This window comes from Sus scrofa, chromosome 7, assembly GCF_000003025.6.
Source record: "Sus scrofa isolate TJ Tabasco breed Duroc chromosome 7, Sscrofa11.1, whole genome shotgun sequence".
In the NCBI taxonomy this organism is placed as follows: Eukaryota; Metazoa; Chordata; class Mammalia; order Artiodactyla; family Suidae; genus Sus; species Sus scrofa.
In genome coordinates, this window is record NC_010449.5 from 65,221,835 (window position 1) to 65,292,888 (window position 71,054).

The following is a 71,054-nucleotide window of genomic DNA, read 5'->3' on the forward strand; positions in this document are numbered from 1 at the left end:
GTTCTAGGCCTGGCCCCGGGAACTTCTACACACTGCAGGTAAGGCCAAAAAAAAAAAAAAAAAAAAAAAGGAATAACCAAAGTTATTGAATGAGAATAGCTGATTTCATTTCTTCAAAATCTTTTTTTCTAGCAGTTCCTGTCATGGCTCAGGGGTTAACAAATCTGACTAGGAACCATGAGGTTGCCGGTTTGATCCCTGGCCTTTCTCAGTGGGTTAAGGATCCAGCATTGCCATGAGCTGAGGTAGGTTGTAGACGCAGCTCAGATCCCAAGTTGCTGTGGCTGTGGTGCAGGCCAGCAGCTATAGCTTGGTTTAGATCCCTAGCCTGGGAACCTCCATATGCCGCAGGTGCGGCCCTAGAAAAAAGACCAAAAAAAAAAAATCTTTTTTTCTAGAGACCAAACCAGAAGATCTGAAGAATTCCATGCAATGCTTTGTCATAGGTTTTTGCCTCTTTAAAGGCTTCTATCTGCTGTCTAAGGTACCATATTGTACTCCAAATTGTCTTTTTTTTTTTTTTTTTTTTGTACTAGATGCTTTACTGCATAACTGAGGGAACTGGAACTTGTAACACTTTGCTGCCTTCGACTGACAACCTGCCCCATATATCTGACTTCAGTGCACAATATTGCAATTTGTCTGGTGAGGCCTTGTGCCCTGTGAAGCCAGGAGTTTTAGCAAAGCTGAAGGGTCCATTTTTTGTTTTCCATTGCTCTTCAGTTTTGGAGGCTGCAAGCAAACCATCTATATGGTGAATAATTATGGAATCTTCTACTCATATCTCTAAGTTTTCCCGTAAATGATATCATCATAGGACTTCGTAAGTAAAAGCAAAGACTCATCCACTAGAGGGACGGAAAAACAGGAGTTCCTGTTATGGTTCATCGGGTTACAAACCCAGCTAGTATCCATGAGGATATAGGTTTGATCCCTGGCCTCACTCTTTTGGGCCTCACTCTTCTACGTCATAGATGAGTCTTGGATCTGGTGTTGCTGTGCCTGTGGTATAGTTCAGAGGCTGTAGCTCCAGTGTGAACCCTGGCTGGTAACTTGCATGTGCCTCTGGTGTGGCTCTAAAAAGCAAAAAATAAAAACAACCCCTTCCCCCAAAAAAAGGAAAAGACAGATTAACTACAGAGAGAAACATCCCAGATGATGGTACTAAAGTCAGAATAATTGCAGAGTCAGGAGTTAATATTAACGGAATAACAATTTTTTTTTCTAATGTCATATTCAGATCTACATAATGGTCAATTATTTTATCAAATTTACTTTTTTACAGAGTGAGTGCTCCTTTAAAATGATCTAATTTTTCTAATTATTTTATAAGGGATTTTATTCCTTCTAATTGAGTTCTTGACAAAAATTTTGTTTACACCTGACCATGGCTTAGCCTTTTGGTAAATTATTTTTATTGGTTCGATGGAATAAAATTTCTAAAGCAAGACAAAAAATTTTAAGCATAATATATTCCTGCCTATATTGGGCTCTCCTCAAAGATGGAATACCAGCTGGACTATAAAGATCAATTTTTTTCACTTGGAGGTCCCATTGCAGCACAGTAGAAATGAATCCAACTAGGAACCATGAGGTTGTTGGTTCGATCCCTGGCCTCACTCAGTGGGTTAAGGATCCAGCATTGCTGTGAGCTGTGGTGTAGGTCTCAGACTTGGCTCGGATCTCAAGTTGCTGTGGCCGGCAGCTGTAGCTGCAATTTGACCCCTAGCCTGAGAATCTCCAAATGACACAAGTGCAGCCTTAAAAAAAAATTTCCCTTTCCTCTGACACCAGAGACATAACTTAGAAGATTGGCATTCTTTCTCAACTGTGTGAAAGTGCATGGTAACTTGATCCTCTATTTGTATGTGTTTATCTGGACTATGCTCTTTGGTGATCTTGATGTAAAATATCAATGTCTTTTTTTTTTTTTTTTTTTTTTTAGGGTCACACCCACGGCATATGGAGGTTCCCAGGCTATAAGTTGAATCAGAGCTGCAGCTGCTGGCCTATGCCAAAGCCACAGCAACATGGGATCCCAGCCACATCTGCAACCTACATCCCACCTTGCAGCAACACAGGATTCTTAACCCACTAAGTGAGGGCAGGGATTGAACCTGAATCCTCATGGATACTAGTCAGGTTCCTAACCTGCTGAATTACATCAGGAACTCCCAATATGTCATTTTGATGTATGAGCCTTTGTCTTTTTTTTTTTTCTCTTTTTAGGGCCGCACCCACCGCATATGTAGGTTCCTGGGCTAGGGGTCCAATCAGGAGCTGTAGCTGCCAATCACAGCCACAGCAATGCCAAATCCAAGCCACGTTTGCAGTCTACACCACAGGTCATGGCAGTGCTGGATCCTTAACCCACTGAGCGAGGCCAGGCATCAAACCTGCGTCCTCATGGATGCTAGTCAGATTTGTTTCCACTGAGCCACAATGGGAACTCTTAGAATAAAATTCTTTTTTTTTTTTTTTTTCTTCTTTTTGCCTTTTCTAGGGCTGCTTCCCGCGGCATATGGAGGCTCCCAGGCTAGGAGTCTAATCAGAGATGTAGCCGCTGGCCTACGCCAGAGCCACAGCAACGCAGGCTCCAAGCCGAGTCTGCAACCTACACCACAGCTCATGGCAACACCGGATCCTTAACCTACTGAGCAAGGCCAGGGACTGAACCCGCAACCTCATGGTTCCTAGTCAGATTCATTAACCACTGCTCCACGACGGGAACTCCCAAAATTCTTTTTTTCTTAACTTGATTGTTAAATGAATTTTTGTCAGCTGTTCTATATCTCAAAGTACATCAGCATCCTTATTTTCTAAGGCCCAACTCCACACATGCATTTGTTTTAGCTTGGAGTGCTTTTCCAGGGCAGTATAAGACTGTCACTCTCAGCCATACCTCTTCTCTTTCAGAAGAAGCTACCTAGTTGCCAAGGGGCCTTTTTCTCCAGGGAGCACCACCAGCACGCTATCTAGTACAGAATATGGGAGCCTTTAATTTGCACAGAAAGTCTTTCCCCAGTAGGTTAACAGGAGTATCAAGAGAAAGTAACGGAGTTCCCGTCGTGGCGCAGTGGTTAACGAATCCGACTAGGAACCATGAGGTTGCGGGTTCGGTCCCTGCGCTTACTCAGTGGGTTAATGATCAGGCGTTGCCGTGAGCTGTGGTGTAGGTTGCAGACGCGGCTCCGATCCTGCGTTGCTGTGGCTCTGGCATAGGCTGGTGGCTACAGCTCCGATTGGACCCCTAGCCTGGGAACCTCCATATGCCGCGGGAGCGGCCCAAGAAATAGCAAAAAAAAAAAAAAAAAAAAAAAAAAAAAAAAAAAAAAAAGAGAGAAAGTAAGAATATGCTTCTCGGAGTTCCCGCCATGGTGGAGTGGGTTAAGAATCCAACTGCAGCAGCCCAGGTTGCTGCAAAGGCGCAGGTCAGATTCCAAGCGCGCAGTGGGTTAAAGGATCGGGTGTTGCCACAGCTGTGGCTCATATTCAGTCCCTGGCTGGGGAACTTACACTTGCTGCAGGTGTGGCCATTGGAGAAAAAAAAAAAAAAAAAAAAAAAAAAAAAACTTGTTCCTCAGACGACTCTCTATATAGACACCACGGAGGAAAAGGGACAAGTAGAAATATGACCCCTCAAAACAAGAGCTTGTATTGTTTTGTCACCAGACAGAAGTGAGACATTTCCAGGAAATTGCAGAGTAAATAGAACCAGTTTCAGTAAAGATAAGGCTAGGAGTTCCCTTCATTGCTCAGCGGTTAAGGAATCTGACTAGGATCCATGAGGATGAGGGTTCGATCCCTGGTGCAACTCGGTGGATTAAGGATCTGGTGTTGCTATCTATGGCTGTGGTGTAGGCTGGCAGCTACAGCTCTGACTCCACCCCTAGTCTAGGAACCCCCATATGCCTCAGGTGCAGCCCTAAAAAGCCAAACCAAAAAGAAAGAAAGCAAGCTAAGCCTATCTTGGGCCAACGGCAAGTTTTGGATACATGCAGTTGGCTCACCAGTGCCCATGTCTGAGATTCCCTCAACTTGCCAGCTTTGAGCCAATTTATCAGTTATTTCCTAACTGAGGGTTTTGACTTGATTCTCTTGTTCCTGAAATGGCTGCATCTTCTGCAGTCTCTTTCTCTAATCCCTCTTCCAATGTCCTGGCTTCTTGTGCTAATAATAATATGCAAGCTTTCTCTTCTTCTTTTGCTCCCTTTATAGGTTGTCCAGACTGGGGATTCTTTTTTTTTTTTTTTTTTATAGCTGCACTTGGCAGTATATGGAAGTTCCAAGGCTAGGGGTTGAATCAGAGCTGCAGCTGTCGGCTTACACCACAGCCACATGGGACCTGAGCCTAGCCTGCAACCTACACCGCAGCTCATGGCAACACACAGTATCCTTAACCCACTGAGTGAGGCCAGGGATCAAACCTGTCCTCAAAGATACTAGTCTGGTTTGTCACCCCTGAGACACAATGGGAACTCTGGGAATCATTTTCTTTAGTGAATAGTTTTGAGCAACTTAGGGGTTTTTTTTGGCTATGCCTGGAGCATATGGAAGTTCCTGGGCCAAAGATCAAGCACAAGCCACAGCTCTAACCAGAGCCACAGCAGTGACAATGCTGGATTCTTTTTTTTTTTTTTAATTACTCAGTGAATTTTATTACGTCTATAGTTGTACAACAATCATCACAACCATCCCAAACCCCCGGTAACAATGCTGGATTCTTAACACACTGAGCCACCAGGAAACTCCAACAGAGCAGCTTTAAATTCCTTAATTTCTTCTTTATCTTTCTCTAGATTGTACCAAACACTGAGTAGCTGTTGTTAAGAATTGAGCAAGTTTGCCCCTAAATCCCACCAGCATTCCCTGACTTGAGTTTGGATATTTCAGTAAGAGAGCTGAGACCAAGGGTTAGAGTAAGAGCAGTTACAGTGGATCCAAGTGCATTTTGAGAAATATCAATCATCAGACCACTAATGAAAATCAGTGGGGGACCCGAGGTCTTCCGGGTACACTGCTGTCAATTTCTCCCAGCTTACCTTTAGCAGGAAAGCCTTCAAATATGTCCATCAACTATCCCTCTGGATGGTTCTCTAAAAGTCTTAGTTCTGCCAAGTCATGGGGGGTGGCTTCCTTTGGTCACAAATAGCCTTTGTGTGGTGGGTCATCGGGTCACCTATATGCTGGCTCCATCAAAGGAGCCAAGGCTTGTGGTTGCAGAACTCCACGCAGCAGCCAGTGTTCATCCCCACGAGTGGGGATGGTAACTGGAAACACACGGAATACGTCTGCAGACCTCTGTGGGTCTTCCTGGGGCACAAAAAAAGAAGCCTGTAAGTGATGAATATCAGAGGGTGGGAAGGGCATGTGTTTCACCTGGGGATGGGGATGGGGATGGGGAGTTGGGGGCTGGGGAGCTTGACAATGACCTTAGTTTTTGCTGGTGAGCTGAGTAGGAAGGGGCTGGTTTACCTCTCACATCAAGAAAAGAAAAAAAAAAAGAATCATATGGCTGAACTAACGTAACATTGTAAGTCAACCCAACTCTAATAAAATTTAAAAAGTAATTATATGGCATATCAGTTTATTTTCCATATTGGATTTGTCGGCCTAACATTTAAATTTGCCCCCCCTTTTCTTTTAGGGCCATACCTGCATCATATGGAAGTTCCCAGGCTAGGGTTCAAACTGGAGCTACAGCTGCCAGCATATACCACAGACACAGCAATGTGGGATCCGAACCCCGTCTATAACCTACACCACAGATATGGCACTACCAGATCCTTAACCCAGTGAGTAGGGTCAGGGATCAAAACCACGTCCTCATGAATATCAGTAGGGTTCATTACCGCTGAGCCACAACAGAAACTCCTCTGTTTGTCCCTTTTTTTTTTTTTTTTTTTTTTTTTTTTGGTCTTTTTGCCATTTCTTGGGCTGCTCCCGAGGCATATGGAGGTTCCCAGGCTAGGGGTCGAATCCGAGCTGTAGCCCCCGGCCTACGCCAGAGCCACAGCAACGCGGGATCCGAGCCGCGTCTGCAACCTACACCACAGCTCACGGCAACGCTGGATCGTCAACCCACTGAGCAAGGGCATGGATCGAACCTGCAACCTCATGGTTCCCAGTCGGATTCGTTAACCACTGCACCATGACGGGAACTCCTTGCCCTTTTTCTAAATGACTAGTACAACTGCTCTCCATCCTGTGGCCTTCATAAAAGCCTATATCCAAATTCTCCATTACTCCCTGATCATATCTCTGAGTCCCATCTGCTGTCCTAACTACATGGTGTATGTGTGGTAAATACATGGTGTTATCTTGGAGGTGGAATCTGGACTGAAATGGGCTTTGGCCAGAGGCCCACACATCCATGTCCTCAAACAGCAGCAAAAGAAGTTGTGCCTTCATCTCCTTTCTCTCTTCCCAGGAGCTGATTTAAGGCTGGGAGGGATGAAAAGGAAGCTGGAGTACCACAGGGAAGTGGGGGTTGAGGGGTGGCTGGTGGCTGGGAGGGTTAAAACATGGGAATTTTTCTCAGTTCTGGGGGCTGTGAATCCAAGAACAAGGTATTGGCAGGTTAGGTTTCTCCGGAGGCCTCTCCTTGGCCTGCAGCCATCCCAAGTGTCTCCAACTAAAGGTAGCCGCCATTGAATTGGAGCCCCACCTTATAATCTCATTTAACCTTGATTACTTCCTTAAAGGCTCTGTCGCTAAACACAGTCTCATGGGGGTTGGGGCCTTAACGTATGAATTTGGGGGGACAATTCATCCCGTAACAATAAGAAAAGTTCCCTGTTATATAGGCAGGCAGATAGAACTCATTTCACATTCGTTCTCAAGAATTTTCCTAAGAGGACTTGACATTACTGTTCACTACACATAGTTCATCCTATATTCAACTGGTAATTGGAGCGGCCATCTGTGTACCTTTATCCAAAGGGAAATAAAACTCCATCTCCATGATAAGCAGGTGGTTATAACCTGGAGCCAGCCACTTAAGCTAAATTCCCAAGGTAGAGGGAGATTGTCCCTTAATGTTCACATTTCCAAAAGACAGCTTCAAGACCTTCAAGACAAACATTCTTAGGTTGCAAAACTTCCAAGAGTTTTATTTACCTGTTAATAACATTTATAAACATCTCAAAGGGACACAAGAATTTCAAAATTTTCTAAGAGGGAAAAAATGTCTTTACCTATTGGCACCTGGGGAAAAAAATTTCCCCTGATTTCGTATTCACTAGTATTGCACAAGTTCCAGTGTCTGAGCTCAGTGGAGGCCTGGAGATAAGGAACTTAGGGTGGTAAAACCGCAAACACATCATTGGAGGAAAGGTCCATGTAAGGATGGTAGCCCCAAGTCTTAAAATACAACTGTAGGTGATCCCTTGTGGCTAGAGGTTTAGGGAACTGGCTTTGTCACTGCAGCTGTTAAGGTCGCTTTTGCGGGAGGATTCGATCCCTGGCTTGGAAACTTACAAGCGGGAAAGGCTGGAGAGTCAGCCAATTAAAAAAAAAAAAAAAAAAATATATATATATATATATATAGCAGTCTCGTGTTTGTTCCTGGGTACCTGTTCCTAGTAAGTCTGAAGACTCCATTCAGCATTTTAAGAAAAATCCTTAGCAAAAAGCCTGCTCCGTATCCTAAGTGCATCAGATGAGAAGAACAAGTCTCGTGTTTTAGGACATCTTCCTCTATGAGCAGGCCATAACTGTAAACCACCCAAGTATATTTGAACTTGGGAGTGAAAACACACAACACAGCTCCACCCGGCGCCTGATCACTGCCAGTTACCTCGAATTTATCCAGATTAGATTAACTGCCGAACTACCTAGATTTGATTAACCCCAGTTAACAGTGAACTTCACCTGTACACCTTAGATCATAACACTTCTAAGAATTCAAACTCTCAGTCCAAGTACTCCATTATCCAGACTAAAGAAATAACACAAACACGCAAAAACAAAAACACGTAATTTTCCTTATATTAAAAACGAAGAAAAAAACCAGGGGAGAGCGCGAACGCAGTCCCCCACTACCACAAATTATGCAGTCGAGTTTCCCACATGTGGGGAAATCGCAGGGGTCAGCACATCCGCGGTGCAATGGATGAGCCTCGCCCTGGGAAAACCACCTACTGGATCATGGTATCTCCCCTGCCAGGTAAGTATGCCCCACCACCCACCCCTCGCCCCACACCCTCGCCCTCGCCCCGCTCTCAACACACGCTCACTGCCCGCCCGCCGCCTCCGCGCCCTCCCCCCCAGCCAGGCCCCTCGCCCCGCCTCGCCCGCCCGCACCGCAACCTCGCAGAGCCCCCTCGGGGGTCCACACGCAAACGCAGAGGCGCAGGCGCAGCGGGACCAGCAGCCTCTGCGCGCGCGCTCATCTACATACGCCACGCCCCAGCCCCGACCTCCCGGGCGCCCTGCTCTCTTCCCCGCTGGGGGCAAGGGACCTACTGAGAGTCACTCTGAGACGCGCGGGTGTCTCTGGGCCGGGGGCCGTGGGCGCGCGGCCAAGAGTGGGAACCTGAAGGGGGGCCCCGGGAAGACGCGAGCTCGCGGCCTCGCACCCCCAGTTGGTTGATCCCGCGGGTCTGGGCCCGGGTCGCCCCTCACCTTCCTTTCGGCGAAAAGAACATGTCAGCCCGTTTTGCCCTCGCCTGTTCAAACTCATCTTCTAGTCCTGCAAAACTCGGGAAAGGTCTGCCTGCCGGTGGACCTGAAGCGCTCAGGAGCCGCCTTAGTAAGGAAGCGTGGTGCTGGTTCTCCAGGAGGTCGTACGGAGTAAAAGGGACACAGAGGGCTTCAGAGTAGCCTAACCGGGTGACACTGGCAGGAACACCCGGGGTGGGGGTGGGGGTAGGGGTGGCGCTGGGGCCTCCCGGAGTGCGGTGCTCGGGGCGAGCGCCCTTGCCCCCTCCTGCCGCCGCAGAGCGCGCACAGGGCGGCCCCACCCGTGCCCTCTGGTCCTTTCCGATTTGGAAGGTGGTGAAAACAAATTTTGCTCGGTAAGTGCTGCTGGTAGGAGAAAGACTTGCGGTCCGTTCGGAATTGGGAAGAGGGGATTGGGGCATTTTAAGGGGGGATGGGGAGGTAGGGGAGGTAGGGGCGGGGGGCGCCGAGCAGAGTCGGAAGTGAAAAACTACAAAGCTTTGGTCGGGATAAAGGTACTTAGCGAAGTTAGGGTGGAGCCTCCCCCAGAGACTCAGAGACAGAGGCCCTAGCCCTCGGGACGACATTTCCAAGCAATGGCTCCCAGTCCTGGAGGGACACTTTGGGACTGTAAGAGAAACCACATTCACAACTGTTAAGCCCTTTTACCCGAATGCTCTTTTTAAAATAAATAAATAAATAAATAAATAAAAGTGTCAGGGGTTGGACTTTCTCGGGCAGGCATATTATTAATGGGGCTGGAGGTCAAGCCCGGGGACAAGACCTTATTATGCTGCTAGAAGCCCAACTAGAGTCTGGTGTGCAAGTGTCTCAGTGAGTGCAGGAAACGGTTTGCATGGGTTGTCACCCGCTGGGACCTGTACAGTTCTCACCTTAAGGAACTCTGTGTTTTGCGATCAAACAAGAAAACTGCACCTCCCCCTGGGCGAGTCCTGGCTCCTGGCCTGGTCTTTTATATCCTGATCTCCTCTTTGCTGACCTTGGGCATTTGCCTATCCAACTACTTTACTGCAACCCCCGTGGCTCTCACAGCTGAGGAATTTTGGAACAAAAGGCCTGTGGGTGCTCATGTCTTAGAGAAGAGGCTGTTGGAAGGTGGGAGCAACTGGGCAATGGACACGATCGGCCAATGACCTAGAGTGTTAGCTGTTGAGAGGTGTGAAAGAAGAAAAAGAAGAAGAAGAAAAAGCAATGAGGCGGGAAAGGGATGGGGGTTGCCATAAGGGGCAGGCTGCTGTGTTACCCTGGGTGGTCAGAGGAGGCTCCCTGGAGAAGGGGCCAATGGGAGCAGATTGAAGGAGGTGAGGGAGTTGGTCCTGGGGCTCTTGGGGAAGAGCAGCCCGGCCACAAAAATCAGCCAGAGCAAAGTCCAGTTCGGCGTGCGTGCGTGCGTGCGTGTGTGTGTGTGTGGAGAAGAGCAAGAAGGCCTCCGCCCCGCGGCCCCCCCCCCCCCGCAAGAAAAGAAAATCACTCTGGCTGTCAGGGTAGCAGGGCGAAAGCGGGGTGGGCGTGGGGGGAGATCAACAGGAGACTTCGTAACGCGGGCAAGATGATGGTGGCTTTGAAAGGTGGCAGAAAGTGCCCCACCAGACCCCGCCATGTTGGCCCAAGGTTGCTCTTGAACTAAAGGCACTTGAAAAGCACCAGGCTGGCAGCCGGGGAGGAGGTGCCGCTCCCGGTGGGTTCCCCTGTGCTCTGCCAGGCCTCCGCCTCCCCGCGCGCGCAATGGCTTCGCCAACGCCCCTCCCCTGCCGGTCTTAGCGGCTTTGCGGCCGCGGACCCGTGGTCCCCCCGCCTGTAGCCAGGGGCGGGGGAGGGGACAGGCGGCCACAGGTGGGCGCCGGGGACCCGGCATCTTTCTTTGAAAATCGCTGCGCGGATGGCGGCCACCGCCACGGCCCGGCCGCGCCCGCACAGGACGCCGTGGCTCGGAGCTCGCCGCTCTCTTCAAAGCGGCTTCCAAACAGCCCAGGGCGTGTCCCACCTCGGGCGTCCCGGCGTCGCGGGTCGGGCTTCGCAAGAAAAAGGAAGAGCTCGGATTTGGCGGCGCGCACCCTTCGATAGCTCAGCTGGTAGAGCGGAGGACTGTAGACGGGATCCGTGCGGACATCCTTAGGTCGCTGGTTCGATTCCGGCTCGAAGGAGGTGCCTGTCGCTTTTGCGCCCTGCGCCGCGCGCAGCCTCCCCTCTTGCTGGCCGGAGGCCCGAGGTGTCTGGGGACACCTGCCCAGCCACGCGTGGGCCGTGGGGCCGTGGCGGGCAACACCCCCGCCCGCAGCCGGGCCGCTCCCGCCTCAGCGCGCGGCCCCTCCGGCCCCACCACGGCCCTCGCCCTCTCCTCTTTCAGTCCCTCACCGCCTGCCGCTCCGCTCCTCACGCGCACGTCCCTGCAGCCAAACGGCTGGGCGCGCAGCAGCTGCCCCCCGCCAGCCCCGGAGGCCCAGGAGCACACAGGCCGTCGCGTGGGCCAGGGACAACCATGGCACCCTCCCTGGAAACTCCCTCTCAGTCTCGGGCCCTGTCCCCAGCTCTGCCCCCGAAAGGATGGTCACTGTCGCTGTCTCTCCCGGCTACAGCCTTCCACTCTCCCAAGCTCTCGCTCCGTGGGGCAGAACTGCCACCCTGAGATTTTCCAAGCCCCTGCCAGGTGTGCACCTGCGTCCGGGCTGACATTGGCCGAAGCAAAAAACGCCGCAGGGTTCTCAGTGAGCCTTGACTTCAGCGGTGGTGCGTTCAGGTTTCCTCTTAGTCTGAGGGCAGGGATGTGGTCCCGGGGAAACCTCAGCTTTCAGATGCCTTCGCATCTGTTCTGGGAGCAGCTGGAGAGCTCGCGTTCCTTCAGAAAGAGCAGCGATTGCTCACGCTCTGTATGTACGAGGGTGCTAAAACGCTCGCACCCATTCTTCTGCCATATTGGATGTATCTGTACCTCCTTCTCCCTCTCCGCCCCGGCCCCGGCCCCGGCCCCTGCCCCATGTGAGTGTACATATGCATATGGTGCCCCTCCGGGGACCCCCAGAACCCAGACCTAGTTCAGGCAGCAGCCTCCTCTGCCCAAGGAGTCAGGGCAGGGGGGCAAAGGAGGGGAGCCAAGGCTGCATAGCTATTGGCCTTGTTGAGCCCTGGATGTGGTCTCCCCTCTGACATCCCTTTTCCATCTCTCCTCAAAGCCTCGCTGCCACATAAAGTTACCGTGGTATTGGTCTCACTATATTGATGAAGCTAATCACTAAGTCCAGATTCCAGGATAAGGGTAGACTCCACCATCTGAATGGGCAGAGTAGTTGAGATATAAAAGTTCTTTTTAGTGTCTTAAAAATTTGTTTTGGAGTAACTGCTGTATCACAGTGGGTTAAGGATACAGAATTTCTGCAGCTGTGGCTGGGATTTGATCCCTGGCCCAGGAACTTACATATATTGAAAAATAATTTAAAAAATTGTTTAGCTCACCGTCTAAAAACAATGAGATGACTAGATTAAATGAAATATATCAGATACCATAAATTGGCTAGATAACCTAATACTCTACTATTTGCTAAGTTTAAGTATTTACATTTCTTTGCGTTTGCTATATTACATACTTAACTCAGGTACTACATAATTTGTGAAACAGATGAAGTTTGTAATTTGTCCCAGATTTCTTTCTTCAAGGTTAGAATCTTGACTTTTTTTCCCCTTTTGTTTTTACGAGGTTCAGTTGTGTCCATTGAAGAAGTTGACATGTTAAAGTAGTTTACTAGAAACTTAATCGGAAGATTCCACGAAAAAAAGATCCCTTTTAAGTTGATTGCAGACATTTTATTACTTAAATGTTTAACGGAAGTGGGGAGGAGTGAAAGATCCTCATAATAACCATGCATAGTGAGGAGTTCAGTCAAGCTGGCAAAAAACAAAACAGGAAAGTAGGACCAGACCCGAGCCCAGACCCGCGGGATCAACCAACTGGGGGTGCGAGGCCGCGAGCTCGCGTCTTCCCGGGGCCCCCCTTCAGGTTCCCACTCTTGGCCGCGCGCCCACGGCCCCCGGCCCAGAGACACCCGCGCGTCTCAGAGTGACTCTCAGTAGGTCCCTTGCCCCCAGCGGGGAAGAGAGCAGGGCGCCCGGGAGGTCGGGGCTGGGGCGTGGCGTATGTAGATGAGCGCGCGCGCAGAGGCTGCTGGTCCCGCTGCGCCTGCGCCTCTGCGTTTGCGTGTGGACCCCCGAGGGGGCTCTGCGAGGTTGCGGTGCGGGCGGGCGAGGCGGGGCGAGGGGCCTGGCTGGGGGGGAGGGCGCGGAGGCGGCGGGCGGGCAGTGAGCGTGTGTTGAGAGCGGGGCGAGGGCGAGGGTGTGGGGCGAGGGGTGGGTGGTGGGGCATACTTACCTGGCAGGGGAGATACCATGATCCAGTAGGTGGTTTTCCCAGGGCGAGGCTCATCCATTGTACCGCGGATGTGCTGACCCCTGCGATTTCCCCACATGTGGGAAACTCGACTGCATAATTTGTGATAGTGGGGGACTGCGTTCGCGCTCTCCCCTGGTTTTTACGTATGTAAAGGTGAGACGACTTTTTTTTTTTTTTTTTTTTTTAAGGAACGTTGTTTTTAGTACTACGGCTTTTTTTCATGGACGCTTTTTCTTAATTTGTTTTCGAAAACACGGTTTGGAGTTTCAATGGCTATAAGTTTTTCTTTTCTTGAATCTGTGGTGTTTACCGTGGTATGAATTTTTACGGGTTTTTTTTTTTGGCTTGGTGAATCAGAAGAATCGTTTAAATTCCGACGTTTTCTTCTTTATATGCAAGGTTTTGCTACTGCTGTTTTCGTTTTTTACAGTTTTGTTTCTGTTTTTAGCGTTTGATTCGTTACTGATCGTTTTAGTTTTTTTCCCCCCGCTATTTCGTTGCTAGGCGAAACGTTAAAAATGCTCAGTCTTACGAATTCCGGTTGTGATTCCCCAAGAACAAATTGGACTAGTAACAACCAGGAGGTTGAAGTTCGATCCCTGGCTGATTCCTGGCTGGCGTTCGCTGCGGTGTGTAGGTTGCAAGGGATGAGGATCCGATCTGGCGTGGCTGTCGTGCAGGCAGCTGTAGCACGGATTGGAATCCCTAGCCAGGAAACCTCTATATAAGACACCGCAGGTGCGGTATGAAAAAGCAAAAAAAAAAAAAAAAAGAAAGAAAGAAAGGTAAGTATTGCCATTTGCATCAACGAGGATGGATGGACTGAGGTAAATCAGCAGAAGACAAGTAGAGTCATGTCATATGCGGAGCATAAAAATAATACGAATCAGCTTATTACAAAACAAACAGAGGTAGAAAACAAATTAGAAACCAAATTTGTGGATACCGACAGCGAAAAAAGGAGGGATAAACAAGAAGTATGGGATTAATAGACACATATCATATAAACAAGGATTTTAGTGTATAGCACACAGAACTATATTCAATATTTTATAAGGACCTATAATAGAGAATAATCTGAAGCTTTACACTTGAAGCTATAACAATGTTTTGTTTTTCCAAGGCCTTGTGTCCAACCCATGCCAGAGCCTGTGCTGTGACAATGCCAGATCCCTGTTCCACAAGGGATCTCCACAATATTGTAAATCAACTATACTTTAATAAGTAATTTTTTAAAAAAAGAATGCAGAATCTTAAACTTCACCTTTGCAAGAGCTATTGAGAATCAACATTTCAACAAGATTCCTAGTTGATTCTATACACACTGAACTTTGAGAAGCACTCATCCAACAGGTTTTAGTTTCCTAACTTCACCCACTGGAATATAAGATTCAGTGAGGTCATGGATTCTTGTCTATTTTTTTTGACTAAAATAGTTGCCATAGTTGGCTAGAATAGTGCTGATTATAAGCTTTTAATATACTTATTGAATTACCTTACTGACCTCACAATTAAAAACAAACAAGCAAAAAATTTCCTGAAAAGGATCTAGCTCTGAGTCCAGAGAAGATTAATAACACTGTCCTTCCTACAGAGAAATCACAGAGCATTCCCTGTTCAGCTTCATTAACAATGTTTCTGAACATTTGCTGAGCCCCTAGGTGAGAGCTAAAAAAATTAAAACAAACAAACAAACAAACAGTCCTTGATGAGCTCAGGGAGAGAACTCACTATTCCACACCATTGACCTTTAACCTCGCCTCCTTCAGCCCATTCTCACTTTAGGAAAGTGTGATTGATAGTTTTCACAGATGTTCTGGGAATTCTGAGGCTAGGTCCTCAGAAGCCTTGGGCTTCCATCTAGGTCTCTGGGAATCTTGTGTGGGAGACTCGAGCTGCCATGTAAAAAGGCTGACAGCTGTGGGGCTACCATGTTATGAGAAAGCTCTTGGTTTGCGTACTGACCCCCTCCCCCACTAAAGAGAGAGTAAAGAAAGAGGCAGTCCACTCTAAATTGGCAGATGGCAGGTTTCATGAGCAAGAGAACTTACTACACTTGTCTTGGGCTGTGAAAAGATGAGATGATTTCTGCCTCTGCCAGCCAAATCTTAAAAGTTTACACAGAGGCCTTAATTGGGTTCAGTCAGGTATACTGTGCAGACAGTCTTACCTTATTCTCTCAAGGTTGCATCCTTGGAACAGCTTCCATTGTAGGAACAGTGGGCAGAATATACATTTCAAGGAATGGGGAGTGAGGAACCTGGATTACCTGAATGCGGCTCAAAGCTCAACCAGTGGTCACAACCCACTGATCAGATCATCTCCTTCAACAGAAGCCCCAAGCTTGGTGGAGAATGATGCATAGAAAAGAGAGATGCCTGGATAAGTCCCCAGCTGGTTCAGTCCCAAACTGAGACCCCAGACATTGGGGAGCAGGTAATCCCTGCCCAAACTGCAGATTTGGATGAAAATAGATGATTGTTTTTGTTTTAAAGCTCTTAAGGTTTTTTTTTTTTTTTTTAATTTTTAGGGCTGCGCTTGTGGCATATGGAGATTCCCAGGCTAGAGGTCCAATCAGAGCTACAGCTGTCAGCCTACACCACAGCCACAGCAACACCAGATCCTTAACCCACTGAGTGAGGCCAGGGATCTAATCCACAACCTCATGGTTCCTAGTCGGATTTGGATTCGTTTCTGCTGCACCATAATGGGAACTCCAAAAGCTCTTAAGTTTTGAGGTGATTATTTTGTGCGTCAGTAAAGGGAAGAAGGAGAAAGAATTAAGCAAATAAATAACATGAAGTAGATGGGGGAAAAGTGGATTAAGGAATAGAGAAGATGGGATGGAGAGAAGGGGTTGGAGTTGAGGGCTTATAGTTTTTGACAAAGCAAAGAAAAGCAGTTTTTGACAGTCAAAAAGCAGTTTTTGACAAGAGAAGAAAAGCAGGAAGGAGTATGCAGCTCCTCTGCTTCTCTTTGCTGCATGCTCCTTCCTGCTTTTCTTTGCTTGCTCATCATGAACACATATAACCCCCAAAAGCCACCAAAATTGGCAGGCTCCACCTGAGTTTACTTATTCTGTTACAAGTCCTAGGACTACAGCCAGCTCTTTAGAATCTCTGACTCCTAATTTTAAGTTTATGGGAGTAAATAAGTAAGTAATGGCTCGACTTGTGTGGAACAGAATGAACATGGATGCCAGGGCACATCCTTGAGGAGAGCCACGATTCCCAGAAAAGGAAAAATGGATTCCCCAACAGGTGTCTCCTTCACATCACTGTGACTCAGGGAGAGTATTTTATTTTGCTAAAGAGTTAGGTGGAACAATAGTTAAAAACCAGGGAAATACATTATCCTACAAGATTTCAAAGCACAGAAATGTCCCGTGTAGAGGGAGAGTCTGAAAAGGCATCACAGCAATGGTATAGTGTGATTTACTATAACAAGGCATCTCATGGCTGAAAGGTATTCTATAGGATTATTCTATTTAGTTACTGACCCATGCTTTGCTTGCAGACAGATCTTGAAGGACAGGTAGGGCTTGGATGTTAGAATTAATAATAGGAGTAGTTGCTCCTGTGAATAGCATAAGCAAGGACCTAACAGTGGAAGGCCTAACACATATTCTCTAACAGCAAATTGAACCGGATATGTATGGGAAATCAGTTTGGTATGATGCGTTGAAGCATATGGTGGAGGAGGACCAAGAATACTGCAGATTGAGGTGATGGAATCAGCAGGTAAAGGTGAATTATTAGCACTTTTTTGGGAAGGAAATTGTTCACAGTAAAGCTATACTGGTAGACAATAGCATTGTTAGGAGAGGGAACAAAAACAAAACAAGGCTGTCAATTAAGAGCCTATTCAATAGTCAAGGTGAGGGGTGAGGAGGTGGAATGTAGATGAGAGAAAAGTTGCTAAGAGATCTGCAGTACTTGGGACCTGGGGCTCATGGAGGGGCAGAGAAATGAATCAATCAGTTCCAAGACTTCTGGTCTATGGCACTTGTGAGGATGGAGGAAGCAGCCAAGGGCAGAAATTTTTTTTTTTAAATATACGACTTTTTTTTTTTTTTGCTTTTTAGGGCGATATTTGCCGCATATGGAAGTTCCCAGGCTAGGGGTCTAATTGGAGTTACAGCTGCCGGCCTACACCACACCCACAGCAAAGCAGGATCTGAGCAGTCTCTGAGACCTATACCATCGCTCATCATAGCTCATGGCAACCCCCATCCCCGACCCACTGAGCGAGGCCAGGGATTGAACCCACATCCTTCAGGGATACTGCTCAAATTGTTTCCTCTGCCCCCAACAGGAACTTCCAAAGGCAGAAACTGGGTCATAGGTAGCTATTTGTGAGGTATAAGAATGGGATGGAAAGATGCTGAGCTGAGTTGGGCTGCACTGACTGAATTGTCAGCGCTGCAACAGGCGGAGATATGGAGCAAAGCAATTGGAAAACCGGCAGTGCATGGGGGAGAAGGCAAAGATTAAATAAGACCGGGTAGTCATCTGATTAGAATCAAGAAGAGGGGAGAGCTGTTGGTAAGGAGGCAGGCCTGGAGTATAGGCCTACAGAAAAAGGGGAGGAAAATGTCTTTTTTGGTTTTTTGTCTTTTAGGGCCTCACCCACGGCATATGGAGGTTCCCAGGCTAGGGGTCCAATTAGAGTTACAGCCGCCAGCCTAGGCCACAGTTACAGCAACGCGGAATCCGAGCCCCATCTGCGACCTACACCACAGCTCACTGCAACGACAGATTCTTAAAGCACTAAGCGAGGCCAGGGATCGAACCTGCAACCTCATAGTTCCTAGTCACACTCCTTTCCGCTGCGCCACAATGGGAACTTCTTTCTTTCTTTCGGGACGGAAAAGAGGCCAAGTAAAGGCAATTACTTAGGTGACGACCTCGCAACTTTTCGGTAGGTAGTCGGTAGGGCAGAGGTCAGACTGAGAAGTGAGCAGTGTGAGGGAAAGGCAGTCTCACGTGAAAAGAAGGCATAAGGACTTCAGGAGAGAAGGTTGGGGACATCGGGTGCTACTGTCTGGAGACCTACTGGCCCCGATCTCAGGCTACAATTCCTCAGCACACAGATGTTGGCGTTTTCTCGTCATAACGTGACACACTGCAAGTACAGGGCTAATCTCAGAGACTGCCACTTCTGAGGGTGCCGACTGTAACTTCGTAATAATAATAATGAATAAGAAATAAGGAAGCGGGTTCCTAGGAAGCAGAAGCTGCAGGGCGCAGCAGCAGGACACTGGGACGCTCCCCTTTCCCCACCCCTTGCTGGGATGGTCTGCGCAAGCGCGCAGGAAGTGCTGGCGGAAGTGGTGTAGGAGCGCTTTAGGGAAGGGACCGGCGGAGTAAACAGATATCCTGTCGACGCCTGAGGACGGTGTTGGTGGGTGCAGGCCACCATGAACCGCCTCCAAGGTGACTACGACCCCTACGCAGTTGAAGAACCTAGCGACGAGGAACCGGCTTTGAGCAGGTGGGCCCCTGCCCCGCCCCGGCCCTCGAGGCTTCGACCCCCCCCCCTCAGTGCGCTTGCCGGGCAGGTGCAGACGCTCGGCCCGGCGGTTCGGACGCCCGTCGCTCCCTGCTGTCACCAGTGGGACGCCGAGGGGGTTCTGGTGTGTTCGCGCAGCCACCGGGGAGGCGGGGCCGACACACGCGCGGGGAAGGGGCGTATTCTGGAATTATGCGTAAGATTCAAAAGCTGTGAGATGGAATCTTGCTTCTGCATCTTACTAGCACTGTGACCGAAGGAAAGCACTTATCTTCGATTTCTCATCCATAAAAAGGAAGTATAGTAAGTATATCAGAGATATGTTAAGCTCACGGGACTTACTGTGAAGTGACCATCATGAAGAATAAACTGCTGTAAACAGAAATAAGGGAATATTTAACTTTTTTTTTGAGCATCTAATATATGCTTGGTTTGGGCGACATAGGTCAATCATAAGATTTTTTGTCTTCTATAGGCCTACGGTAAAGTAGGGGAAATAAGATACTTATTTTGGAAGATGTATGCTTGGGAAATAAATGTGTTTCTCCAAGAGTACTGTAGGAAAAGATGACCTCGGATAGTCACAGATTAAGTACCGTGGGAATTTCCAGGAGGGAGGGGTTAATCTTGTCTGGGGGAAATTTGCAGTTATGTTGACGAGAGATTTCCAGGCACTTTTAGCCATTTTTTAAAACTGTCAGAAGATCTTGTTCATAAACCTTATTATTTTTTACTTTTTAGGGCCGAACCTGCGGCATATGGAGGTTCCCAGACTAGGGGTCCAGTCGGAGCTACAGCTGCTGGCCCACGCTACAGCAACGCAGAATCTGAGCCTGTCTTCGAGCGACCTACACCACAGCTCGCGGCAACACCAGATCATTAACCCACTGAGCAAGGCTAGGGATCGAATATGAAACCTCATGGTTCCTAGTCGGGTTTGTTTCCGCCATGCCACAACTGGAACTCTCATTCATTAACTTTAAGACATTCTGTGGGACTAAGCTTTCCGTGAAACTGCCTTTCCTTTAGTTGCAGTGTTTACTTATGTTACCCTGTGGAGGGGTTAGAGGTATGGGAGGTTGAGCTGCTGTGAAGATTTCTGTTGTGGGGAGTGAGGATGGAGTCCAAGAATCAGGAGTTCCCATCATGGCTCAGTGGAAACGAATCCAACTAGGAACCATGGGGTTGAGGGTTCGATCCTTGGCCTCCCTCCGTGGGTTGTGGATCTAGTGCTGCCGTGAGCTGTGGTGTAGGTTGAAGACCTGGCTGGGATCTGATGTTGCTGTGGCTCTGGTGTAGGCTGGCGGCTACAGTTCTGATTAGACCCTAGCCTCGGAACCTCCATATGCTGTGGGTGTGGTCCTAAAGAGACAAAAAGACAAAAAAAAAAAAGAATTTCTTTCAGTTAATTTCACAGCCCAGTCTGTGAAAGGAGGCATATGAGGGCATCAATAAGTAATTCAGTTTGATAGCCATATAACAGTGTTTCCTGAACTTGAGTTATTCTGCCCTTGCCATCTCCATACTCATCCCTGTTATTATTTATTTTTTTCTTAAAGTCAGTTTACTTTTTTTGTGTGTTAAATTGTTTTTTTTTTTTTTTTGCTTTTTAGGGCTGCACCTGTGGCATATGGAAGTTCCCAGGCTAGGAGTTGAATCAGAGCTACAGCTGCCGGCCTATTGCCACAGCCACAGCAATGAGGGATCTGTGCTGCATCTGTGATCTGTACCACAGCTCATGGCAGTGCCAGATCCCTGACCCACTGAACGATGCCAGGGATTGAACCCGAATCCTTGTGGATACTAGTTGGCTTGTTTCCACTGCACTACAACAGGAACTCTGGTGTTAATTTTTTTTAAATTCACAAATTACGACTTAAAAAAGTTTTATGATTGCACCTGTTGCATATGAAAGTTCCGGGGCCAGGGATTGAATGCAAGATATAGCTGTGGCCACGCTGTCAGATTCTTTAACCCACTGTGACGGGCTGGGGATCGAACCCATCCCTCTGCAACCACCCAAGTCAGATTCTTAATCCACTGCACCACAGTGGGAACTCTCAGTTTACATTTTGTAGTTAAATTTCTTTTTAGGGCCACACCTGCAGCAAATGGATGTTCCCAGGCTAGGGGTCAAATCAGAGCTGTAGCTGGGGTCTCTGCCATAGCCACAGCAACACCAGTTCTGAGCCACATCTTCAACCTATGCCACAGCTTGTGGCAATGCCAGATTCTTAACCCATTGAGCCAGGGCAGGGATTGAACCCATATCCTCATGGATACCCATCTGTTTAGTAACCTGCTGAGCCACAACAGGAACTCCTGTAGTTAAATTTCTTTAAGGATGCTTTATATTCCCCTGACAGTTGCCGCTGGTAAGGTAATTGCTAACTGTAAAAATAAATACTGTGGAAACAAAACCGTGTTATTAGGCACTATTGCCCTACTCAGGGCTCTGAAATGAATGCTTGTTTTAAGAAGCGAGATTGTGTTAGAGGTGTTTAAGAGATGTCTATCAGGATTTGATTTTACCCTGCTTATAAGTGAATCTTTTATAGCCTGTTACTGTTTCACGGAAACCAGCAGAACATATGAGACTTCTGAGTTGGAGAGAACTCATAGCGTAGCAAGAAGCATGAGCATCATGTTTGTGTTAGTCACTCTTACTTCCCAACTCTTGTACGTGGAGAGGCCCAGATGGGTGCTACACATTCATTGGGTTGGTATCATGGTTTAGGACCATTTGCGCTTGGAGAATCTACCTCTTTTACAGCAGGTGGTGAATAAGCCACTAGATGCCAGTAGCTCCTCTCGCCTCCCAATTAAGACAATCAAATACATCTCTGACTGCACTGGGAACTATATCTGGTCACTTGTGATGGAGCATGATAATGTGAGAAAAAAGAATGTATACATGTATGTGTGACCGGGTCACCTCACTCTGCAGTAGAAAATTGACAGAACACTGTAAACCAGCTATAATGGAAAAAGTAAAAATCATTATTAAAAAAAAAGAAAAAAATCTCTAACTGGACTTCCCCACTGTGGTGCAATAGGTTAAGATTCTGGCATTGCTATAGCTGCTGTGTAGGTTGCAGCTGCAGCTTGGATTGACTCTTTGGCCTGGGAATTTCCATGTGTTGAGGGTGCAGCCGAAAAAGAAAAAAAAAAAAAAAAAAAAACTCTAAAAAAATCTCTATGCCAAATGTTCCTGGGGTTAGAGGAGGTGGGGAAGCAGCCAAAATTGCTCCCAGTTGAAGACCACTGGGGTAGTTCCAGGGTAATCTTGAGAGCTAAGGCTGAAAAGATGTGTTGAAATCAGACTGCGGAACGCTCTTTCTCTTTTTTGCTTTTTGGGGCTACACCTGTGGCATATGGAAGTTCCCAGGCTAGGGGTCAAATTGGAACTGGGGCCTACAACACGTGGGATCCGAGCCACATCTGCCATCTACATTACAGCTCATGCAACAGTGGATCCTTAACCCCCTGAGTGGGTCCAGGGATTGAACCCACATCCTCCTGGATACTGGTTGGGTTTGTTAACCACTGAGCCATGATGGGAACCCCATGGATGATTTTCTTTTGGATTTGGGTAGTGGTGTGATGAGAGTTCTTTAGGAATAACATTCTGGCAGCAGGGTTAAGGGTGGAATGAAACAAGAGTTTGGAGGCTTGGGGACCTTTAGGCCATGGTGGCGCAGGCAGAGTTAAGCAGACCTGAGTGAATATAGTGGTAGTGGAGAAAGGGAGCATGCTGGTCAGGATGAGCAGTGTCAGATGGGGAGTTATCTTGAGAGTAGAATCTGGACAAGGCTTCTGTCATTAGCAAACTTGATTGGTGTGTATTGTGTTCTTCTTATTTACCTTCTGCTGGAAGCTCACAAGCATTGCAGAAGATAAAAATAGAGACACAAAACCCAGGATACTCTGTAACTTCTCAGACTATGAATAATTGAATGTTGTGTATAAACTGTTGACTGTATTAGAAATGTCTTGACCATTTCATTTATCTTGATAACATTTCATTCCTGCTGGTATCCGGTTTAATTCTGTCATACTGCTCTTGGTGGGGAAACCTAGGTATGAAACAGCAAGGAAATTGGCAGAAATTGCTCAGGAGAATTTGGAATATTATTTATTTATTTATTTATTTATTTATTTATTTGCTTTTTAGGGCCACACCCATGGCATATGGAGGTACCCAGGCCAGAGGTAGTCAGAGCCTAGCCACAGCATCCTCAGATCTGAGCCACATCTGCAACCTACACCACAGTGCATGGCAGGGCCAGATCCTTAACCCACCAAGTGAGGCCAGGGATTGAACCCACAAGCTCATGGTTCCTAGTCGGATTTGTTTCTCTGCTGCGCCATGATGGGAACTCCTGGAATGTAATTTAGCTTTCTCTCTTTATGGTTCTCTGTAGCACTGTGCCTTTTATACTGTAATATTTACTTACTATCTGTTAACATTTTGTATGGATATGTTAGCTATCTGTTACATAGATTAAGTTTTATTTAAGTATCCAGAGTTTCAAAAAAACTCCCAGTTCTGTGAGATAAATTTTTCATTGCTGATGGTGTTATGAATTGGTGCAATACTCTTGGAAAGTAGTGTGATAATTCCAGAAATTGGAAAGATGTTTGCATCTAATTCTAGACATTTAGCCTAAGAAATTCTACAGAAACAAGATGTTTACAGAGATGTTCGTTGTAGTATTTAATGGCAAAGAGAAATAGCTGTACAACATTTACAAGAGGAAATGTACAGACTTAAAAATATATTTGGAAATATGTATAAATGGTTGATCTATTAAGTGGGGAGATCTGTGTGTAAGGACAGATGAATCAAATGCAGTAAAGTTGTTGGGGCGTGAGGTGATGGACATTTTAAGTTATTATAACTCTTTAATATTCATGTTCTTGGAGTTCCCGTCATGGCTTAGTGGTTAACGAATCCAACTAGGAACCATGAGGTTGCGGGTTCGATCCCTGCCCTTGCTCAGTGGGTTAACCATCTGGCGTTGCTGTGAGCTGTGGTGTAGGTCGCAGATGCGGCTTGGATCCCGCTTTGCTGTGGCTCTGGCGTAGGCTGGTGGCTACAGCTCCGATTGGACCCCTAGCCTGGGAACCTCCATATGCCGTGGGAGCGGCCCTAGAAAAGACCCCCAAAAAAAAAAAAAAATTCATGTTTTTTATAATTTAAATGTGTTCTAGTTCTGAAGATGAAGTGGATGTGCTTTTACATGGAACCCCTGACCAAAAGCGGAAACTCATCAGAGAATGTCTTACTGGAGAAAGTGAATCATCTAGTGAAGATGAATTCGAAAAAGAAATGGAAGCCGAATTGAATTCCACCTTAAAAACAATGGAGGACAAGTTATCCTCTCTGGAAACAGGTAAAATTTTAGATTTTCATATATTTCTCTTAGCTCCATAACGGCAAGGAACCTTATTTGAACTGTGTTGTGTCCCCAGCACTTTCAGTAGGTGCTCAGTAAATACTTATTGAATAAATGAATAAATGTGCTTGGCAACCTGAGCCTAGTTTTCTTTGATCACGAGTGAAGCGGTTTCCTGTGTTTCTGGAAGGAGGCTGTTTAGTACTGTTTACTTGTTTGATTTCCTTTTGTAATTTTTACTCCAGAATAAAAGAAAAAAACCACACTTAACAGAAGGGTTTTTTGTTTTTGTTTTTTTGTTTTTTTTTCTGTTTAGGGCCGCACCTGTGGCATATGGAAGTTCCCAGGCTAGGAGTCAAATTGGAGCTATAGCTGTTGGCCATAGCCACAGCAACATCAGATCCGAGCCATACTGTGACCTACACCACAGCTTAGGGCAATGCCAGATCCTTAACCCACTGAGCACGGCCAGGGATTGAACCTGCAATCTCATGGTTCCTAGTCGGATTTGTTTCCACTGCTCCACAATGGAAACTCCTATAGAAGTATTTTTAAGGTTACATAGCACTGACATAGCAGCTTGAATTGTGTCACCACAATTCTTGTCTCATTTTCATTTTACTGAGTAATGAGACATACATCATTTCGATAACTTGGTCTCTATGTAAAATATACCCGACTTAAAAACTGGTTTGAAAGTAGAACTCCTCAGCTGTGTGTCCATGTTGTTATGCTATATATTAATTGTTAAGAATTGAAGGTAGGAGTTCCCGTCATGGCTCAGAGGTTAACAAACCTGTCTAGCATCCATGAGGATGTGGGTTCGATCCCTGGCCTTGCTCAGTGGGTTAAGGATCTGGTGTGCCGTGAGCTGTGGTGTAGGTTGCAGACGAGGCTCAGATCCCATGTGGCTGTGGTGTAGGCTGACAGCTGCGGCTCCGATTCAACCCCTAGCCTGGGAACCTCCACATGCCACGGGTGTAGTCTTAAAAAAAGATTAAAAAACTGAAAAAAACCAAGACATTTAGGAGTTCCTGTCATGGGTCATCAGTAATGAATCTGACTAGTATCCATGAGGATGCGGGTTTGATCCCTGGCCCCGCTCAGTGGGTTAAGGATCTGGCATTGCTGTGGCTGTGGGTGCTTCCATATGCCCTAAAAGGTCCCCCCCCCCAAAAAAAAACATGTTTATTCTCCGTTCTCTATAGTATACTACGTGGCTGAAAGGTGTGTATATATATATATATATATATATATGCAGACAACTTGAAAACATGTCTCTTTTGTTAGATGTGCTTTTTTTTTTTTAAATGGCCACACCTGTGGCATATGGAAGTTCCTGGGCTAGGGGTTGAATTGGAGCTACACCCAAGATCTGTGCCACAGCCACAGTAATGTCAGATCCAAGTGTCATCTGTGACCTATGCTGCAGCTTGTGGTAATGCTGAATCCTTAACCCACTGAACGAGGCCAGGGATCTACCTGCATCCTCATGGACACTGTGTTAGGGTCTTAACCTCCTGAGCCACAACAGGAACTCCTAGATGTGCTTTTATCATTATATATGCTGTTGGTCTCTGTGGGAAGGATGAGAATAATTTTCTCATGATTTGGAACACTTATTCAAGGAAGGGAAGTTCTCTGTAATTGCACGGGGCACAGAAATCCGGTAAGTCATTGATGTGAAAGTATTTTGCCACCCAAATGAAATTGAAGGAGTTCCCACTGTGGCTTAGCAGTAACGAACCCAATTAGTATCCATGAGGACTTGGGTTTGAACCCTGGCTTCGCTCAATGGATTAAGGATCCAGTGTTGCTGTGAGCTGTGGTGTAGGTCACAGACACGGCTTGAATTTCACATTGCTGTGGATGTGGTATAGGCCGGCAGCTGCAGCTCTGTTTGACCCCCAGCTTGGGAACTTCTATGTGCTGCGGGTGCAGCCCTAAACCTCCCCCCCCAAAAAAAAACAAAGAAAATGAAAGAATTCTGAAGTGCCGGAGAATATATAGAGTTTTTTTTCTTGTCAATTATGTATGGTTTGGTCTTTAAACTTCCCTTATGGTTTTAATAGGATCTTCCTCAGGACATGGGAAAGTTGGAACAGCTCCAACAAAGTATTATGACGATATATACTTTGATTCTGATTCTGAGGATGAAGACAAAGCAGGTGAGTAACATGTGTACTAGGTTAAGCAGTTACATTTTATGAAAAAAGGGTTATCCAGCAATTATTTGATACTAGGATTTCCCTCTGAGTTTTAGCTTTTAGGAAATTGCGGGAAATTGGTGTGAAAACAAAAGCAGGATTGATGCATAAGAACAGATGGGGAACACACACAAATGAATACGTGGGACTGAGGCGAGTGTTGCAGAGATGCACCTGGGAGAGGAAGAGGATGTCCCCACTCAGTAGCTCCTTCCTTAGGGCCTTGTGCCCCTCTTCCTTCAGCTTCTTTAATGTAGCAACATTTGCCTTCACAACTGCAGATAGTTTCTATGTTTTTATAGTCTTGCAGAATTTTCCCTTGCTGCTTTTTTTTTTTTTTTAAATCAATCTCTCTGATCTTTGGAATTGATTTTATTTATTATTATTATTATTTTTTTGGTCTTTTTGTCTTTTCTGGGGCTGCACCCGCAGCATATGGAGGTTCCCAGTCTAGGGGTCTAATAGGAGCTGGAGCTGCCCGCCTACACCACAGCAACACCAGATCCAAGCTGTGTCTGCGACTTACACTACAGCTCACGGCAACCCTGGATCCTTAACCCACTAAGCAAGGCCAGGGATCAAACCCCAAACCTCATGGTTCCTAGTCGGATTCATTAACCACTGAGCCACGACGGGAACTCCTGGAATTGATTTTGTATAAAATTTGAACAAAGTTGAGCATAATGACAAGAGCTAAAACTGACTTAATTATATCAGTAATTATACTGGAATATGCAAATAACCAATTTATATGGTGAAGAAACAATTTTATATTTTTATATTTTTTGACAATTATTGACCAGCTCAAGTAGGTCTAGTGTATGTGGATGACTATACTTTGTTTTTTTTTATTTGTTTTTGTTTTGATTATCAGTAGCGTTTTATGTATGAGAACTTACCGAGAATTTAAGACATCAAAAATAGTTTCCACAATGAGATCCTGCTGTGTAGCATTGAAAACTATGTGTAGGTACTTACACTGCAACAGAACAATGGGAGGAAAAAGAATGTATACATGTATTTGTAACTTGGTCCCCATGCTGTACAGTTGGAAAAAAAAAAAAGGGAATATGTAAACTTGATCACATAGAGGTAAATTCTCAAGTAACTTTCAAAAAAGAAATGCCATCTTATGTAATTTCATTTAAACTAATGCTAGTTGTGTTATATATTGCAAATGAATTCAATTTGCTTTGAAAAGTATTTTGTCTCACTTAACTGTGACATTGTGAAAGGTTAGAGACTGTGCAAAAATATTTCATTCTATTTGGCATTTATCACTTGGTTGAGCAAACTTTTGGCCAACAATTTGTAGAGGTGAGGGATTCGAAAATAAACCCTGAATCTGTTCAGTCTGAAAAGAAAAAAAAAAAAAAAAGTAGTTTCCAGGAGTTCCCATTGTGGCTCAGTGGAAGCAGACCCAGCTAGGATCCATGAAGTTGTAGGTTCGATCCCTGGCCTCGCTCAGTGACTTAAGGGTCTGGCGTTGCCATGAGCTGTGGTGTAGCTTGCAGACCTGGCTCGGATCCTGTGTTGCTGTGGCTGTGGTGTAGGCTGGCAGCTGCGCTCCGATTCAACCCCTAGCCTGGGAACTTCCATATGCTGCAGGTGCAGCCCTAAAAAAGCAAAGTAAATAAATAAAAATAGTTTCTATTCTTGACATGCTTTGATTGGTCTTTTTGAGACTCAATTATTATTTGAGCTCAATTCTGAACTTTACTGCAAGAATAGTTTAAAAATTCTTTTTTAGGAGTTCCCGTCATGGTGCAGTGGTTAATGAATCCAACTAAGAACCATGAGTTTGCGGGTTCGATCCTTGGCCTTTCTCAGTGGGTTAACGATCCGGCATTGCTGTGAGCTGTGGTGTAGGTTGCAGACGCGGCTTGGATCCTGCGTTGCTGTGGTTCTGGCGTAGGCCAGTGGCTACCGCTCTGATTCAACCCCTAGCCTGGGAACCTCCATATGCTGTGGGAGCAGCCCAAGAAATGCCAAAAAAGACAAAAAAAAAAAAAAAAAAAATTCTTTTTTAGGAAGATATAGTAGAAAAAATATGTAGCTTAGGGGATGAGATATTTTATTCTGTATTAAACAGTCGTGAACTTTAGACATGATACTTATCCATATCCTTAACATTTTCAAAATTAGCACAGGGGACCAAGAAAAAAAAGAAGAAACAACACAGAATTCCAACAAATGATGAATTACTCTATGATCCTGAAAAAGATAACAGAGATCAGGCTTGGGTTGATGCACAGAGAAGAGGGTAAGAACTTTAATATTTAGAATCTTTAGAAAAAAATTATTAAAAGATGATTTTCACTGCATTCATGTTTTGTGTGTATATGTTTATACAGATGTGCGTAGAGAAATTGTGAGGAAAAACTGCTGAATAGTTTCTTTTCTTTTCTTTTTATTTTTATCTTTGGTCACTCCTGTAGCATGTGGAAGTTCGCAGGCTAGGGGTTCCTGGGCCAGAGATCAAACCTGAACCACAGCAGTCACCCAAGCCACAACAGTAAGAATGCTGCTCAGCCACAGGGAACTCCTAAATATTTTATTTTATTTATTTATTTATTTCTTCCTTTATTGTATTTTTTCTTTTTAGGGCTGCACCTGTGGCATATAGAAGTTCCTGGTCTAGGGGTTGTATTGGAACTGCAGCTGCCGGCCTATGCTATAGGCATGACAACACTGGATCCAAGCCGCATCTGCAACCTGCGCCACAGCTTGTGGCAACTCCAAATCCTTAACCCACTGAGTGAGGCCAGGGATCAAATCTGTGTCCTCATGGATACTAGTTGGGTTCTTAACCTGCTGAGCTACAATGGGAACTCCCTGAATAGTTTAATTTAAAAATGAAAAGCCCGAGTTCCTATCATGGCTCAGCAGAAACAAATCTGACTAGGGTTAATCAGGAAGGATGTGGCTTTGATTCCTGGCCTTGCTCAGTGGGTGAAGGATCTGGTGTTGCTGTGGGCAGTGGTGTAGGTCGCAGATGTGGCTTGGATCTGGTGTGGCTGTGGTGCAGGCCGGTGACTGCAGCTCCCATTCAGCCTCTAGCCTGGGAACCTCCATATGCCTAACAAGACAAAAAAAAAAAAAAAAAAAAAAAGAATATATGGTTTATAATATCTGAGCCTGTCTCTCTCTCTCTTTTTTTTTGGCTTTTTAGGACCACACCCATGGCATATGGAAGTTCTTAGGCTAGGGGTTGAATTGGAGCTACAGCTGCTGGCCTACATGACAGCCAGAGCAATGCAGAATCCGAGCCGTGTTTGCAACATAGACCACAGCTCATGGTAACGCCAGACCTTTCACCCACTGAGTGAGGCCAGGGATTGAACCTACGACCTCATGGATACTAGCCGGGTTTGTTAGCCACTGAGTGACGGAGAACTCCTGGAGTCTCTTGTTTTATAAATAAATTCATTTATATCATTTTTTCCCTTTTTCCTTTTTTTCTCTTTTTTTAGGGCCATGCATGTGGCATGTGGAAGTTCCTGGGCTAGGGGTTGAATCAGAGGTGCAGCTGCCAGTCTGTAACACAGCTGCAGCAACACCAGCTACTTAACCCACTGAGTGAGGCCAGGGATCAAACCTGCATCCTCATGGATACTAGTCAGGTTCTTAACCTGCTGAGCCACAATGGGAACTTCGACTTTTAAATTTTGTAACATTTTATTGAAGTATAGTTGATTTACAGTGTTGTGATCATTTCTGCTGTTCAGCAAAGTGATTGTTTGTTATACATACACACACATCCATTCTTTTTTTTTTTTTTTTTCTGCTTTTTAGGGCCACACCTGCAGCATATGGAGGTTCCCAGGCTAGGGGTCCAATTGGAGCTACAGCTGCTGGCCTACACCACAGCCACAGCAACATCAGATCTGAGCCATGTCTGCAACCTACACCACAGCTCACGACAACGCTAGATCCTTAACCTCCACTCAGCGAGGCCAGGGATCAAACTCGCAGTCTCATGGTTCCTAGTCAGATTCATTTCTGCTGTGCCATGACGGGACTTCTGGAATTTTTTTTTCTTATTACGATTTTTATTTTTCCCATTATGGTTGATTTACAGTGTTCTGTTTTTTTCTTTCTTATTGTGATTTCCTTAGTTTATTTTTTTTGCCGTTGTTTTTGTTTATTTTTGACTTTACCTTTGGCATGTGGAAGTTCTGAGGCCAGGGATCGAACCCAAGCCACAGCAGCAACCTGAGGGGCAGCAGTGATAATGCCAGATCCCTCGCCTGCTGAGCTACAGGGGAACTCCCAGATTACTTTAGTTTTTATCTAATATCCATTTTCTGTTCCAAGAGCCCATTTAGTTGTCATATCTCCTTACTTAGGCTTTTCTTGGCTGTGGCAGTTTCTCAGACTTTCCTTGTTTTGATGACCTTAACAGTTCTGAGGAGCATTGGTCAGGTATATTGTGGGAGGCCCCACTATTAGAATTTATCTAATGTTTTTCTCATGATTAGACTGGAATTACAAGTTTTTGGAAAGAAGACCACAGAAGTAAAGTGCCTTTTCATCACTTTATATCAAGGGCACAGTCATGTCACATGCTTTATGTCTCCTACTAATCTTGACTTTGATCGCTGTGGTGAGGTCCTGTTTGTCAGGCTTCTCTACTGTAAAGTTACCCTTTCCATCCCTTTTGTATCATACTTTTGGAAGGATGTCACTATGTTTAGCCTAGACTTAGGAATGGAGTTATGCTCCACCTCCTTGAGGAGAGATGTCTTCATAAATTATTTGTAATTTTTACATATGGGAGGTTTATTCTCCCCCATTTATTTATTTATTAAATCATTTATGTCAGCATGGACTCATGGACATTTATTTATACTTTGGCTACATATATATATATATATATATTTTTTTTTTTTTTTTTGCTTTTTAGGGCCACACCCATGGAATATGGAGGTTCCCAGGCTAGTGGTTGAATTGGAGCCACGGCTGTCAGCCTACACCCACAGCCACAGCAACACCAGATCCAAGCTACATCTGTGACATACACCACAGCTCATGGCAACACCAGATCCTTAATCCACTGAGCGAGGCCAGCGATTGAACCTGCAACCTCATGGTTCCTAGTCAGATTCGTTTCTGCTGCGCCAGTACGGGAACTCCTACTTTGGTTATAATTTAATAGTACTTTATTTTCATGCTGTAATTGGTTGGCTCCTGTGCCCCTTTAATATACCTATCTTACTGTGCATGTATGTTTCTTTTTTAGCACATCATTACTTTCCTGCACTGCAAGATGTTCCAGGTCCATCTTGTATGCCCCATTCCTAGAATCAACCATTTCTCTAAGGAGTATTATTTTCTTCTATCGGAGAATAGCATTAGAAATCAAGAGTTGGGAGTTCCTGTTGTGGTGCAGCGGAAATGAATCTGACTAGGAACCATGAGACTGCGAGTTTGATCCCTGGCCTCGCTGAGTGGAGGTTAAGGATCTAGCGTTGTCGTGAGCTGTGGTGTAGGTTGCAGACATGGCTCAGATCTGATGTTGCTGTGGCTGTGGTGTAGGCCAGCAGCTGTAGCTCCAATTGGACCCCTAGCCTTGGAACCTCCATATGCCATGGGTGTGGCCTGAAAAAGAAAAAAAAAAAAAGAAAAAGAAAAAAAGAAATCAAGACCTGGCTTTAATGTTTCCACCTTCTATTTTCTTTTTCTGTTTTAGGTACCACGGTTTTGGAATACAGAGGCCACGTCAACAGCAACAACCTGTTCCAAATAGTGATGCTGTCTTGAATTGCCCTGCCTGCATGACAACACTGTGTCTTGACTGCCAAAGGTAATGGCTAAAGTGTAATCACACACACACACACACACACACACACGAAAAAGCCGCATGGTGTTGGTTGTTTAAGAAATAGACTTGAGGAGTTCCCGTCATGGTGCAGTGGTTAACGACTCCGACTAGGAACCATGAGGTTGCAGGTTCGGTCCCTGCCCTTGCTCAGTGGGTTAAGGATCCAGCGTTGCTGTGAACTGTGGTGTAGGTTGCAGATGCGGCTCGGATCCTGCGTTGCTGTGGCTCTGGTGTAGGCTGGCGGCTAGAGCTCCAATTCGACCCCTAGCCTGGGAACCTCCATATGTCACGGGTTCGGCCCAAAGAAATAGCAAAAAGACAAAAAAAAAAAAGAGAGACTTGAGGTACTTAAGAATTATGATATTCTTTTTTTACATATCCTTAGTGCCACATGACTAATCTTTATACAAGTAATTTTGGCTATACATTGTCTGTTTTTTTTTTTTTTTTTTTTTATTTTCCCACTGTATAGCAAGGGGGTCAGGTTATCCTTACATGTATACATTACAATTACATTTTTCCCCCCACCCTTTGTTCTGTTGCAACATGAGTATCTAGACATAGTTCTCAATGCTATTCAGCAGGATCTCCTTGTAAATCTATTCTAAGTTGTGTCTGATAAGCCCAAGCTCCCGATCCCTCCCACTCCCTCCCCCTCCCATCAGGCAGCCACAAGTCTCTTCTCCAAGTCCATGATTTTCTTTTCTGAGGAGATGTTCATTTGTGCTGGATATTAGATTCCAGTTATAAGTGATATCATATGGTATTTGTCTTTGTCTTTCTGGCTCATTTCACTCAGGATGAGATTCTCTAGTTCCATCCATGTTGCTGCAAATGGCATTATGTCATTCTTTTTTATGGCTGAGTAGTATTCCATTGTGTATATATACCACCTCTTCCGAATCCAGTCATCTGTCGATGGACATTTGGGTTGTTTCCATGTCCTGGCTATTGTGAAGAGTGCTGCAATGAACATGCGGGTGCATGTGTCTCTTTTAAGTAGAGTTTTGTCCGGATAGATGCCCAAGAGTGGGATTGCAGGGTCATATGGAAGTTCTATGTATAGATTTCTAAGGTATCTCCAAACTGTTCTCCATAGTGGCTGTACCAGTTGACATTCCCACCAACAGTGCAGGAGGGTTCCCTTTTCTCCACAGCCCCTCCAGCACTTGTTATTTGTGGATTTATTAATGATGGCCTGTTTTTTTGTTTTTTTAATGATTTCTATTTTGTCTGTTATAGTTGATTTACAGTGTTGTGTCAATTTCTACTGTACAGCAAAATGACTTAGTCATACATATATACATATATATGTATATATATATATACACACACACACACATATTCTTTTTCTCACGTTACTCTCCATCATGTTCCATCATAAGTGACTAGATATAGTTCCCTGGGCTATATAACAGGATCTCATTGCTTATCTGCTCCAGATACAATAGTTTGCATCTATTAACCCCAGACTCCCAGTCCATCCTACTCCCTCCCTCTCCCCAGTGGTAATCACAAGTCTTTTCTTCTGGTCCATGAGTTTCGTTTCTGTGGATAGGTTCATTTGTGCCATATATTATATTCCAGATATAAGCGCTATCATATGGTATTTGTCTTTCTCTTTCTGACTGACTTCACTTAGTATGAGATTCTCTAGTTCCATCCATGTTGCTGCAAATGACCTAATTTTGTTCTTTTTCATGGCTGAGTAGTATTCCATTGTGTATATCTACCACATCTTCTTAATCCATTCATTTGATGATAGACATTTAGTTTGTCTCCATGTCTTGGCTATTGTGAATAGTGCTGCAGTGAACATAGGGGTGCATGAGTCTTTTTCAGTGAGAGTTTTATCCAGATATATGCCCAAGAGTGGGATACATCCTCTTTTATAAGTAACTCTTCTTTTTTTTAAGCCTCACCCAAAGTTCCTGGGCCAAGGACTGAACCAGCACCACAGCAGTGACCCAAGCCACTGCAGTGACAATGCTGGGTTGTTAACCCACTGAGCAAGGCCAGTGATCAAACCTGCATCCTCACAGACACTATGTTGAGTTCTTAACTTGCTGAGCCACAACAGGAACTCATCTTTTGTATCTTTGATAATAGCTATTCTAACAGATATGAGGTAATATCTTACTGTAATTTCAATATTTATTTCCGTGATGATTTTTTTTTGGGGGGGGGCTGCACCTGCATCATATTGAAGTTCCAAGAGGTATGGGTTGGTTGGAGCTGCAGCTGCTGGCCTACCCCATAGCCATAGCAACATAGGCTCCGAACCCATGACCTGCGATACAGCTTATGGCAATACCAGATCCTTAACCCACTGAGTGAGGCCAGGGATCAAACCCTTGTCCTCATGGATACTAATTGGGTTCATTACTGCTAAGCCAGGATGGGAATATTATTCAGTGCTAAAATAAGTGAGTTATATTTTAGTTTTTAATCTATTTCAAGTTTTAGTTGTAGTTACTGCTTTTTTTTTTTTTTTTTTTTTGTCTTTTGTCTTTTTAGGGCTGTGCCCGCAGCATATGGAGGTTCCCAGGCCAGAGGTTGAATCAGAGCTACAGCTGCCAGCTTGCACCACAGCCACAGCAACTTGGGATCTGAGCCGTGTCTGCAACCTACACCACAGCTCATGGCAACACCAGATCCTTAACCCACTGAGCAAGGCCAGGGATCAAACCCTTGTCCTCAAGAATACTAGTTGGATTCATTAACCACTGAGCCACGATGGGAACTCCAGTTATTGCATTTTTCATTGAAGACTTTTTATTTAAGTCCTTTTTAATTTCCGGTGGGGCAGTTTTTAGAGTTCCTTGCTCTCTGAACATACCTTTAAACTTGTTTTTATTTCAGACTATTTTTAAGAACATCCACTGGTTTATTTTTGCTTTTGTTTCTTGTGCTTTAGATGTCATCTTCAAAAAACTGTTGTCAAGGAGTTCCCGTCGTGGTGCAGTGGTTAACGAATCCGACTAGGAACCATGAGGTTGCAGGTTCCATCCCTGCCCTTGCTCAGTGGGTTAACAATCCGGCGTTGCCGTGAGCTGTGGTGTAGGTTGCAGACGCGGCTTGGATCCCGCGTTGCTGTGGCTCTGGCGTAGGCCGGTGGCCACAGCTCCGATTCAACCCCTAGCCTGGGAACCTCCATATGCCGTGGGAGTGGCCCAAGAAATAGCAACAACAACAACAAAAAGACAAAAGACAAAAAAAAAAAAAAAAACTGTTGTCAAGATGATTGTCAAGGAGTTTTTGCCCTGTTTACCTACACCACAGCTAACAGCAATGCTGGATCCTTGAGCCACTGAGTGAGGCCAGGGTTTGAACCTGCGTCCTCATGCTTACTAGACAGATTCGTTTCCACTGAGTCACGATGGGAATTCCCTGCCCTATTTTATTGTAGGAGTTTTATGATTTCAGATCTTACATTTTATTTTATTAATTTTTTTTTTTTTAATGGCTGCACCCGTGGCATGTGGTAGTTCCTTGGTCAGGGATTGAATTTGAGCTGCACCTATGACCTATGCTGCATCTGTGGCAGTGCCAGATTCTTTAGCCCACTGCACCAGGCTGGGGATTGAACCTGCACCTCTGCTGTGACCCTAGCTGCTGCAGTTGCATTTTTAACCCACTGTGCCATAGCAGGAACTCCCAGATCTTATATTTTAGTCTTTAGTCTATTTCAAGTTAATTTTTGTGAGTGGTATAAGTTAAGGGTCTAATTTCCTTTTTTGTATGTGACTCCGGTTTTCCCAGTACCATTTACTGAAGAAACTATCTTTCCCCTGTTGAATATTCTTGACTCCCTTGTCAAGTAAATAGTTGATGGTTTATTCATGGGTTTATTTCTGGGCTCTTTTTTTTTTCTTTTTAATTTTTAAGGCCACACCTGCAGCATATAGAAGTTCCTGGGCCAGGAGTTCAGTCAGAGCTGCAGCCACAGTCCTGTGCCGTAGTTATGGCAATATGGATCCATGCTGTACTGTGACCTGTGCAGCAGCTGGCAGTGCCAAATCCTTAACGCACTGAGCAAGGCCAGGGATCAAACCTGGATTCTCACAGAGATGACTTTGGGTCCTTAACCCACTGAGCCACAATGGGAACTCCCTATTTCTGGCCTCTTGATTCTGTTCCATTGATTGATGAATCTGTTTTTATGCCAATCTGATACTGTTTTGATTATTATAGCTTTGTAGTAAGGAATCAGAAAGTGTGATGCCTCCAACTTTATTCTTTCTCAAGATTGCTTTGGCTGTTTGGGGTCTTTTCTGGTTCCATATACATATACATTTTAGGATTTTTTTTTCTTTTTTTTTTTTTTTTTTCTACTCCAATGGAAAATGCCATTGGAATTTTGATAGGGAATAGTTTTGAGTAACATGGACATTGTAACAATATTAATTCTTGCAATCTGTGGACATGGTGATATCTTTGCATTAATTTGTGTTTTCTTCAGTTTCTTCCCTCAGTGTCTTATAGGTTTCAGTGTACAGATCTTTCACCTCCTTGGTTAAATTTATTTCTAAGTATTTTATTATTATTATTATTTTTTTTGTCTTTTGTCTTTTTGTCTTTTGTTGTTGTTGTTGTTGTTGCTATTTCTTGGGCTGCTCCCGCGGCATATGGAGGTTCCCAGGCTAGGGGTTGAATCGGAGCTGTAACCACCGGCCTACGCCAGAGCCACAGCAACGCGGGATCTGAGCCGCGTCTGCAACCTACACCACAGCTCACGGCAAGGCCGGATCGTTAACCCACTGAGCAAGGGCAGGGACCGAACCCGCAACCTCATGGTTCCTAGTCGGATTCGTTAACCACTGCGCCACGACGGGAACTCCGTATTTTATTATTTTTGATGCTATTGTGAATGAGATTGTTTTCTTAATTTCTGTTTGTTGTTAGTGAAAATGCAACAGAATTTTGTTTTTTGCTTTTTTTTTTTTTTTTTTGTCTTTTTGTCATTTTCTTGGGCCGCTCTCGCGGCATATGGAGGTTCCCAGGCTAGGGGTCGTGTCGGAGCTGTAGCCACAGGCCTATGCCAGAACCACAGCAACGCTGGATCCGAGCCGTGTCTGCAACCTACAACACAGCTCACGGCAACGCCGGATCGTTAACCCACTGAGCACGGCCAGAGATTGAACCCGCAACCTCATGGTTCCTAGTCGGATTCATTAACTACTGAGCCACGACGGGAACTCTGGGAACTCCTCTTTTTTTAACCTATTGCTCTTGCTGGAATTTCCAGCACTGTGCTGAATAGGAGTAGTGAGGATGAGCATGCTTATCTTGTTCTTTATTTTAACCATTTTAAGCATATAATTCAGTGACATGAACTATATTCACAATATCATACAGCCATCACAACTGCCCATTTCCAGAACTTTTTTGTCACTCCAGATAGAAACTGTACCCATTAGAAAATAATTCCCTAATCTCTACATCCATCCCCAGCAGCCTCTGGTAATCTCTGTTCTACTTTCCATTTTGGATTGTTCACTGCTAGTGTATAGAAGAAACGAGATTTTTATGTGTTGCTTTTGTATTCTGCAACTTTACTACGTTAGCTTATTAGCTCTAATAGATTTTTTTTGCGTGTATAATCTTTAGAGTTTTTTTTACGTATAACATCAAGTTATCATGAACAAAGAAGATTTAACTTCTTCCTTGCAAATTTGGATGCCTTTTATTTCTTTTTCTTAGCTAATTGCTCTGATTAAAACTTCTAGGAGTTCCTGTTATGGCTCAGTGGAAATGAATCTGACTAGTGTCTATGGCTCCAATCCATGGCTCTGCTCAGTGAGATCCTGCATTGCTGTGTGCTGTGGTGTAGGTCGCAGCTCAATTCTTACCTAATTGCTCTGATTAGAACTTCTTGGCGTTCCCGTTGTGGCTCAATGGAAACGAATCTGACTAGTGTCCATGGCTTCGATCCTTGGCTCTGCTCAGTGGGTTAAGGGTCTGCTGTTGCCCTGAACCGTGGTGTAGGTTGAAGATGAGGCTCAGATCCCAAGTTGCTGTGGCTGTGGCATAGGCTAGTGGCTACAGCTCCTGTTCGACCCCTAGCCTGGGAACCTCCATGTGCCATGGTGTGGCCCTAAAAACCCAAAAAACAAAGAACTTCTAGTAGTTTGTTGAATAGATGTGGTGAAACGCATTTTTGTCTTGTTCCTTGTCTTAGAGGAAGAGTTTTCAGTCATTCATCATGTAATATGATGTTAGCTATGGATTTTTAATATATGACTTTTATTGTATTGAGATTTTTCTCTTCTTAGTTTATTTGTTGTTTTTATCAAGTAAGAGTATTGAATTTTGACAAATACTTTTTCTGCTTCATCAATTGAGATGATCTTTTTTTTTAAATTCATTCTATCAATCCAAATATTTTCTTCCCATTTCTTCCCCCACCCCTTTTTTTTTTTCGGGTAGTCTTATAAATACCTAACTTAGTCCATGTTCTCAATCAGGTTAACTGAAACTAAATGATGATGTAGGTGGTGGATTTGTTCTAGTAACTAGTGAGTACCAGATGTAGTTTATTCTTACTAGGTAGCTTGAAGTTTCTGATCATTTGCAACAATTTTTGTACTCTTCATATGAACTCTTAAGATTTTTGTGTATATATTGACAACTACAATATGAAATAAAGAAAAAGTAAAATGTCTTTGTAGTTAAGTTGCTTCTCTTTTAAATTAAACCATATTACCATGTTACAGTGTTCCTACACCCAAAAGAAGTTGCTTCATGATCTAACAGTAGATATTGGCTTTGGTAAAAGTTGTGTTCTGCAGTAATATAGGATTCCAATACAGTGCAGTATAAATGAAATTTTTTATAGTCTCATCTAGAGAAGCACCAGTGTGGTGGTGGAGGAGAGGATCAGCATTCAGAACTAAGGAAGGGAGTGTTCCTGTTGTGGCTCTGTGGGTTATGAACCTGACTAGTCTCCATGAGGATGCAAGTTGGATCCCTGGCTCCTCTCACTGGGTTAAGGATCCGGCATTGCCATGAGCTGTGGTGTAGGTCGCAGATGTGGCTCAGATCCTGTGTTGCTGTGGCTGTGGTATAGGCTGGCAGCTGTAGCTCTGATTTGACCCCTAATCTGGGAACTTTCATATATGGCAAGTGCGGCCCTAAAAAAAGACTAAGGAAGGCATAACTTGAGTTTACTGTTTTTAGCCAGGTAGGTATTTCTACTGTATGAGGTTTAAGAGGGAAAAAAAGGGAAAGTAACTTACCAAGTTGAGAAAGAAGTAGGAGAGTATTGAGTACATGAGGAGAACAAAGGAAGCATTGTGTCTGTTTAGGATCACGGCAATGCTCAGACTGCTGCCAAGGGTGCACATTATAAAGTTAGATGCTCTTTAAACTTTTAAAACTGTAGCTTGTAGGAGTTCCCTGGTGGCCTAGAGGTTATGGATTCAGTGTTGTCACTGCTGTGGCTTGGGTTCCATCCCTGGCCAGGGAGCTTCTGCATACCATGAGTATAGCCAAAAATAAATAAATAAATAAAACTAGCTTTTACTAAAATGGTGACCAGATTGACATTACCTATAATGAGAAAAGGGCAGGGTCTTAGCCCACAACAGGAAAAGACACAAAACTTATTAAAACATTACTTCCAGCAACTTTTCTTATCTTTTTTTTTTTTTTTTTATGGAGGTTCCCAGGCTAGCGGTTGAATTGGATACAGCTGCCGGCCTGAGCCGAAGCCACAGCCACATGAGATCCGAGCCATGTCTGCACCCTGAGCCATGTCTGCACCCTGCACCCTAAGGATCACGGCACGGCAATGCTGGATCCTTAACCCACTGATTGAGGCCAGGTGTTGAACCCACATCCTCACGGATCCTAGCCAGGTTCATTACCCACTGAGCCACAAAGGGAACTCCTTGTCTTTCTAAGTTTGAAGAGCAAATAAAAAATTTTTTTCTGAGGAGTTCCCGTCGTGGCACAGTGGAAATGGAATTCAACTAGGAGCCATGAAGTTGCGGGTTCAATTCCAGCCTCATCAGTGGGTTAAGGATTCAGCGTTTCCATTGGCTGTGGTATAGTTTGCAAACGTGGCTTTCATCTGGCATTGCCGTGGCTATGGCATAGGCTGGCAGCAACCGTTCCGATTAGACCCCTGCCTGGCCTGGGAACTTCCATATGCTGTGGGTGTGGCCCTCAAAAGACAAAAAACAAACAAACAAACAAAAAAAACTCCAACAAACCAAAAAACCAGAGCAGTAGAAAAGAGATTACATTCATTCTTTATTATGTATTAACAAGTCTCTGGGGGCTTGGGGTGGAAATGCTATAAAATTTGGTTATGATGATCATTGTACAATTATAAATGTAATAAAATTCATTGAGTAAAAAAAAACCCCCCAAAACAAGTCTCTTCCTATTCTTAGAATAATTCTTGGGGAGTTCCTGTTGTGGTGCAGTGGAAATGAATCTGACTAGTAACCATGAGGTTGCGGGTTCGATCCCTGGCCTTGCTTGGTGGGTTAAGGACACAGTGTTACTGTGAGCTGTGGTGTAGGCTACAGATGCTCAGCGTTGTTGAGGCTGTGGCATAGGCTGGCAGCTACAGCTCCAATTCGACCCCTAGCCTGGGAATCTCCATATGCCACGGGTGTGGCCCTAAAAAGAAAATAAGAAAAAACTCTTGAAAGTTTTTTAATTTCTCATTTTGTTCTCATGTCTTTACTTTGGTATTTTAGTAAGTTTTTGGTGTGCTCAAAATTTGTCTAAATCTGTAACTGTTAAAATAGAACCTGAATCCAAACTCTCCGTTTCATTTTTCTCTTAGGCATGAATCATACAAAACTCAATATAGAGCAATGTTTGTCATGAATTGTTCTGTCAACAAAGAAGAGATTCTAAGATACAAAACCCCAGAGAACAGGAAGAAAAGGCGAGGTCATAAGAAGATGAAATCTAACCATGAAGATGCTGCAGAGCAGGCAGAGACCAATGTGGAAGAAATCTATCACCCAGTCATGTGCACTGAATGTTCCACTGAAGTAGCAGTCTACGATAAGGATGAAGTCTTTCATTTTTTCAACGTTTTAGCAAGCCATTCCTAAATAGCTAAGTTGGCATTTAGTTGCCCAGTATAATGGTGCAAATATGGACATATTTGCCTGCTTATCTCAAGTGACATTCTAAATTGTTATTTGAGGGAACAGTGTTTTATCTTTATCTTTTTGAAAGAAAATGGTTATCAACCTTCATCCTTCTCCCTCAAAAATTTTTTTTCCCTCAGCTTTGATGGGACTCATTATTCATACCCTTTTTGATAGATATTTGGAAATTGGGGCTTTTTATTTATTAAAGCTCTTTAGAATTAAAATGTGCTAGAGTTATAAGTAACCTTTGTTTCAGAGTGTTTTTATTTTTTATTTTGGATATATTCTTGTTGTGGTTAAACTGGAAACTATTTTCTGACTTTTGTGTTGTTTTTGGTAAGAAGTATCTTTATTTAGCTTATACCCCACAGGATGGAGTAACAATATTTAGTAACTGTTACAGTTTACATGGAGTTAGTATTGGGGTGCCTTGAGCAATTAACATAGGTCTTTCCCTAAGTATTCTGAACTTAATGAATTAATATGGTAAAATAGAAATTTTTGGTAAGGAAGAGCAACCTTACCTTCCAGCCTTAGACTTGAAAATTATTTTTTTTGTGGCTGCTCCTGTGTCATATGGAAGTTACCAGGCCAAGGACTGAATGCCAAATCCTTTAACCCACTGTGCCTGGCTGGGGATTGAACCCATACCTCTGCAGTGATCCAAGATACTGCAGTAGGATACTTAACACACTGCACCACAGTGGAAACTCCAGCCTTAAAAATTCTCTTGTTGGGGAGTTCTCATCTTGGCTCAGTGGTTAACGAATCTGACTGGGAACCATGAGGTTGCGGGTTCGATCCCTGGCCTTGCTCAGTGGGTTAAGGATCTGGCATTGCTGTGAGCTGTGGTGTAGGTCGCAGATTCGGCTTAGATCCCACGTTGCTGTGGCTCTGGCGTAGGCCAGCAGCTACAGCTCCGATTCGACCCCTAGCCTGGGAACCTCCATATGCCGTGAGAGTGGCCCAAGAAATGGCAAAAAGACCAAAAAGGAAAAAAAAAATTCTGTTGTTGCCTCTTGTAGTACTATTTATTCTGGAATTTTTGTTGCAGCAACCAAGATATATTTGTTTTTGCTATTAATAATAGAAAAATCATTAGTGGCAGCTTGAAGGAAATTGCATTATAGGCTTCTGTCCATTTTAGCTGTTTAAAACATTATGATTGGACTGTTTCCAAAAACAACATTAGGAAACTCCGGGTCCTCTTATTTTAATAGAGACGTGATAGAGTGGAAAGAAGTCAGGAAATATGTTTTAATTCAGGCTATACCATGGTAATCTTTGGCAAGTCTGTATGTCATTTCTCATTTATAAAATGGAAAGATTACACGAGAGCAGTGATTCTCTACAGAGGTCAGGGCTCGACAGCTTGAGCGGTGCCTCCACATCCTCTCTCAGAGAAAGAGAAACCTCTGGAAGGGAAAACATATGCTTCCCATCACCTTGCTCTCTGCACTTTTTAAAAGCTACACATAAGGTGAGTTGGAACCAGTGATGGTGTGGTGTTCATAGGAGCTGGGTGGAGGCAAAAAAATGATAAAGAATATGATTTCAGGAAATGTCCAAGTAGATGTCTGATAATTTCTATGAATGCTGGTATCTTTCTAATTGGAAATAATACATATACTTATTTTTTTTAAATTTTCTTTATAGTTGATTTACAATGTGCCAATTTCTGCTGTATAGCAAATGACTCAGTTACACACACATACATATATACACACATTCTTTTTTTTTTTTTTTTTTTTTTTTTTGTCTTTTTGTCTTTTTGTCTTTTTGCCTTTTCTGGGGCCATTCCTGCGGCATATGGAAATTCCCAGGCTGGGGTCTAATCGGAGCTGTAGCCACTGGCCTACACCAGAACCACAGCAACGTGGGATCTGAGCTGCGTCTGTAATCTACACCACAGCTCACAGCAACGCCGGATGCTTAACCCACTGAGCAACACCAGGGACTGAACCCGCAACCTCATGGTTCCTAGTTGGATTCGTTAACCGCTGCGCCACAACAGGAACTCCCTATACACACATTCTTTAAAAATTTTTTTTTTTCTATCACTATCTGTTCCAGCAGATTTGGTATCTTTCCCTGTGCTATACAGTAGGACCTTATTGTTTATCCATTCTGAATGTAATAGTTTGCTTGTGTTTACCCCAAACTCCCAGTCCATCCCACTCTCTCCTGCCTCCCTCTTCTCAACCATAAGTCTGTTCTCTATGTCTGTCAGTCGTTTTCTGTTTTGTAGCTAGGTTTATTTGTGTTATATTTTAGATTCCACATATGTTATATGGTATTTGTCTTTCTCTTTCTGACTTAGCTAGCATGAGAATCTATAGTCTCATCTATGTTGCTGCAGATGGCATTATTTTGTTCATTTTTTTGGCTGAGTAGTATTCTTTTTTTTATTTTTTATTTTATTTTTTTTTATTTTCCCACTGTACAGCAAGGGGGTCAGGTTATCCTTACATGTATACATTGCAATTACAGTTTTTCCCCCTGAGTAGTATTCTATTGTGTATATATATACCACATCTAATCCATTCATCTGTCAATGGACATTTAGGTTGTTTCCATGTCTTGGCTATTGTGAATAGTGCTGTTATGAACATAGAGGTACATATATCATTTTGAATTATATTCTGTCCTGATATATGCCCAGGAGTGGTTTGTTGGATCATATGGTAATTCTACTTTTAGTTTCTGAAGTACCTCCATACTGTTTTCTATAATGGTTGTACCAGGAAACAGGATTAAGATGGTGAATTAGAAGGACGAGCTAAACTTCTCTCATAAAAACAACAGAATTACAACCAAATGCTGAACAACCTTCAACCAAATGGACTGGAAACTTTCATAAAGATACCCTACTCCAGAAGAAAAAGAGGAGGCCATATCAAGATGGTAAGAGGGGTGATTACGTGATAAAAGCAACCCTATACCTGCCAGGTGGTGAGCCCACAGACTGGAAAGTAACTGTATCACAGAGATCACCTATAGGAGTGAGAGTTCTGAGCCCCACATCAGGTCCCCACTCCTGGGGATCTGGAATTGGGAGAAAGAACCCCTAGAGCATCTGGCATTGAAGGCCAGGAAACCCCATTCTTGAAAGGCGCAGGAAACCCCATTCTTGAAAGGCACACACAGGCTTTCATGTGCACTGGTTTCCAGGGTAAAGCAGAGGCTCCATAGGAATCCAGGTCAGACCTGACTGCAGTTCTTGGAGGATCTCCTGGGAAAACGGGGTGACTGTGGCTGGTTGTGAGGGAAGGACATTGCAGGCAGAGGTCTCAGGAATACTTATAAGCATGTATTCCTCTGGAGGTGGCCATTTTGGGAAAATCTGGCCCTACCCATCAGCACTGAGGAGCCAAAGGCCAAACAACAATCCAGGTGGGATCACAGCCCCACCTCCAGTTAACAGGCTGCCTAAAGACACAGGCACATAGCCACCTCTAATCACACCCAAAGACAAAACCCCATCCACCAGAGGGATAGAAATAAGCCTCACCCACCAGTGGGCAGGCACCAGTCCCTCCCATCAGGAAGCCTACAGCAAGCCTCGTAGCAACTTCAGCCACACCAAAAACCTACAAAAATAAAAAAGGCAGAGAACTATAACTCAGATAAGAGAACAAGAAAAACCCCCAGAAAAACAGCTAAGTGAGCTGGAGATATCAGCCTCCAGGAAAAAGACTTTAGACTGGTGATGCTGAAGATGATGCAAGACATTGGAAATAAACTGGAGGCAAAGATTGATAATTTACAGCAAATATTGAGCAAAGAAATACAAGATTTAAAACTTAAGTAAGCAGAGATGCAAAATATAATAACTGAAATAAATTCATTAGAGGCAACCAACAGCAGAATACAGGAATAAGCTAGGTGGAGGATAGTCTAGTGGAAATCACTGATGCAGAATAGAAAAGAAAAAAAAATGAAGACAGTCTAAGAGAATTCTGGGACAATGTTAAATGCACCAACATCCATATTATAGGGGTGCCAGAAGAAGAAGAGAGAGAGAGGGACAGAAAAATATTTGCCAAAACTTCCCTAACATGGGAAAGGAACCTATCACTCAAATCCAGGAAGCACAATGAGTACCATATAAAATGAACTCAAGGAGGAACACCCTGAGACACATATTAATCAAACTGACCAAAATTATAATGGTTGTACCATCTTACATTCCCACCAACAATGTAGGAGGGTTTCATTTTCTCTACAACCTCTCTAGCATTTGTTATTTGTAGACTTATTAATGATAGCCATTCTGACCTGTATGAGGTGGTACCTCATTGTAGGTTTGATTTGCATTTCTCTAATAATTAGTGATGTTGAACATATTTTCATGTGTCCCCTGGCCATCCATGTATGTCTTCTTTGGAGAAATGTCTGTTTAGGTTTTGTGCCCATTTTTCGATTGGGTTGTTTGATTTTTGTTGTTGAGTTGTGTGAGTCGTTTGTATATTTTGGAGATTAAGCCCTTGTTGGTTGCATCATTTGCAGATATTTTCTCCTATTCTGTAGGTTGTCTTTTTTTTTTTTTTTAATGGTTTCCTTTGCTGTACAAAAGCTTATAAGTTTGATTAGGTCCCATTTGTTTATTTTTGTTTTTATTATTTATTTATTTATTTATTTTTCCTTTTTGGGGCCAAACCCATGGCATATGGAGGTTCCCAGGCTAAGATCAAATCAGAGCTACAGCTGTCGGCCTACTCCACAGCGACAGCAACACAGGATCCAAGCCGAGTCTGAGACCTACACCACAATTCACAGCAATGCTGGATCCTTGACCCACAGATCGAGGCCAGTAACCTCATGGTTACTTGTTGGATTTGTTTGTGCTGTGCCACAATGGGAACTCCCTGTTTTTTTTTTTTTTTTAAATTTAGTTTATTTTTGGTTTTTATTTATTTGTTTGTTTTTTTAGGGCGACACCCGTGGCATATGGAGGTTCCCAGGCTAAGGGTCAAATGGGAGCTGTAGCCGCTGGCCTGTGCCATACCACAGCAATGCCAGATCTGAGCCGTGTCTGTGACCTACACCACAGCTAACAGCAATGCCGGAGCCTTAACCCACTGAGTGAGGCCAGAGAGTGAACCCGCAATGCCATGGTTCCTAGTCGGATTCGTTTCCACTGAGCCATAACAGGAACTCCTATTTTTGTTTTTATTTCTATTGCCTTGGGAGACTTATCTAAAAACATTAATAAGATTTATGTTGGAAAATGTTTTGCCTATGTTATCTCTAGGAGTTTGATGGTGTCATGTCTTATGTTTAAGTCTTTTTTTTTTTTTTTTTTTTTTTTTTCAGGGCTGCACCCACGGCATATGGAGATTCCCAGGCTAGGGGTCAAATCAAAGCTGTTGCTGCTGGCCTACGCCAGAGCCACAGCAATGCCAGATCTGAGCCGTGTCTGTGACCTACACCACAGCTAACAGCAATGCCGGAGCCTTAACCCACTGAGTGAGGCCAGAGAGTGAACCCGCAATGCCATGGTTCCTAGTCGGATTCGTTTCCACTGCACCAAGACGGAAACTTCTTTTAACATTTTCTTTTTTTTTTGTCTTTTTATGTTTAAGTCTTTAAGCCATTTAGAGTTTATTTTTGTGCATTCTCTGAGGTTGTGTTCTAATTTCATTGATTTACATAAGCAGTCCAATTTTCCCAGCACCAGTTGCTGCAGAGACTATCTTCTTCCATTTATTTATTTATTTATTTATTTTACAGCTGCAGCTGTGACATATGAAATTTCCCCAGCTAGGGGTCAAATCATAGCTGCAGCTGGTGGCCTACATCAGAGCCACTATGGCCATAGCTACAGCAACACCAGATCCACGCCACATCTGCGACACATGGTGTAGCTTGCAGCAACGCTGGATCCTTAGCCCACTGAGCGAGACTAGGGATTGAACCCTCATCCTCACAGAGACAATATCAGGTCCTTAACCCGCTAAGCCACAGTGGGAACTCCTATCTCAGTTTTATTCTTTATTTTATTTTTTTGGCCAATCCACAGCATGTGGAGTTCCCATGTTGTGAATCAGATCTGAGCTGAGGCAATGCTGGATCCTTTAACCCACTGTGCCGAGCCTGGGATTGAACCTGCATCCTGGTAAGGCAGAGAGGCCGCTGATCCCATTGTGCCACAGCAGGATCTTCTTTACCTCAGTTTTAGAGAATAGCTTTGAGTATATCTTCTGTTTCTTTGTTTTCTTAGGATGCCATTATCTATAATTTGATTGCATTCAGATTATTCAGCTATCATAGTGCTTTTCAGCATAGCCTTTTCAAGTTTTATAATTTTAATTATTTTTCTCTAATCTTTTGTTAAACAGCTACACATGAACCTTTAAAAGACCACTCGTAGCTTTTTTTTTTTTTTTTTTTTTTTGGTCTTTTTGCCATTTCTTGGGCCGCTCCCATGGCATATGGAGGTTCCCAGGCTAGGGGTCGAATCGGAGCTGTAGCCCCCAGCCTACGCCAGAGCCACAGCAACGCAGGATCCGACCTTGTCTGCGACCTACACCACAGCTCACGGCAACGCCAGATCGTTAACCCACTGAGCAAGGGCAGGGATCGAACCCGCAACCTCATGGTTCCTAGTCAGATTCGTTAACCACTGCACCACGATGGGAACTCTCCACTTGTAGCTTTAACCTACCCCAATTCCTTTTTTTTTTTGGCCACCTGTGTGGTATGCAGAAGTTCCCAGGCCGGGGTTGAACCATGACACAGCAGTGACAACACTGTATCCTTAACTTGCTGTACCACAAGGGAACTTCCTTTCCTCACTTTCATTGAAGTTAGATCACTAATAACTGGTTCTAATGCTTTCTCTCAAAAGAATGTTCCTCTGTTTTACTTAAGCATTAACCATCATGAAAGTCATCTTCCTCAGTAATTTTTTTTTTTTTTCTTTCTGGGGCCTCACCTGAAATTCCTAGGCTAGGGGTCAAATTGGAGCTATAGCTGCCAGCCTACACCATAGCCACAGTAACTCCCAGGATCCGAGCCACATCTGCGACCGACAGACTCCACAGCTCACGGTAATGCTGGATCTCCCACCACTGAGCAAGGCCAGGTATTGAACCCGCATTCTGATGGGTACCAGTTGGATTTGTTTCTGCTGCGCCATAGCAGAACTGCCTAATTTTGTTTCTTCTTCCTCAGTAATTTTATCCAAAGGTAAATAATCACTAGTTTTGCTACAATGAGAGAAATGGGAAAGCTTACTCGTTCTTTTTTTTCTTTTTTCTTTTGGTCTTTTTAGGGCTGCACCCTCAGCATATGGAGGTTCCCAGGCTAGGGGTCTAATTGGAGCTGTTGCTGCTGGCCTACGCCAGAGCCATAGCCACGCCAGATCCAAGCCTCATCTGCAACCTACTCCACAGCTCACAGCAATGCCAGATCCTTAACTCACTGGTGAGGCCAGGGATCGAACGCACAACCTCATGGTTCCTAGTTGAATTTGCTTCTGCTGCACCATGATGGGAGCTCCAGTCATTTTTAAAAATAGTCCTGCTTTGGGGATTATGCCTAGAAAATGTTACCCTTTCCCGCCCTTTTATACTTCATCTCTTTTTTGTTTTTCAAATTTCTCATTGGTCCATTTGGAATTTATTCTAGCTTGAAATTCTATTTAATGTACAAGTTTGGAGGACACTAACATTTCATAATATCATGTTTGCTATCTACTACATCTCTTCATTGTTAAAATCTTTTTGTTTTTGTAAACTTGTAAAATTTACCACACGTTTTCAAAGTTCCCCTCTGGATATTTTTCTTTTGCTTTTTGCTACTGCAAATTGGATCTTTTGTCCATTGTATTTTCTAAGAGGCAGTAGTTGGAGGAAAGCCATTGATTGTTATAAGCAATCGTTTTGTTTTATAACTCATTACTGTGTTGAACTTTGAGTTCCAGAAGTTTTTCAGATGACTTTCCTGGGTTGCCCTCCTCTTACCGTGGGCAGTCCTTCTCCATTGGTGTTCAGGACATTGCACTGCCCTGTTCCTCCATGAATATACTCTCTCTTTGTTGCTTTCTTTCTTTCTATTTTTTTGCTTTTGTAGGGCTGCACCCATGGTATATGGAAGTTCCCAGGCTAGGGGTTGAATCTGAGCTATAGCTATTGGCCTACACCACAGCCACAGCAGTGGGGTATCTGAGTTGCGTCTGCAACCTACGCCACAGCTCAGAGCAACACTGGATCCCTGACCTACTGAGCAAGGCCAGGGATTGAATCCATATCCCCATGGATACTAGTTGGATTCATTTCTGCTGTGCCACAACGGGAACCCCCTTTGGTGCATTTTTACTTCTTTTCCTCTAGGCCTTTTCATTCTCCAAGCTTGTGTTTCAGCCAGTGAAGGCATAGTCTCTTGGGGATTTCACCCACTTTAAAAAAATTTCTGTCTCAGGAGTTCCCTGGTAGCTTAATGGATAAGCATTCAGCATTGCCATTGCTGTGGCTTGGGTTTGATTCTTGGCGCAGGAACTTCTGCATGCTGTAAGCATGGCCAAAAAAAAAAAAAAAAAAAAAAAAAATTTTAAAAAAGCAAAAGGAAAAATGAGAGTTCCTGTTGTGGTGCAGCAGAAACAAACCCGACTAGGAACCATGAGCTTGTGGGTTTGATCCCTGGCCTTGCTCAGCGGGTTAAGGATCTGGTGTTGCCATGAGCTATGGTGTAGGTCAAAGACATGGCTTGGATCTGGTGTTGCAGTGGCTGTGGCGAGGGTCAGCAGCTGTAGCTCTGATTAGACCCCTAGCTTGGGAACCTCCATATGCTGCAGGTTTGGCCCTAAAAAGCCAAAAAAACCCCCATCCCAACTCCCCCACTAAAAAAACCAACAAACAACAGAAAAAGGAAAACACAGACCAATGAAGAGGAAGGGAAAAGAAAAATGTTCCCTAGGTAACTGGTGGCTCAGTGAGTTGAGGATCCTGCCTTGTCAGTGCTGCGATATGGATTCAATCCCTGGCTCTGGAGCTTCCACATGCTGTGGGTTTAACTCCCCCCTCCCCCGCAAAAAAGTTCAGTCTCATTGTTAGTGGTTCCGAAGTCTATTTTGAGCCTTGACTCTAATTCTGGAGAAACACTGGATTTTCGTAGGACCTCGCAAAAACTAAAACTGAATGAATAGGAGTTCCCATTGTGGCTCAGTGGAAACGAAGCTGACTAGGAACCATGAGGTTGCAGGTTCGATTCCTGGCTTCGCTCAGTGAGTTAAGGATCTGGCATTGCCGTGAGCTGTAGTGTAGGTCATAGACATGGCTCGGATACCAGGTTGCTGTGGCTGTGGCTGGCAGCTGTAGCTCTGATTAGACCCCTAGCTTGGGAACCTCCATATGCTGCAGGTGTAGCCCTAAAAAGCAAAGCAAAACAAAACAAAACAAAACAAAATGAATGAATGGGCTACTGTAGGATTCCTTTATACCAGTTGTGGTGTCCACTTCCTAGGTGTGTAGGTTTAAAATTTTCTGTTTCCCACTTCCGCTTAATTATCAAGGCTTTTTTCTTCTTCTTCCTTTCAAATGTCCCATACTCATCTATCATTTCCTTCCAGTCACACCAAGTCCAGGTCATTTCCATCTCTCAAGGACCATTACATCCACCTGCCAGCTGTTTTCTTACTCCCAGTCCCCTCCTCCGCCCCTTCACTGATTCATTTACTCAACATGCAGCAAGCTCCTTGCAGCCTGGGATTGTGTCAGGTGCTAGGAATTTGCAGACAGGGACATGCTCTCAACAAGTTGAGATGAATGGGGGAAACAGGTTGTTCCAACCCTCACAATATTGTGTGGTGTGTGCCATGGCAGAAATGTAACACCAGGTGCCACCAGAGTATAAAAAAGGGAGGACTAGGGACAGCTCTGGAGAGAAGATAATGTTTGAGCTGAGTCTTACAGGATCAATATGAACTGACTAGGAATTCAGCTCTCTGAGGTTGTTAACTTTGTTAGATCAAACTCCTCTTTGGGAAAGTTTTTCTCTCTGAATGCAAATTTCCCATATACCGTATTATTATTTTTTAATAGTAGACTTTAAGTCTCTTTGCTATTTTCGCATTTCAATCATTGTAATTCAAGTGTGGAATCAAATTTCAAGCTAACAAATGGCTAGATTTACTAAGAAACTAAACCTTGGGTATAAATTTGCCAATCTTTCATATATCTCAAATACTATACTATCTAGATTGTTATGATAGGATTCTAGAAATCAACAAGGCTCTCATAAATTATGATGCTGTTTTAGCCCATCCACAGATCTGTAATCTGACAAGAGTCAGGTTTACTAACCCACTGCAATGAGGGAGGCTACACACTCGAGGACCAAAGGACAGAGTTAATATAGGATTTGAAGGAAGGGTGGAGGCAACATTTAAATGAAGCAGTATTTTGACAAGATGAACACAAAACAGGGCTTATGTGGTCAGTATCAGCTTTAAACTATGAAGTGAGCTCAGAGCGATGTTTCCTGGGAAACTAAAAATTTAGATATGGCGTGCAGTGTCCACAACCCACCCCTTTCTCCAGTTCTGCACCTGAGTGTAAATCAAGACTGCTTGTCTGTGTGAAAGTGACAAGGATTCTCAATCAGAGATGGACTGTTTCATTTTAAAGACAAAATTTCAAACAGCAAAGTCTCTGATAGTCTATGATTTTCGAGAACAAAAGCTTTCAGTAAGAAAGCAGTAGTCATGCAAAGGAAGGGTGTTGTGTTGATACTTAACAGCTGGACTATGTCATGGGGAGACACTTTTCTTATTATTTTGCAGCCGCCTCTGTGTCTGTTATCCTAGCCTGAGCAATGGCAAGGCAGATTTAAAATTTTCTCCGTCTTACCAAATTGTGGCTTTTTCAGTGCTCCTGTCACCATAAGGCAGGATCTCTAGACAAAAGGCAAAGAGGTCTGATGAAGGCACGTGCTCCTCTGTGAAGCCTATGGTTGGTGGGTCTCCATGCTCCTGGCGTCAGCTGCTTACCTCTGTAATAGAGTGGTATGTAATCATCTGTTATGAATCTGGGCTGTGAGCTTCTTGAATACCTGGCCTTTCAGAGTCTCCCTTTGTCCTCCCAATCTGGCTCACCTTGTCAAGTGAACTCACAGGTGAGTTATCAGGGTTGCTCTCCCCCAAGTTTCTACCCATCGGCCACTCTTTCAACACATCCAAGGTGGGGGTAACAAGCACCACCTGTCCCAGGAACTGTGGACTCCTGGGCTTGCTTGATCAGTGAAGAAGCGGGGCGGGGTGGGGCGGGGTGTGTGTGCAAATTTGCATACGTGTCAAAATCAGCTCACGTGAGCCTTTACACATCACCTTAAGACATGTTCTGAGCTTCTGGCCTCATCTCTGGTCTAGCGTTGACAAGCAAGTCTCTCCTTTAGCTATGCAGGTGTGGCCCTGACGCTCCCACCAGGCACAGACTGTCATGCATGGGAAAGAGTGATGACGCTTTCTCGGAAGAGCCTTAACTAAAACGCAAACAGGTAAGCAACAGTCAAGGCCTTTTCAATTCATGATTTAAAAGGAGCAGTCTCATACTTAAACTCTTAGCCTCTGGAGTTCCTGCCCTGGTGCAGTGGGTTAAGAATCTGCCTGCAACGCTTTAGGTCACTGCGGAGGTGTGGGTTACATCCCAGCCACTGCAGTGGGTTAAAGGAGTTACAGTGGAATGCTGCAGGTGCAGCCATAAAATATAAAAACCAAAAACTCTTAGCCTCTTAAACTACTTTCATTGGTGTGTAATCCATCCTTGTTGTCACAGAAGTAGTGAACAAGTCACTTTAAAGGCTTTCAAGTTATTAACACAACGTTGTAAATCAACTATACTTCAATAAAATTAAAAAAAATAAAGAAGCAAAGTCTCTAAAGTTAAATTACCCTCTCTTGGGTGTTAAACTGCCAAGTGCTTGACCCAAGATTCCTATGCACATACAGAAATGCCAGGTTTTATAGGGTCAAGGTACAAAGGCCATGGTGAGCTCCTTTCTCCTTTTATTGGAGTAAATTTCTTTCTAAAGTAATTTCAGGGAGTTCCCGTTGTGGCGCAGTGGAAACAAATCTGACTAGGAACCATGAGGTTGTGGGTTCAATCCCTGGCCTTGCTCAGTGGGTTAAGGATCCAGCGTTGCCATGAGCTGTGGTGTAGGCTGCAGATGTAGCTCAGATCTGGCGTTGCTGTGGCTGTGGTGTAGGCCGGCAGCTGTATCTCTGATTGGACCCCTAACCTGGGAACCTCCATATGCTGCGGGTGCAGCCCTAAAAAATAAAATAAAATAAAAATAAAATAAATAAAGTAACTTCAGCTTCTGGTTCAGAATTGTTTTTTTTTGGACCAAATACAGCAGTCTTAACTATCTGCATCCACAATATAACCATGATACACTAGTTGCCAAGGCAGTTTTCCACTTTATAAAAATAGGATAAATGATTCATAGGGAGGATCTTTGTCAAAATGTATCTTGTGCCTTAAGCAGCTTTTACCTGGGAATCTCAAGAGAGCTTTACACAGATAATTCCAACTAGCATGGAAGGTGCTGTTTGCCAAAGCATTTTCAGTAAAAGAAGGCTCTTCTATCTTTTTTTTTTTCTTTTTAAAAAAATTTTATTGGTATCTAGTTGACTTATAATGTTGTGTTAGTTTCAGGTGTGTAGCAAAGTGATATATGTGTTACACATATACATCTCTCCATTCCTTTTAAGTTTCTTTTTCTATTTATTATAGAGTATCAAGTAGATTTCCCTGTGCTATACACATGCTTGTTATTTATTTTATATATAGCAGTGTGTATGTTAATCCCAACCTCCTAATTTATCCTTCCTGCCAGTTTCCCCTTTGGTAACCATGACTTTGGTTTTGAAATTTTTGAGTCAGTTTCTGCTTTGTAAATAAGTTCTTTTGTATTATTTTTTATTAGATTCCACATTTAAGTTATAGCGTATGATATTTGTCTTCCTCTGTCTGACTTATTTCACTTAGTATGATAATTTCTAGGTCCATCCATGTTGCTGCAAGTGGCATTATTTCATTCTTTTTAATGGCTGAATAATATTCAAATATCTATCTATCTATATATGTACCACATCTTCTTTATCTACTCCTCTGTTGATGGACATTTAGGTTGTTTCTGTCTTGACTATTGTAAATAGTGCTACTGTGAACTTTTTGAATTATGGTTTTTCTCTAGATACTCACCTATCTTCATCTTTAGGTAGGGCCTAAAGGATTGCTCGTTATCACCGCAGTTCTTAGAATTTTTTTTTTTTGTCTTTTGTCCTTTTTAGGGCTGCACCCGTGGCATATGGAGGTTCCTAGGTTAGGGGTCTAATCGGAGCTGTAGCTGCCAGCCTACACCACAGCCACAGCAACGCCAGATCCGAGCCACATCTGTGACCTACACCACACCTCACGGTAACGCCAGATGCTTACCCAACTGAGTGAGGCCAGGGGTCAGTCAGCCTGTGTCCTCATGGATGTTAGTCAGAATTGTTTCTGCTGAGCCATGATGGCAACTCCTTAATTTTAATTTTTATCAACTAATATATAAACTCTTTTAAGAATAAAATAGTATTGGGAGTTGCCATTGTGGTTCAGCGAGTTAAGAACCTGACTAGTGTCCATGAGGACACAGGTTCTATCCCTGGCCTCACTCAGTGGGTTAAGGACTGGGCGTTGCCGTGAGCTGTGGGGTAGGTCGCAGACGTGGCTCAGATCTAGCATTGCTGTGGCTGTGATGTAGGCCAGCAGCTGCAGCTCCCATGGAAACCCTCCTAGCCTCCTATGCCTCTGATGCAACCCTAAAAAAAAAAAAAAAAAAAAAAAAGAAATAGTATTAAATGCAATAAAAACAGTGTTTCCCTCCCTTAGCTATGGTACTGCTACCAGAGGCATCTTCTACTAATTTAAATATTTTTTTCTGTCATTCACTTCTATCTAAAAAATATATACCAAGGATTCTTGACTCATCCATTTTATTTTATTAAAAAAAATTTTTTTTTTCTTTTTCGGCTGCATCTGTGCCATATGGAAGTTCCTGGGCCAGAACTCATTACCTACTACCCGGACTTTGTTTCTCAAGTTATACCCTGTTTAACCCTAGTGTGTTGCCCAGTATTAATAGGTGTTCTACAACGACCATAACAACACAGATGCTTTGGTCAAATGAGTTTGCAGCACACTGGGTTGAACAAAGTTTACTGCAGGACTTCTAAGAGGAGCTAATATGGCTAATATGCACATATAACTCCCCACAAAGATGACCCCCCACCTTTCTTTTGAGAACACCAGTGTTCCTTGGAACGTGTTGGCCAGTCCTGAACTAGGGTTATTTCTATAATTGCCTGATGGGGTTTTCCCTGTCTCCAGTCTCTTTCCCCCTAAACCCATGATTTATATTGTTGCCACACTTCCTTCCAGCTCACAGAGCCAATCTTGACAGTTCAGTTCTCAGAATGCTTCCCCATTTTCGTGAAAAATACAGTCCATCCTCAAGATCCTCACAATCTTCCATGTTTTGTCCCTAACAGATTTCCCTACTCACTCTCGCAACATTTCCGCATGCACTTGCATGTTTTGGCTAAATCAGTCGTGAATTTTACCTCAGAGAGCCTCCGGGCTTACAGGGTAGCTGGAAAGTCCTGTTCCTACTCTTCTTTCACCCAGTATGTTTTCCCCTTACGTCTCACCACCCTCTATGAAGCTCTCGCTGTTCCAATTCCTTACCTGGGAGCCACACATATTGGAATGACTTACTCCCTCTCCTGTGCTTCCATCTTTTTGTCTGTGATTATGTTCGACTTAGTCCACTCAGCCTTTTAGCTTGTTGTCTTACTGGTAGAATTGAAGATCCTTCAGGGCAAGGCCCTGTCTCATTTTATCATTCAAGGATGTGTCTCATTGTGGAAATAGACAATGAAAACTCATTTTTAAAAAATCAGAAAAGAAAGCACTCTTTGGGGGTCTAACCTGAAACAGTGAGATGTACCCATATGGTTAACATTATTGAGGAGTTGATTTCTCAGTTTTTAGGTTATTTGCCACCTTATTAATATCCTCCAATCCAGGAGTTCCCGTCATGGCGCGGTGGTTGAAGAAACTGACTAGGAACCATGAGGTTGCGGGTTCGGTCCCTGCCCTTGCTCAGTGGGTTAACGATCCGGCATTGCCGTGAGCTGTGGTGTAGGTTGCAGACGCGGCTCGGATCCCGAGTTGCTGTGGGTCTGGCGTAGGCCAGTGGCTACAGCTCCGATTCGACCCCTAGCCTGGGAACCTCCATATGCCGCGGGAGCGGCCCAAAGAAATAGCAAAAAGACCAAAAAAAAAAAAAAAAAAAAAAAAATCCTCCCATCCAAAATGAGAAAGAAGAAAAAAGAAAAAAAATCTCCACCATCTACATCACCTTCCAGCAGCTTTATCCCTTTCCAGATCAGAGTGAAAGGAAGCAGAGTAAGATTGCTATAAGATTTCCTGCTACTTAGTAATTAAAAAAAATACTTACCTGGAAAAAAGGTTGAACTGGGGGTTTTAGATTCCATTAGTTTTTTTAAGAATTCCTACCCCTCATTGGCAACATAGTGTCTAATTGCATGTTGCTAGATGCATCTTTTGTTTATTAAGCCACTGAAATGCTGGCCCAAAACTCTTTCCCAGTGATACTCTAAACTGGTAAAGCATTGTGACTCTGAGGCCTAAAAGGAATTTGAGATTGGGTAGAGTTTATCTTTTAAAATTCAAGTGTCATCAATGAAAACACCCACAAAATCAAACTCCAATTGCTACTCAGATAACGTAGTTAACTTTGAAGTGGAAACCTCATCAGGAAGAATTTATGCTAATGCAAAATGAAAAAACAGCAGTCTGTTCTTCCTGTGGGTCGCTTGTATAGTCAACCCAGGCTGCTCTCATGCCAACACAGCGGAGATACTCGTGGCAGGAGGATGCGCCTCCTGGTCAGTTTTGCAGGATGACCGGCTTCTTCTTGAAAAGCTTTATTCTATGACGTTTGACCCTTTCGTGGTTTTCTGCCTGTATCTCTGGCCTCCCCTTATTATACCTCATGGGTTCTTCCTCCTTCTTCTGACTTAAATGTTGGAGTTGGAGGTCCTTCTGGGTGTGGCCTCAGTCTTTCTGGGCTCCAGACACATGAGCCAATGGACCACATGGTTCCTCTACCTTGATGTCTTATTTGCATCTAAAGCCCATCATGGCCACTCAGCTCCTCTACTGTCCCCCTCCCACTTTGGCACACTTGACCTGGATAACTTGTATTTATCCTTGATGCTTCATCTTGATTTATTCAATAAATACTGACTGAGTGCCTAATACTGCTTAAATGTCCCATCCTCAGGAAAACCTCATCTGATGTCCCATATGAGGTTAGGAGCTCCTGATATCAGGTAAACCATGTCCTTCTCATTAGACCACTTATCACTATGGAAGTTACAGAATTAAAAAAAATGTCTCTCTGGAGTTCCTGCCATGGCGCGGTGGGTTAGGAATCCAACTGCAGCAGCTTGGGTCACTGTGGAGGTACGGGTTCAATCCCTGGGCAGGTGCAGTGAGTTAAAGGACCTCGCATTGCTATAGCTGCTGCTTGTTCAATTCCTGGCTCAAGAACTTCCATTTGCCTCCGCCGTGGCCATAAAAGTAAAAAAAAATTACCTATTAAACTTAAGATCCACAAGGGTAGAGATAATGTCTAATTATCACTTCTCTCCAGTGCCTAGAGTAGTGCTTGGTACATAGAAGGTGCTCAAAATAAATGTTCGCAGGGTGCATGGGCGTAAAAGGACTTAATGGAATTGCTTATAATCTAGTTGAACAAAGAATTTTTTTTCACATATAACAGATGTTTACAAAGCAATGTGGACAAGGATGTGGTTAGACTATATTTGTAAGTCCTGTTCTGTCCTAACTCTATGATTCTTATCCTCACATCCAAGTTACTATTAGCATTCTATACATTCTGGGGTAATGCAAAGCAGGGGCACAATCAGATTTGGGCATGGCTAATTTGGGAATATTTCCAGATCCAAATAGATGAATTTAAAGCTCACCTTAGCAGAGTTTCTCAGTCTGGGTATTACTAACGTCTTAGGATCTCAGATAATTCTTTGCTTGGAGAGCTGTCCTATGCATTGTAGGATATTCAGCAGCATCCCTGGCCTCTACCCACTTAATGCTAATAGCAACTCTTCATCCTGGGGTTGAAGATAGTTGCCAGATAGTCCCTGGGGGGCAAAAATCACCCCTGGATGAGTACCACCAACTGGCAGAAGGAGAATACATCAGGCTGCCTGAGGGAGAAGCTTCCGGGAGGATAGCATTTGTAGAGGCACCAAGCTGGGAATGAGCAGATCATGCCGAGAAAATGGCAAGATTCTCTTGGTTGGAATGGGAAGTGCCAGGATAGAAAGCTGGTCAAGCTGGGGGAGAGAGCTGAATTCTGTTCAGAAAGGGTTGTTGGGGACATCAATGTGATTTTGAAAAATGCAGGTTCTGGGGAAGAAATAAGTAATGAAAGTCAAGAGCAGCCAGCTGAGGAAATAATGTAACAAAATGAGCTCCTTGAGGAATGGATGGTGGTCTTGGCTGGGCTGAGTGCCTCCTGTCTGTGGGGGCAGGGAGGGCAGTTACACCCAGGTAATGTCTCTCAGAGTAGACGGAACACTCCGCAGGATCCGTGTGAGTCTTCCCTAGCATGGTGCCTGCCCCACATCTTGACGAAGTTCACAGACTGTCTTAGCCGGGTTGACCCGAGAAGGAGGAAGGAAAAAGCCAGCAGAGAAGGCGAAAATCTTCTGGGTTGTTGGTTTGATGTATGTCTTATTAAGTACTTAGGAGGCTAACAGTGCATCAGACATTTGCTTTTTTTTTCTAGTCATCAAATTTTTGTCTTTTTTTTGCTATTTCTTTGGGCCGCTCCCGCGGCATATGGAGGCTCCCAGGCTAGGGGTCGAGTCGGAGCTGTAGCCCCCAGCCTACGCCAGAGCCACAGCAATGCGGGATCTGAGCCACATCTGCAACCTACACCACAGCCCACGGCAACGCCGGATGGTCAACCCACTGAGCAAGGGCAGGGACCGAACCCGAAACCTCATGGTTCCTAGTTGGATTCGTTAACCACTGCGCCAGGACAGGAACTCCTAGTCATCAAATTTTTATACCTTCTGATTTCTATCGTTCCTTCAGGCTGAAAGAAGAAGAGGAAGGTGATAATTTTTGGCTTTAATTAGTCATGACTATTAGGTGTTTTGAAGTATGACACATTTTAAATACTTTTAAAATAAGGAGATGATAATAACTGAGACATTTGTATTAAAAAAAAAAAAAGCCTTTCACCCTGCCACATCCAATGTAGGTATAACATGCCACTATTTTTAAAATAGTTTTTCAAAATAAATTTTGTTCTTAATAGCAGTTACTTTGGGAAACTGTGTACTTATTTTCATGATGCTGTTTTTGCTAAAATATTCTCAGCACTCTTCATTCTTTTATTGATTGCTTCAACAAACATTTGTTGAGAATCTATTTTGTCTCTAGCTCTGCTGGGGACATAAATATGAAGAGGCCTAGGGCCTGTCCTCCAGGGGCTCACTGAATGGTGGGGTGATAGTGACAGTGCAGTGATGGTGACAATGCAGGTAGCAGGTGCTCTTGGGGGTTTTGCCGGGTCCTTATGGGGATAGGAAGGACTGCTTGAAAACACATGCAGGAGGAGGTCTTGGGCTGGTGAGCTGGAGTTTGCCAGGAGGAGCAGAAGTGGGGACTCCAGGGCTTCTTGGCAGAGGGAACACAGGTTCTTTTACGCAGGCACAGGAGAGTGTGAAGAGTGTTCCACAGACAGCAGTGATCGTTCAGTGTGTGTTGGGGAGAGCGGCAGAGCAGAAGTATGAAGGGCCTTGTCCACTATGCTGAGGTGATGAAAAGTCATGAAGAGCCTTGGGAAGTTGACTCTGACAGGAATGAGGAAGGACTGGATTCAGAGGCAAGACAGGATTATGAGGGATTTCCCCCTTGTGGTTCAGCTGTAATCGATCCGCCTAGTATCCATGAGGATGCAGGTTGAATCCCTGGCTTGCCTCATTGGGTTAAGGATCCAGTGTTGCCATGAACTGTGGTGTAAGCTGAAGATGCAGCTTGGATCACGCATTGCTGTGGCTGTGGTGTAGGCCGGCAGTTGTAGCTCCATTTCCACCCCTAGCCTGGGAATTTCCATATGCCGCGGGTGCAGCCCTAAAAAGACCAAAAAAAAAAAGGAATATAAGGTAATACTCCTTATCTGCATAAACTGGGCAGTGTTGGAGGGAAGGGAGGTGCCCATGCCAATGTGCACCCTCCTCCCTGAATTCCTAGAGGGACTTAAATTATTATTATTGTTTTTTTTTTTTTTTTTTTGTCTTCTTTTTCTAGGGCCGCTTCCCATGGCACATGGAGGTTTCCAGGCTAGGGGTCGAATTGGAGATGTAGCTGCCGGCCTACACCACAGCTCACAGCAACACGGGATCCTGAACCCACTGAGCAAGGCCAGAGATCGAACCCGCAACCTCTTTGTTCCTAGTTGGATTCACTAACCACTACGCCATGACAGGAACTCCAGTATTTTTTATTTTTATTACTTATTTATTCAATTTAATTGAAAACAAATTATAATGGCGACAACCATGGAATATGGAAGTCCCCCAGCCAGGTACTGAACCTGAGCTGCAGCTGGGGCAACATTGGAACAAACCCACGCCTTCACAGTGACCTGAGCCATTGCAGTTGGATTCTTAATCCACTGCACCACAGTGGGAACTCTAAAAATAATGCCATTGGTAATTTTTTTTTCTTTCTTTCCTACTTTTTTGCCTGCCCAGCAGCATATGGAGTTTCCAGGCCAGGTATCAGATCAGAGCCATAGTTGTGACCTACACCACAGCTGTGGCAACACTGGATTCTTAACCCACTGTGCCAGACCTGGTCCAGCCTGTGTCTCAGCACTCCAGAGATGCCACTGCTTCCATTGTGCCAGTGTGAACTCCTGTTTTTTTTTTTTTTTTGGTATTTGAGTTTAGTTGATTTACAATGTTGTGTTAGTTTCAGGTGTACAGCACAGTGATTTAGTTATACATGTCATATTCATATATACATATATGTGTGTGTGTATATACATATATTCTTTTTCAGATTATTTTCCATTATCAGTTATTACAAGGCACTGAATATAGTTCCCTGTCCTCTACAGTAGGTCCTTGTTGTTTACTTTGTATTTGGTAGTGTGGTGGATCTTGAAATACTTTTTTTTTTTTTTTGTCTTTTTAGGGCTGCACCTGGGGCATGTGGAGATTCCCAGCCTAGGGGTCAAATCAGAGCTGTAGCTGCTGGCCTATACCACAGCCACAGCAATGCTGGATCTGAGCTGCCTCTGCGACCTACAACAAAGCTCGTGGCAATGCCTGATCCTTAACCCACTGAGTGAGGCCAGGGATTGAACCTGCGTCCTCGTGGATACTAGTCGGGTTCATTAACCACTGAGCCATGACGGGAACTCCTTGAAATACCTTTTTTTTTGTCTTTTTGCCTTTTCTTGGGCTGCTCCCACAGCATATGGAGGTTCCCAGGCTAGGGGTCGAATCGGAGCTGTAGCTGCCGGCCTACGCCAGAGCCACAGCAATGCAGGATCCGAGCTGCGTCTGCAACCTACACCACAGCTCAGGGCAACGCCGGATCGTTAACCCACTGAGCAAGGGCAGGGATCGAACCCGCAACCTCATGGTTCCTAGTCGGATTCGTTAACCACTGTGCCACGATGGGAACTCCTGAAATACCTTTATAACTCTCAGAAACGTGATAAAGCTCCAATACGGGAACTGTATATGTACATGGTGAAATGTAGACCACACTTCCACATGGTTAAAGGAACACAAAAATTGAACTTTTTCTTCAGGATAGAAAATAACCTGGTTATCCCCATCCTCCACCCAATCAAAAAACCTGACAGTGTGCTGCACCTTTGGTCCATCCAGGTAGGAATCAATGGTTGACCTAAGCAAAGAACTGGGAAGGAAAGGAAGGAGGTGTCCAGGACAGTGGAGTCATTCAGTGGTCAGGGAAAGGATTACCGATCTTGGTCTGCAATTTACGGTAAAAGGAGAGCCTGAGTAAGTAGTCTAGGATAATTCCTGTATTTCCAACTTCACTACCTCTTTGTTTCCTTTTGTCCCTAATTTTAAAAATTGTCTTCTGAGCCCCATTATGGGTCAAGAAGATCAGTATCATGACTTTCTTTCTTTTTTCTTTTTTTTAATTGACTTTCTTACTCCACAGAGCATGAACAATGACTCATTTTTGTCATCTTTTTCACTCATTCCATAGAGCACAAACCAGTTTGATGACCCGCATGAATCATTAATTAATTTTGGGATATTTACAAAAGAGATTTGCTTTCAAAGAATAAGGACAACCCAGTAAGGATTTGCATGAGAGCAAGCCCAGGTTCTGTCCTGTAAAATGTTCTCTTCTTTTATCAAGAACTGGGGAAACATTTCATAACTGCAAAAATTTAGTGAAAACTCAGTCTGTAGCAGAGCCGGTGTGCTTGCTGTTCTAAGAGATGTGGCCTTTCGTGTCCTCAGTGCCGCTGCCTCTGGTACTTTTCCGTGTGGGATGTCCCAGCATGTCAGCCTTCTCCCCATTTCTAACTGGGGAGTCAGACACACCCTTCGAGGCCCAGGTGGAATGTTACCTCTTTTGCCTCCCTGATACCCTCACATCCCAGGCAAGATAATCACTACCTCTTCCAGACTGTTTTCGCCAGTAGACTGTGCATTCTCTCTCTCTCTCTCTTTTGCTTTAAAACTTGTTTTAATGTAAGTAACACATAGAAAACATCTCCTATTCTTGATTTAGTCATCAAATTTGGACTTTCTTCCTCCCTCCCTCTTTCTTTCTTTCTTTCTTTTCTCTCTCCCTCCCATCCTTCCTCCTTCTCTTCCTTCCTTCTTTCCTTTTAGGGCTGCATATGAAAATTCTCAGGCTAGGGGTTGAATCGCAGCTGCAGCTGCCAGCTTACACCACAGCCACAGCCACAGCCATGCAGGATCCCAGCTGCACCTGCTATCTTTACTGCAGCTTGAGGCAATGCTAGATCCTTAATCCACTGAGCGAGGCCAGGGATTGAACCTGCATACTGATGGATGCTAGTTGGGTTCTTAACCCACTGAGCCAGAATGGGAACTCCAGATTTGGACTCTTTCAGTGGAGGACCCACATGCCCATCTTTGAGTCACCATCATTCACACACCTGGATATAGCATAAGTTTAATTCATTGGGTTGAGTTATGAAAGATTTAGAAATGTGATAATCAATCTTCCATTTGCCTGGGACTGTTGGAACCAAGAGCCCACTGTGAGGAGGCTACATTAGGTGCCAGTGAGGGAGAAGAACCTCTTGGCACCTGGCAGCAACAGGTGCACATCAGTTAGGAGTGACATGAAAGCAGGTTGGGGCTGGGGTTCAGGGCAGGGTTGCTCCTCTGGAAGGCCTGGAGGAGCAAGGTAGTCTAGGACCAAGACAAGGACTTGGCACTGGACTGGGGAGGTGGGAGAAGGATAGGGGCTACTGGAATGGTTTAGGGAGGGGGCTTAAGGACCAGAGTTAAGACATTATCCAAAATATGAGAAAAAAATCAAGTGATAAACCCAATTGCTGACACAGACTGCTGCTGTTACTTTATTTTGAAAGAGCAGGGAATCATTAAATTTGAGGAGGAAAACTTCAGCTGGGTCTGGAAAAACATGATTTGGATACTTAGAGAGGCCAGTAAGATAGAGATTCCATGGATATAGCTAGAAGCAAGCTTGTAATATTTGTGAATGGAAAGGCCATTTGTGTGGGTGGGGCCACCAGCTGGTGCGGAGACTTTAGTAACCAGGAGGGTGCAGCTTAACTGTGGAGATTCTATAAAGCACAGCAAAGGAGTCCATACCAAATGCAGAAGGAAGTAGGGGACCCCTATGCTTTCTGAGTAGAAAGATGGGGTCAGGAGTTCCTGCTGTGGCTCAGTGGTTAATGAACCCAACTAGGATCCATGAGGATGTGTGTTTGATCCATGACCTCACTCAGTAGGTTAAGGATCTGGTGTTGTTGTGAGCTATGGTGTAGGCCAGCGATTCAACCCCTAGCCTGGGAACTTCCGTGTGCCTCGGGTGTGGCCCTAAAAAGACAAAAACAAAAAAAAAAAAAAAGGAAGAAAGAAAGAAATAAATGTGAGGCCAGCTCTGTGTTTAGGAGATGATGTGAGTGGCTGATTAAAGCCTGCAGCTGGGGAGTTCCTGTCACGGCTCACCGGTAATGAACTCAACTAGTATCTATGTGGACGCGGGTTTGATACCTGGCCTTGCTCAGTGGGTTAAGGATCCGGTGTTGCCATGAGGTGCGGGGTAGGTTTCAGATGCAGCTGAGATCCAACGTTGCTGTGGCTGTGGTACAGGCCAGCAGCTGAAGCTCTGAGTCTTTTTGTTGTTGTTGTGGTGAATCTCTGATTCTACCCTAGCCTGGGAACTTCCATATGTTGCAGTGTGGCCCTAAAAAGCAATTAAAAGAAAAAAGTCTGCAGCTGGAATCCTGGAATTGCCAGATTTTGAGAATAAAATCTGTGCTGAAGGTGAGATGGAAAAGGCCTGTGACCAGATTTTCAAGTTTGAATCTCAGTTGGCATGTGTTCTAGGGATACTTGAAACCACCATAGGTGTTATAGGAAGGGGGTCCCTTCCAGGGCCCAAGAAGGGGCTCTAGGGTAACACTGGGAAATGAATTGTCTGAGGAGACACGGGTTGGCAAAGCAAAAGTCTTTATTGGGAAGGGGCACCCAGGTGGAGAGCAGCAGGGTAAGGGAACTCAGGAGAACTGCTCTGCCATGTGGCTCGCTGTCTCTGGTTTTATGGGAATGAGGTTTGTTTTCGTATTGTCTCTGGCCAATTGTCTTGCTCCTCTCATACTTAAGCTGACTCAGGGTCCTTTTTAGTGGCACCTGCAGCTCTCAACCAACATGGATTCCAGCACCAAGGATCCTGGGAGGATGGTTGTCTCCTCTCTCCTATTGGCCCCTCCCAAATCCACCCAGTTAGTCTTGGGTGCAGCACCATGTGCCTTATCAGGGCCTCCTGTTGTGACAGGTCATGCAAGTGGCTATTATTGTGCCTGGCCAAGGTGGGCAGTTTCAGTCAGGGATGCTCCCAACACAGGCACAGTTGCCATCTTCCTGGAACATTGGATTCACTGGAGAGATTTTGGGGGGAATAGGTACAGATACATATTTTTGGAGTTAGAATGCAAATTTAGAATGTTTCAAGTAAATGTTGTGCTTGTTTTTGGCTGGTCCCTTCAGGCCATACCCAGCCCCAAGCCTCAAGAAAAGACTCACTCCCCAGCCTCTTGGGGTGACTCAGTGGTAAAGGATGAAAGGACTAGTTGATGAGATCCCTTTGTGGCTCAGCGGTTTAAGGACCTGACTAGTATCCATGAGGACGATATCAGGTTCTCACGATCCCTGGCCTCCCTCAGTGGGTTAAGGATCTGGTGTTGCCATGGGCTGTGGTGTAGGTCACAGATGTGGCTTGGTTCTTGTGTTGCTGTGACTGGGTGTAGACTGGCAGATGAAGCCCTGATTTGACCCCTAGACTGGGAACCTCCATGTGCTGCGGGTACATCCCTAAAAAAAAAAAGAAGACCAGTTGCGAGATTCTCCATGGCGGTGATGGGAGAGTTAAGGCAACTCAGCCTTGTCAAAGCAGCGGCTGAAGGTCAGGGGCTGGCACAGAATGGGACAGCAGAGCCAGGGAATCTTCTATTTTGTGCCAACTTTGCTATTGGGGCAGCCCTCCACTTAAAGGAAGAAAAGGAAACTCAACTCCAGACATCACCCATCATTTTCATACCATACCCAAAGGTTACGCCACATTAAAAACTTCAGCTATTTTATGTGTTGGAGGAATAGAAGTTTTTACTTGATTGCAAATTGTTACTTAAAGACTCGACATTTGTGGACCTTGAAATAGTGTGGAAAAGATTGTTAATGTAAACAAGTGTAGTCAAGAATCAAACCGATGCTGATTTAAAGTTTTTCCTGGATTGCTTTGAGAGACTTGGAAACAAAACGGCTGGAGTGAAGTAGTTGAAATGAGGACAGGAGTTCCTGTTGTGGCCCTAAAAAGAAAAGAGAAAAAAATGAGGACAATTTGAAGGATAACAGATTGTAGGACATATTCTTATTTTACCTATATTTTTCTTAGAATGTCAAGCTCTCTGCTTCCTACCTCTGCTACTATGAGTGATCACGACAGTTTACATGCTTGTAAGAAAAACCAAAGAATTCAGGATTAGGTAAAGTTAAAAAGTGGCCTTTCCTCCCTTTTCCTTCAGCCTCCCTCCCCTCAAGGTTAGTTGTGGTAACTGTTATGTATTTGTTATGGGCACACTATAGGATTATCTGGGCTACCAGCTCATTTTCCAGCTTCTGGGAGACTACCGAGGACACAGTAGTATTGGGGAAGAAGAAAAACTTTTCTTTCCCCTTTGAGGTTCTTCTGGCTGGTCTAAGAATTAAATAGACATGATACAGGAAAAAATCAAATTTAATTTAGTATGGGCAGGAACTCCACATACACGAGAGGGTGAGAGATGAAAAGGTAAGATGAGGAGTTCCTGTCGTGTCTCAGCAGAAAGGAGTCTGGCTAGTATCCATGAGGATGCAGATTCGATCCCTGGCCTCCCTCAGTGGGTTAAGGATCTGATGTTGCCATGAGCTGTGGTGTAGATTGTAGATGCAGCTTGATCTGGGTTGCTGTGGCTGAGGCATAGGCCAGCGGCTATAGCTCCAATTTGACCCCTAGCCTGGCAACCTCCATTTGGCTGTGGGTATGGCCCTAAAAAGACAACAACAACAAAAAAAGGTAAGATGAGGTATGTATACCACCTAAGCTAGGGAATGGGATAGGGGCTGGGGGCTTGCAAGGCCAGGAGGGTCATTCACAGGATAAGAAGAGCAGCTCTGATATATAGATGGGGCCACTTAGATAAAATTTATCTCCAGTAGTAACTCCTTTTTGGGAAAAACATCCAATTTAAATTCTTCTAGGTAGCTTATGGAAGGACAGTAGTTTCTCTAGAACTCACAGGGTCTTGATGGCCTTTAGATTAAAAAAAAATCCTCATGCAGGAGTTCCTGTTGCAGCTCAGTGGTTTAAGGATCCGACATTGTCTCAGTGAGTATGTGGATTTGATCCCTGGCTTTGTTTGGTAGGTTAAGGATCCAGCGTTGCTGCAAGCTGCAGCTTAGGTCACAGATGTGGCTTGGATCCAGTATTGCTGTAGCTGTGGTGTAGGCCACAGCTGCTGCTCTGATTCAACCCCTGGCCTGGGAACTTCCATGCTCTGCAAGTGCAAACATAAAAAGAAAAAAAAATCCTCATGCAGAAGTGACACATTTTGAGGAGGCTCATTCTAAAGCCCACATGATAGGCAAGATTGTGGGCTTCCTTGATCTTTCTCTTATAAGTATTCGTGCGTTAACTACAATGATAAATATAATAAAATTCATTGAATTAAAATAATAGGAGTTCCTTTTGTGGCCCAGTGATACGAAGCTGACTAGTAACCATGAGGATGCGTGTTTGATCCTTGGCATTGCTCAGTGGGTTGAGTATATGGCGTTGCTGTGGCCATGGTGTAGGCGGGCAACTGCCACTCCAATTCCACCCCTAGCCAGGGAACCCCCATACGCCACACATGCAGCCCATGTCCTGCCCCCAAAATAAAAAAATAAAGAACCAACAAATATTTGAACACCTCCTTTGTTCCAGACATTGTTCAAAGCATTAGGGTACCTCCATGCATACGTATAAGGGGATTAGATAAATTATGATACATTCATACAATGGACCAGATTTTGAAAGGAATGAGTTGGATCATTCCTAAAATGATTTTGGATTAAAATGGAATGATATCTAAGAGGAATAGCTAAAGGGAAAAGACTTGCAGAATGGTATATATGCTGCAAATATTATGAAGGAAAAGTAATACTTGCTGGCTAAACCAGATTATTATTATTTTTATTTTTTTAATTTTTAATTTTATTTTTTTCTGTCATGTCTTTTTAGGACTGCACCTGCAGCATATGGAAGTTCCCAAGCTAGGGGTCAAATTGGAGCTCTAGCCACTGGCCTACACCACAGCCATACCAATAGGGGATCTGGAACCTCATGTTTCCTAGTCAGATTCGTTTCCGCTGCTCCACAATGGACACTCCTCCAGTTCGTCTTTTTACTGTTGATTTATAGTAATTATTTGTATATTATTTGGCATATTGGCTCTTTGTCATATATGCTACAAACAATATGAAGAACAATTATATTTCTAGCTAAACTAGATTATTTTAATGAATATTCTCTGTTTTCTTTTCCTTTTCTATAACTTTCTCCAGTTTCTTATGAAATGTAACCGTTTAATATATTTTTCAATTATTTAAATTTGAAATAGAGCATTATAAAGATATTAAGTCACAATCTTTGTGCAAAATTTGAAACAATGAAGATCTTCCTGAATTACAGAATAATCTAGAATCATGTATTCTAAAAGTAGTTATGTTAGTAAATTGCAAACTGTGTTTAAGTATTGCTACATGACATTTCTTCTTTATCAGATAAACAAAAATGAAGGCCACATGTGGTCTGTCTTCTTTCTTTCTTTCTTTTTTTAAATTTTTGCCACACCCTCAGCATGCAGAAGTTCCTGGGCTAGGGATCAGACCCCAACTACAGCAGTGACAATGCCAGATCCTTAAGCTTCTGCACCACCAGGGAACTCCCATTGTCTCTGTCTTGAATTAATGTTTTCAATTATACAATCTCTTTAGCAGCCCATCCCTTGCATAAAATGCAACAGCCCTACACCAGTATTCCTAAATCAAATTTCATTAATTTTTATTTTTTTTAGGCTACACCCATGGTAAATGGAAGTTTCCAGGTTAGGGGTTGAATCAGAGCTATGGCCAGCCGTCTGTGCCACAGCCCCAGCAATTGGAATCCGAGCCACATCTGTGACCTATATCACAGCTCATGGCAACACCAGATCCTTAACCCACTGAGCAAGGCCATGGATCAAACCTGTATCCTCATGGATGCTAGTTAGATTTGTTTCTGCTGAGCCATGATGGGAATCCCTCAAATTTTATTTTATTTTATATTTATTTATTTATTTATTTATTTATTTTTTCTTTTTAGGGCCACACCCAGGGCATATAGAACGGGCTACCCAGGGCATATAGAACAGGCTAGGGGGCAAATTGGAGCTGCAGCTGCCAGCCTATGCCACAGCCACAGCAGCATGAGATCCAAGCCATGTCTGCGACCTACACCACAGCTCACGTCAATGCCAAATCCTCGCCCCCTGAGTGAGGCCTGGAATCGAACCTGAATTCTCATGGATACTAGTGGGATTTGTTTCCACTGCACCACAATGGGAACTTTGCAATTTTATTATTTTTTAAAAGGAATTTTTTTTTTTTTTTTTTTTTTTTTTTGCCTTTTTAGGGTTGCACCTGTGGCAGTGGAAGTTCCCAGGCTAGGGGTCAAATCAGAGCTGCAGCTGCTGGCCTACACCACAGCCACAGTAACCTGGGACCCAAGCCAGGTCTGTGACATACACTGCAGCTCTCGAAAACACTAGATCCTTAACCCACTGAGTGAGGCCAGGGTTGGAACCTGCATTCTCATGGATACTAGTTAGGTTCATAACCTGCTGAGTCACAATGGGAACTCCCACCTTTTAAATTTTTGTTTATTTATTTATTTATTTAGTTTTTTTAGGGCTGCATTCTTGGCATATGGAGGTTCCCAGGCTAGGGGTTGAATCAGAGCTGAGGCCACTGGCCTACAACGCAGCCACCGCAACATCAGATCTGAGCTTTGTCTGTGAACTACACTGCAGCTCACGGCAACACCAGATCCTTAACCCAGTGAGCAAGGCCAGGGATCGAACCTGTGTCCTCATGACTGCTAGTCAGATTCATTTCCGCTGAGCCACAATGGGAACTCTGCCTTTCTTATTTTTAAATTGGGGGGAAGGAGTTCCCATTGTCGCTCAGTGGTTTAAGAACCCAACTAGTATCACTGAGGATTCGAGTTCAATCCCTGGCATTGCTTGGTGGGTTAAAGGATCCGGTGTTGCTGTGAGCTGCGGTGTAGGTCACAAACATGGCTCGGATCTAGTTGTTGCTATGGCTGTGGCTGTGGTATAGGCCAGCAGCTTCAGCTAGGCTTTGACTCCTAGCCCGGGAACTTCCATGTGCTGCAGGTGTGGCCATAAAAAGAAAAAAAAAATTGCGGGGAAAGATTGATGAATTGATTTTTTTTTTTTCTTATCTATTCTCCTTATCTTAAGATTCTGAGACAATGCTGACTGGTCTTCAGAGTGTGTTGACACTGGTTGAATTTCAGTATTAGTAGTCAGTTAGCATAAAGATTTATTTTAGGAGCATATCAGAGACACCAGTTCCTAGAACTTGTTAGGGTAATGTCAGATAATCAATCCAGCTTTCATCGCATATAATTTATAAAATTATAATGAGATAACATGTGATGTGACATAATAATACAGGGCAGATGCTGCTAAATCTCTGGCCTGTGTGATATATGTTCCAGGTGGGATTGAAATTCAGCAGTAGGAAGCTTGGCATTCTAGCGCTAATGACAGAAAACACTAATTAGCCTTAATGAGCAGATGTGCAATTTTCGCAAATAGTTGAAATCCATCTTCACCTTAAGTTCTGGACAAGTTCTTCCAGGACCTTAAGTAGATTTAATTATGTCTAGAATAAATAGCACAGTTCAGAACCACTTTGATATAATTTTCAGCGTCATAGAAGAGAGGTTAGTTTACTTC

General features: G+C 44.1%; 2 protein-coding genes, 1 long non-coding RNA gene and 1 other non-coding gene across 5 annotated transcripts; 2 read left to right on the forward strand and 2 right to left on the reverse strand.

The window, feature by feature from the left end:
* Window positions 4,683-9,835, reverse strand: LOC110261576. The gene is made up of 2 exons (XM_021099175.1): window positions 8,626-9,835; window positions 4,683-5,313 (listed from the first exon to the last, which is right to left on the reverse strand). The coding sequence occupies exons 1-2, from the start codon at window positions 9,246-9,248 to the stop codon at window positions 5,196-5,198; spliced, it is 741 nt and encodes a 246-aa protein (XP_020954834.1). The 5' UTR covers window positions 9,249-9,835; the 3' UTR covers window positions 4,683-5,195.
* Window positions 10,737-10,826, forward strand: TRNAY-GUA. The gene is given in 2 exon segments: window positions 10,737-10,773; window positions 10,791-10,826. It is a non-coding gene; the product is annotated as a tRNA-Tyr (tRNA).
* LOC110261577 lies at window positions 13,053-37,993 on the reverse strand. Its single transcript, XR_002345866.1, has 5 exons — window positions 37,983-37,993; window positions 26,869-26,873; window positions 25,819-25,820; window positions 15,681-15,686; window positions 13,053-13,177 (listed from the first exon to the last, which is right to left on the reverse strand). It is a non-coding gene; the product is annotated as an uncharacterized LOC110261577 (long non-coding RNA).
* On the forward strand, window positions 18,375-41,367 carry EAPP (E2F associated phosphoprotein). Of its 2 annotated transcripts, XM_001928370.5 has the most exons (6): window positions 18,375-18,556; window positions 23,789-23,970; window positions 26,046-26,141; window positions 28,326-28,443; window positions 31,873-31,986; window positions 40,805-41,367. In XM_001928370.5, exons 1-6 carry the CDS (start codon window positions 18,483-18,485, stop codon window positions 41,079-41,081), a joined length of 861 nt encoding a protein of 286 aa, XP_001928405.3. In that variant the 5' UTR covers window positions 18,375-18,482; the 3' UTR covers window positions 41,082-41,367. The 2 variants fall into 2 exon arrangements, with proteins under 2 accessions (XP_001928405.3, XP_020954833.1); XM_021099174.1 differs by lacking the exon at window positions 28,326-28,443 and having other exon boundaries at window positions 18,383-18,556.

What these genes read in the sequence shown, in the direction of transcription:
- EAPP (XM_001928370.5), top strand. Translation starts at nt 18,483, where the DNA reads ATGAACCGCCTCCAAGGTGACTACGACCCCTACGCAGTTGAAGAACCT. An exon ending in GAGGAACCGGCTTTGAGCAG is followed by an intron (nt 18,557 to 23,788) that starts GTGGGCCCCTGC and finishes AATGTGTTCTAG; the next exon opens with TTCTGAAGATGAAGTGGATG. An exon ending in CTGTGTCTTGACTGCCAAAG is followed by an intron (nt 31,987 to 40,804) that starts GTAATGGCTAAA and finishes TTTTTCTCTTAG; the next exon opens with GCATGAATCATACAAAACTC.
- LOC110261576 (XM_021099175.1), bottom strand. Translation starts at nt 9,248, where the DNA reads ATGTCGTCCCGAGGGCTAGGGCCTCTGTCTCTGAGTCTCTGGGGGAGG. An exon ending in TTCTTTTCGCCGAAAGGAAG is followed by an intron (nt 5,314 to 8,625) that starts GTGAGGGGCGAC and finishes TTTGTGCCCCAG; the next exon opens with GAAGACCCACAGAGGTCTGC.